The 72,089-nt window shown below is 48.6% G+C and overlaps 2 pseudogenes; both read left to right on the top strand.

The window, feature by feature from the left end:
* Nucleotides 1-37,329: 37,329 nt before the first annotated feature.
* Nucleotides 37,330-40,098, top strand: LOC147990556 (uncharacterized; annotated as a pseudogene).
* Nucleotides 40,099-59,159: 19,061 nt separating this feature from the next.
* Nucleotides 59,160-72,089, top strand: part of LOC147990557 (uncharacterized) — a 14,011-nt pseudogene continuing 1,081 nt past the window's right edge.

The following is a 72,089-nucleotide window of genomic DNA, read 5'->3' on the forward strand; positions in this document are numbered from 1 at the left end:
AGACGAAAAACGGTTCCAAATTATGACCGGGTAAACGTGATGTCATAATACAAAAAGTTGTCAGCGGATTGGACTTGTGGAAAATTATATTCCCTCTGTGGTTGCCTGTAGTGCGTGTGTTGCAGGTCCGAACACATTCAATACATACGAATACTATCTTGGAGTTCGGAAGGAGGAACCCGCCTTGCAATGCCGAAGTCAGATCTACGCGCTGGATACCTTGTCATTGAAGCCAGGTTCAGGGGCTACTGAGGTAGTCCTGGACTAAGGGGTCCTCGAGCGTCCGGCCTGTTAGCCATGGGCCGGACTGATGGGTTGTTGTCGGTGTCCTGGGAATGGTGGTCCCCAGACTTACCTACCTGCGGCCCACGGCGAGGCTGGGCTGGCAGGTCTTACAGCCCATCTTCATCTACAAGGCATTCAAGACCCTCGCGAGGCAGACGAGGCAAGACCTCCTCAGGAGCGGCCTCGCTAGGCAGGCTCGCGAGGGGCAGAGAGATCAAGGCAGGCAAACCTCATGAGGCCCTCGTGACGTGAGCCATGACGATCAAGACCAGGCGGGCGCCAGCGCACAGTGTCCTTGTTTCCTCTTTGGTGTCAAGGGGGAAAGCGCAGGCATGGAGTACCAAGGCATCAGGCAAAGGTTTCCATATCGGTGCAATGAGACCAAGACCAAAAGGATGGCAGGACGGAGGTCACCATGGAGCCCAAGACGGCGTCATCACCAGAGCCTTTGGCATGCGAAGACCACCTTTTGTCAGGATAACTCATACTAGTTGTCCCCTTTCGAGTTGGCTGTTGTTGGCTCCCTTCCCGCTCAATATTTGGGGAGAGGACCAGGGCCTATATAAGTAGAACTAGCAACCACAGTGAAGGGGGACAAAAAAGACAAGAAGAGAGAGGATCGACCTCGTCACAAGTGGGAAGCAGATCCAAGATCATCTCACCCACACAAGTTCTCCAATCACAAGAACGCCTCAACCTCAGGAGGCTGTTCTTCCCCTTGTAACTGTTCTTCACCAGCCCAAGAGGCAATCCACCACCACCATACTGGAGTAGGGTATTACACCACAACGGTGGCCCACCAGTATAAATCTTGTGTCTTTCTGTGTTGTGAGTTCGTTGAGTTCATTTGCGAGATCTTAGAAAGCTAGGGCATGGATCGATAGGGAGAAAACCTTCGCGAACACCCCCAGTGTTCGAACCTCAAGGGTTTGCCAGAACCCGTGATCCGACATTTGGCACGCCAGGTAGGGGTGCGCCGAAGTTTCCTTCCGTCGCTCCGTGCTCTGTTGCTTCGTCGTCTCCATGGCAGACGTGCGCCGCTCTCGTGCCGAGCGTCGGGCTGCCCTCGCCGCCCATGTTGCTCAGACGGCTCCCGTCGGCGGGCCGCCTCGTCGTTCCTCATCGCCTGCTGCCAACGCCGCCACTGCCCCGGTAGGGAAAGAGCAGCAAGCATCCTCGCTGCACCCCTCGGTGCGGCGGGATGGCCGCACCGCCACTCCATCACTGACCCGGGCTGGATCTTCTTCCCATGCACGTCGCCCTCCCATGGATGCGCGGGCTGCGCTCCTCATGGCACACGAGCTCCTGCGCTACTGTCCGGTCGGCGACCTCTACGAGGACTGGCTCGACCGCATCGCCGAGCTTTTCCACACCGCGGGGGGATCCCCTGCGCCATCCCTCTCTCCGCCTCGCCCTCCACCAGCTACGGGCGACGTAGCTCACGGAGCGCCTCCACCACCTCAGCCCCAAGACGGCGTCCTGGCGCCATGACGCGCGGCTCCGCGACGCGACCCGCGCCCGCGCGTGAAGAGAGAAGCTGTCAAGAAGTCCCTTGGTCGCAACAAAATGCTCCACCGCTCCTGGCGCCACCGCGCGAGGACTGGCTGCTCCAGCAAGTCCGCGCGCCACATGTAGCGGCAGGGCGCGGGCCCCATCAAGAACAAGCTCCACCCCTAAGGCGGGCCCCGGTGACCACAGCTGGCTATCGTTCTTTCACCCCCAAGCTGTGCAACATCGCTTGGCCAGGAAGTTCAAGCCAGATATGCCTCCTTGATATGACGGCACCCCCGACCCCGAGGAGTTCTTGCAACTCTATGAGCTGAGCATCGAAGCGGCCAACGGCGATGAGAAGGTCATGGCGAACTGGTTCCCCATGGCTCTCAAGGAAGGCGCCCGCTCCTGGCTCCTGAACCTGCCTCCGGGCTCAATCTCCTCTTGGAACGAAATGTGCACCCGCTTCATCGCCAACTTCCAGGGCACTCGTGACCGCCCCCCGGTCGCGGGCGACCTGCGCCGCATCAAGCAACACCCAGGAGAGACCCTACAGAAGTACATTCAGTGCTTCAACAGCGCACGGATCAAGATCCCCAAGGTGACCGACGAGGCCATCATCTCTGCATTCTTTCATGGCGTCTGCGATGTCAAGATGAAGGAGGAGCTCGCCATCCATGAAGAGCTGTGCACAACCTTGGAACTGTTCAACATCACGACCAAATGTGCTAGAGCTGAGGAGGGGCGCCTCTCCCTCCTTGAGCTCCCTGCTGCGGACCCAGAGGAGAAGAAAGCCAAGGCCAAGGACATGAAGCGCAAGGGAGTAGTCATGCTCGCAGCAAAACCAGACACCAAGCGTGGCAGAGACCAACCAGAGTCATCCAAGGGCGGTCGTCCGTTCTGCGCCTTCCACAACCTGAACACCCACAACACCAGCGATTGTCAAGAGCTTAGAGCCATTCGTGAAGGGTGCTTCGGTCGAAACCCCGAGCGCGGAAACCGGGGCTACGGCCGAGGAGGAGGACGTGGTGGTGGACGCTGGGACGACCGTTGCCCGCGCCAGGACTGGCGCGATCGGCCTCGTGAGGACCGCTGGCAGGACCAGCCTTGCGAGGATCGTCCTCAAGGCAACGCCGGGCTCCCTCCGCTGGCACCACCGCCAAGAAGGAATGACGAACACCATCAGGACGAGGGAGCTGGGGGATTCCAGGAACCACGCACTAACGCCTGCATCTTGGGCGGAGCCCAGGCCCCAGCCTCGCAGCGTATCTTCAAGCAGTTTGCTCGTGAAGTGAATGCAGTCCTCCCCAAGCTCGAAGCCACGCGCCCGCTCAGATGGTCCAAGTGCCCCATTACGTTCAACTCGGCAGACCAGCTTAAGTGCGCAGCTACCGCTGGCACCCTCCCGATGCTCTGCTCCCCAGTCATCAGCAACGTGCAAGTTACCAAGACCCTCATTGACGGTGGCGCAGGGCTCAATGTCCTGTTCGTCGACACGTTCGACAGCCTCGAAGTGTCGTATGACCAGCTTCGGCCCACCAAGCCTTTCTCAGGAGTGACAGACGGTTCAACCACACCGATAGGGTATGTCTGCCTCCCTGTCACCTTCGGGGAGCGCAAGAACTACCGCACCGAGCTCATCAACTTAGACGTCGCGCACATCCGTCTGCTGTACAACGCCATCCTCGGGTATCCTGCCCTGGCCAAGTTCATGGCGGTGACCCATCACGGCTACAATGTCCTCAAGATGCCGGGAAGCAGCGGGATCATCACGGTCCCATGTGAAGAAAGAGACGCGGTGTGCTCTCTCGTGCGTGCCTTCCAAGCCGCAGCAATCGACGACCCCGACAGTAAGGGCGAGGGCCCTCCTTAGGTCATCCCCAAGAAGAAGAAGCAGCTGCGGCGTGCAAGGCCTCAGGAGGGTGACGCCACAGCCGGAGTCTCGTCAGGATCAGCGCCCGCTCCAGGGGCGTCTCCCTCCATCGCATAGGAAGGTGCGCCCGGCGCCCTTCTCGGGCAGGGCTCGGGGGCTTTCTTCTAGAAGGCCTCAGACTTTGCCCACATCACGAGGGAGGCGCTCGGGCACCACTTGGAGGTGTGCTTCGCGGTACGTTTCCCTCAGGAGGGCATAGGGCAAGGATTGCCCACCGTTCGGGAGTTCATCACCAAGACCACCCAGGAGTTGCAAGATGCAAGGGCCATGCGCGGCGATCGCCGCTCACGAGATGCAGCTTCCCATCCAGGCGAGGATGCCGAGCTGCTGTTTGCATCGACGTTCCAGGGCTCAACAGGGCCGCTTCTCAGGAGCTTTTCTGGCCTTCGCGCGTGGGACGCTGCGAGGGCCCACCGCACAGCTAGGTTCGCGTGCCCTTTGGCCTGCCAAGTGTATTGTTCGCCTACCAGCACAACTTGTGGCACATCCTAGCAGATTAGGAAGCTAGGCACCACGTCGTCCTGATGGAGATGGAGACGGTCCTCAAGGAACCTCCTGAGCCCACAGAGCCTCCCGAGGCTCAGAGCTCCAAAGGCTCATGAGGAGCAACCCCTTTGCCGTGCAGCTTTAGCTTCCTCAACTCTCCCTCGTCAACATTACCAGGTGACATCTTTCCGAGTTCATTTAGCTGGGAGCGCCCCTCGGGCTGCATCATTCCTAGGCTGCATGGGTCCGTCCTTGTGGCATGTATCCCTTTTTTTATGTCTTTAGCTTACCTTGTTGGGGGCGCCACTCAGGCTGCATCATCCCCAAGCCACTCGGGCCTAACCCAGTGACACATATCTCTCATGCACTTGCTTAAGCCTGCTACTCTCATGTTCGATCTACCTATGATTACTACTTGCTTGATCGCCACCCATTATGGGGACCACGCATCGGTCGTCTTTCTTCAGGACCCTTCGCGTGAGTAAATTGAACACTACGTCTGTGCTCGGGTCCGTCCCTGCAACGTCGGTAAATCCAACGGCTGAGCTCTATCTGGCGAGCCGGCCCCATTTACGTCACCTCCTGGGGCCGTTGGTGCTTGGCCTTCTCACGCAATAACCTCAGGAGATTCGTTCGGCGCAGGTTGTCTGACCACCTTGCAGGTCCAGCACCGCAAGCAAGAACCAAGACCAGGTGCAACCCGCCTTGAGGTAGGGCCTTGTGAGTCCCGCGCTGGCTCACGAGTGCCCAGATACACCTCGTCAAGCCCTATCGTGCAAGCCACATGTTAGGGCGGGGCTGTACATGCCCTGGGGGCTCTCCTGAGAGGGAGCCCCCCTCCCACGCACAAGTGAAAGCATCATGCTCCAGGCTGGCCGTCGACACCCCCGAGGAGCGGCTATGCCCGTGCACAAGCGGAAGCACAATGCTCCCCACTGGTGATAAACAACTGAGGGCGGCTTCGTAGTCGTACTAACCTCAGGGAGCCCCAGAGCTCAGTGTCCGGCCTCACCGCAACGCCTCCCCTCGGGAGAGCCGCGTGAGGGGGCTGGGCACGGGGGCTATGCTCGGGTCACGCCCAAGCGTACGCCACCCAGTCAGGTCTCCCGGACCTGGTCTTCGCATGCCCCTCCCGAGCCAAGCCTCGGTGAGGGAAAAGGTATAGAGATTGTTTGCACGTCAAGGGGGACTCCTGAGCATCGCGACTCAGGAGCCTAACTGCTCACGTAGCCCCTCACTCCTTGGTCCGTCCTGGTCTCCGATTGGCCCAACGGCGGTTGAGGTATGCACGGGGCTGGGCTCTGCCGACGTAGAACATCAACCTATCCTCGTGTACTCTCCCTATAAGTTGTTTACGCATCAAGGGGGACTCCTGAGCATCGCGACTCAGGAGCCTAACTGGTCACGTAGCCCCTCACTCCTTGGTCCATCCTGGTCTGCGGTCGGCCCAACGGCGGTTGAGGTATGCGCAGGGCCAGGCTCTGCCGACGCAGAACACAAAGCAAATAGGAAGAAAATCACAAAATCTCGAAGCAAATATTACAAGACATATTGTCCTCGCAATATCAAATAAAAGTCTTAAAGCCTCCACGAGGCCTGATGCGTATCACAGGGATGAAACAGGAAAGCAGCCGCAAGTCACTCCTAGACACCGCCATCTACAGGATCGGCGGCATCACCAGTCGAGGGAGCGAGGACGAAGCCGTGGAACTTCTTCAGCAGGGCCTCTACCTGACCTTTCACGATTGCGGCGGCGACCGCACAATGCTCGTCAGCTACAGGCTCCAGTAGCTCGTCAAGACAAGCATTGGGGTCGTGAAGGTATAGATGGCTGAAGACACGCGTCAGCGCAGCCAAAGAAAGGACACGAGCCTCCGCCTCGGCCATAGGACTGATGCCCTCCATGACTTCCTCAAGCGCCTTCACCAAGTGGGGAAGCAGCTGAGCAGGGCCGTCCTCGTCGGTGGTCAGCGGCTTCTCCAGGCCCTTCTTGTATAGTGACTTCAGCGCCACGCTGGACCTCTTCTCGAGAAGCGAGAAGGCCTCGCGGTCTTCGGCCAGGACCTTCACCTTAGCATTGAGCTCGGCCTCCCTTGTCTTCGCCTTCTGCGCCAGTCCCTCCAATCGGCTGCGCTCCGTGGCCTGCGCCTTCGTCAGCAACCCTAGCTCGGTGTCGCGGTCCTTGATGGCGTCCTCCCAAGCCTTCATCTCCTCCTCCTTCACTTCGCGTTCACGCGCTTCCTTTGCGCGCTCGTCACGCAGCCTCTTTAGCTCACCCTCTAGCTCTCGGCAGCAGTCGCGGGCGGCATCGCCGTCCTTCGGCGCAGCCTCACGATTGACCACGGCTCTGACGGCGACCTGCCTCTCCTTCTCGGAGGCCGCCGCGGCCAGGCTCCGCGACGCTCGAACGGCCGAGTCGGAGTGAAGCCAGCCTGAGGCGAGCTCCAGGCGCCCGGCCACTAGGTGCGGGTCCGTGCCCAAGAGGTCTTCCCATAGCTTGGCCATCCCTGAGAAGACACACTCAAAGGCTGCAGAGGGAGTAGAAGGATTCGGGGCCAGAGGAACAGTAGGAGTAGGAGGCGACGTCGTTACTAGAGCCTAGAAGATCGAGGGCTCCGAAGCCCTTAGGACCTCGTCAGCAGAGCCGGGTGCCGGCACTTCCAGAGCCAGCGGGGCCACGGGGGCTGGTTCATCCTGCCGATGCTCCTCTCGGCCTTGCAAGGGCGACCGGGCTGGGGAGGTGCGGGCGTTGTCGCCTCTCTTCTCTGCAGAGGGAGGCACGGCCGCAGCATCCCCCTTCCTTTTCTTCGCTGAAGACTCCAGCCTGATCGACCAGGTGAATGTCAGAAAATAGCAAGTATAAGCAGGAACAAGATGAAGCTCGAAGCACTTACTGATCCACTGCGACATAGTCCACCCTCCGCTTGGTGAGCCTAAAACCCGAAAGCGTCGGGCCTGAGGAGTGGGCACACGGGCTCCAGGAGCAGAAGATGGCACAGCAGAAGGACCGGAGCCGGCCCCAAGCGGTACCACGTCGGAGGCAGCATCTCGAGAGACCAGCGACAATCTACCCCTTGTCAGGATGAGGGGCAGCTCCCTCACCTCCTGGCAGGCGACGACCTCGTCGTCGCCTGGTAGGGCGCGGAGGATGTTGGCCTTGCTCAAGGGCTCCCCCATTCCCTCGGGGATCTCTTCCGAGCCTTCCGCCTCCTCTTCCTCCTCGCGGGAATCATCAGAAGACACCTCTACCGGCTTCGGCGTTGTGGAGGCTCCAGCGAGCGTCGGCGGCACCAGCCCGCACACGTCAAAGATCGGCCTGGAAGCAACGAATTGCTCCCAGTCCTTGCGATGGAACAAAGGAAGAAAGGCGCTCGGCGGGTACTCTTGGTTGTCCCCAAACAAGAGACGAACTGCGTTCAGCTCATAAACAGGCAGGGCCACTAGGCTAAGACGAACCTTGTCTTCTTCATCTCCAAGCTTCCACAAGGGGCGCGTGCGCGCCTGGAGTGGAGCAACGCGTAGCATCAAGAATTCCCTCAGGAGCATGACCCCAGTCACCTTGGCCGCCTTCGCGTTGCCCAGCTTCAAATCAGTCTTCATCTGCTCCAGCACCGAGGATGTCCGCTCGTCGGTGAGCTCAACACGAGACCACCCCTAGTCAGACTGGGGCGCCTCCGAAGGCAGTTCCAAGTGTGGATGGGCGCACTTGGCACTCATCATGACCCATTTGGCCCTGATGTTGTCAACCCTCTTCCCGGTGTTCAAAATCGAGTTGGACTGGACGGCCGCGATGAAGTTGGCACACCCGAAGATATGGCCACCGGTGATATGGAGGAAGAAGAAGTGGCGCAGCAGTGCCACGGACGGCATCACGCCCAGGTACCCCTCGCAATAGTAGGCGAAGATAGACAAGAGAAGAACGGAGTTGGGATGGAGGTGCAGTGCCTGCAACCCAAGTGGTCGAGGACCTCAAAAAAGAAATCAGAAAAGGGGGGAACCAACCCGGCAGTGATGCTCCTCGTGAAGAAAGGGAACAAGGTTCTTCCCTCAGGCTCCGGCTCGTCGGAGGCAAGCCGGAGCTCCGTCTTCCCCCTCTCATTGCTCGCCCCCACCGTCAGCAAGCGCGTGGTGGCAAGGTTCTTCTTCGTGACGTTGGGCGCATCGAGGGCTGGCTTGAACCAGGCCGGCGCCGAGGAGGACTTGACCTTGCGCGGCGCCATTGGACGCTGATGCGGAGCGAAGTTGAAGTGGATCTAGAAGTTCCGGCAGCAAAAGGCAAGAAAGGGGATCTAAAGCAAGGCGAGGAAGAAGCAATGAAGGCAAGCACTGTCTGCACCAGCCTTTTTGTCAAGTCGGGCAGTTGCCGAGGCAACGTGGGGAAGCAGAGACACCCACGTCCAATCAACCGCCACGCGTCAACCGAGGCTGCAGGCTTTGGGGGCCGCGGCACTCCGCACTTGACCCTTTGGCTTCGCCTAGAAGCCAAGCCCGAGCATGCCTTGGGCCCGGGGGCTACTGTCGGTGTCCTGGGAACGGGGGTCCCTAGACGTGCCTGCCTGCGGCCCATGGCGTGGCTGGGATGGCTGGTCTGTACGGCCCATCTTCATCGACAAGGCATTCAAGACCCTCGCGAGGGGCCAAGCCTCGTGAGGCGGACGACACAAGACCTCGTCAGGAGCGGCCTCGCCAGGCAGGCTCGCGAGGGGCGGAGAGATCAAGGCAGGGCAAACCTCGCGAGGCACTATGACGTGAGCCATGACGATCGAGACCAGGCGGGCGCCAGGTGATGTCTACTACACAACCTTCTTCTTGTAGACGTTGTTGGGCTCCAAGTGCAGAGGTTGGTAGGACAATAGCAAATTTCCCTCAAGTGGATGACCTAAGGTTTATCAATCCGTAGGAGGCATAGGATGAAGATGGTCTCTGTCGGTGTCAAAACCGGCGGATCTCGGGTAGGGGGTCCCGAACTGTGCGTCTAGGCCGGATGGTAACATGAGGCAAGGAACACGATGTTTTACCCAGGTTCGGGCCCTCTTGATGGAGGTAAAACCCTAGGTCCTGCTTGATTAATATTGATGATATGGGTATTATAAGAGTAGATCTACCACGAGATCAAGGAGGCTAAACCCTAGAAGCTAGCCTATGGTATGATTGTTGTATGATGATGTTGTCCTACGGACTAAAACCCTCTGGTTTATATAGACACCGGAGAGGGTTAGGGTTACACAAAGTCGGTTACAATGGTAGGAGATCTTGAATATCCGCATTGCCAAGCTTGCCTTCCACGCCAAGGAAAGTCCCATCCGGACACGGGACGAAGTCTTCAATCTTGTATCTTCATAGTCCTGGAGTTCGGCTGAAGGTATAGTCCGGCTACCCGAACACCCCCTAATCCAAGACTCCCTCAGTAGCCCCTGAACCAGGCTTCAATGACGACGAGTCCGGCGTGGCATTGCAAGGCGGGTTCCTCCTCCAAATTCTTCATAAAAGTTTGTAAACACCAAGAGTAGTGTCCGGCTCTGCAAAATAAGTTTCCACGTATTGCCACAGAGAGAATAATATTAACACAAATCTAATCTGCTAACGTATTCCGCAGCGTGACATCACACTACGGCCAAGCCTTTATTCGAATCGTTTTCACTTTTCCACCTCAGCGTGTTTTGCGAGGCAGTTTCCTTGGCACGTCTTGTCAAAGCAGAGATCGTGTCCCCTTTATTTACGAGATTCTCATCAATACGGACGTGGTAACCCAATCATGCCCGTTAGGATGTCTTCTCGATTAAAGGCGAGTCCCAAATGGTTACGGGGAGGGCTCATGGTATTCAAGCTCTTATAAAGAGACCAGGGCCTTACTCCTTTTCTCCAATCTCAAAACAAGTTCGCCCGTCGCCTCGAGTTCCAACACCCTAGGCTCCAGATTCCAGGCGCTTCGGACCTTCGACAATGTCTGGTTCCGACCTTCAAGGCCGATGGATGCCCTCCTCTGTCACGGAGGAGGACGTGCTAAAGTTAAGGGAGGCTAAGTTCTTGACCGCCAAAATTTCGCATAGGTTGCCTGCTCAAAGGCAGGCTATTCCTAGTCCCCAGCCCGGTGAGAGCGTAGTGTTCATGTCTCACTTCCTTCGGGGGTTAGGCTTCCCGATGGATCCCTTCGTGAGGGGGCTGATGTTCTATTATGGGCTGGAATTTCATGACTTAGCTCCGGAGTCCATCCTCCACATTTCCTCATTCATCGTCGTGTGCGAAGCGTTCCTCTGTGTTACTCCTCACTTCGGATTATGGCTCAAGACTTTTGGATTGGAGCCGAAGATGATCGAGGGACGGCACGCAGAGTACAGAGGCACTGTCATAAGTAGGAATGTTGATGCTCCATGGCCCGAGGGCTCCTTTCAAGAGGAGCTCGTCTTGTGGCAACGAGAGTGGTTCTATATCACCGCTCCCAGGAGCACCAAGTGGGTGGCGCCTCCTGCCTTTCGCTCGGGTCCCCCGCCACGGCTAGCGTCATGGGTCAACAAAGGATTAGATCAGGGGTTATCCAAAGACGTGCCCTTGTTGCAGGGCCGCATTAGGGATCTCTTAGAAAGAGACCTCAACCTGGTCAAGGTGGCGCAGGTCATGCTGATTCGCCGAACACTGCGCGGCAAACGTCGCTCCCTTCGTCTGTGGGAGTTTAATCCGGAGGGACCACGAGCTCTCCAGCATTTTATGGGCGCAACGCCCGTGGAGATGTATAAAAGGTTCTTCGGATCACAAGAAATGTGTCCGGATTTGATCGAGGACGCAGGTTTAAGCTGCAATCGCCCGGATACTCAAGTAAGTAACCTTGTGCCCGGACTCGCTATCCGTAAAATTGTCATAAATTCACCCCTGAAAGAGCTGTCCTTTGAAACAGGAGTGGATAGCGAAGGCAAAGCTGATCAGGTGTCCGGCTCCCCTTCCTGAGACCAGGCTGGATCCCGTCCTAGTCAGGATGTTGAAGATCGTGCCTTTGGAGGGAAGTGAGGGGGAGGACAAGGAAACTATGGCCTCCTCGAAGGAGGCTGCTCCGAAGGGAGGAACTGACAATTCCTCTCCTGAGGGGAAGAAGAGGGACGCCTCTGACGACCCGGAGACCATGGCCTCAAAGCGGGGGAAATAGTCCTCGTCAGAGGGTCCGACGCCGGGGAGATCCTCGGCCGAACTACGCCCTCAAAGGGATCAGCCCTCCAGCGAGCCGTAAGTAGAGAAAGATTTTCATTTAGAGGGATGAGAGAAATCCTTTATTTTTATCTGAGAAGATTAACCGAAATTTTACTTTGTAGCTCGGACCTCAGCCCTTCTCAGCAGAGCTCGTCTTCGGGGGATCTTCTTCCGGAGATGATGGAGAGTGGAACGCCTCCCCCTGCCGTACCGCCTGGCGAGGCGGGCGACCCTGAGGTGTCGTCGCGGAGGGTTTCTCCAAGGTTCTCCGCGTCCGGCCTTTGATGGAGGTCATAGGACGAGTCCGGCACCGTCCGATGCGCGGTCGGAGGAGCTGATGATTCTGCTGGGGCGAGCTTCTATCTCAGAGGAGCACCGTGCATTGATGGGTACGGTGATTGGAAGGATTTCTTCCGCGGAAAGCGGATTGCATGAGGCCGTCAGAAGTTTGCTGACGGGTTTTGAGGTACGTTTGATAATGTACTTCTTTGTCAGTTGTGCATAAACAAGATGTGCCCTGTGTAGATAGTAGCCCCTGAGACTCTGTGTGTTGTCAAAATTGACGGCGCGCAGAGGATCATAATCCCAGGTCTAAAATGTCGCCTTTGTATACAGGCGGCGAAGTGTCCAGAATCGAGCCGAACTGATGATTTTGCCGAACTAAAGCGGCAACTTGAGGTGGCAGATGCCGACATCGCGCTCATCAACGAGCGGCTTGATGAGGCTCAAGGTATGCAATTCCTCGGGCGGCGTCTGGTAAGAGGAGCTTTGCGCCAGTATCTTACAATGTGTGTGCTTGACGCAGATGGTGCGGCCGCCATGGAGAATCTTCGGGCGGAACTTGCCCGAGCTAAAGAACAAGCCAGGAAAAGTGATGCGACTGCCGAGAAGGCCCTTGAAGAGCTGAGAGCCGAACAGGTTGCTCACTGCCGAAGCAAGAAGGAGATGGCCGAGATGGCCGTGAAGTTAAAAAGTGCTGCTGACCGTTGCAAGTTTCTTGAGAAAGAAGACCGGGCGAGACGGACGGACTTAGAGAAGGCCGTTGCTGATGCCAAGGACGCTCGCTCTGCGATGAGAGCTGCGAAGGAGGAGCTGCGTCAGGCCGGACAGATTGCGGCTGGAAAGCCCTTTATGCTGCGGAGGAAGTTTTGCGATCCGAAGTTTGCTCCGTTGGACCGGATGTGGAGTGCGGAGGACACCTATCTGGATTTGGCAGCGAGTGTTGCTGATGCGACCGAATACTTTCGAGATCAAAAAGATCATGAAGTGGAAAGGCTTTTCTGGTCGCAGTTCCAAAATCCAGAGCGTCCACTGGCAGTGGACGATCGTCTGGCTCAATGGGCCGAACTGAATAGATTGTCCGGACTCGCCATGAAGTACGTCATGGGTCATCCGTGGCCGGGGAGATCGGAGCCGAAAAGTTATTTCAGCTTGGTGCAGCAATTCCTTGACGCGGTGCCACGTATCAATGCGATGAAGAGGTCAGCATGCATAGAGGGCGCACGGATGGCTCTTGCCCATGTCAAGACATACTGGGCAGAGATGGAGACCACCGTTGTTGCATCCCGAGATTCAGACAAAAGCTGAGTACCCTCCGAGCACTATTTTCAGGAAGTCCTTGAAGGCGCTCTGTGACGCCCGGATAATTAAGCTATAGTGATCCCCCACTAATGATGCCACATCACCTCGGTTACTGTTGATAAACTCTCGACAGTTCAAAAACGAAACAAATTCAAAATCTAATTAAAAGCATACAATAAAGGTTTTCAAATATTAAAACCAAATTGTTCGGGTTGTGTCAAATAATGCATAAGTAATTATGGTGGAGAAACCAAACTTTTATAAACTGTTTAACTACCCTAAAATAAGTAAGACAGTAGCAGAAACAAGTAATTAAATGCCTTTTACAGTTAATAAAATACTAAACTGTTTTATTTTGTCACCATACTTTTGTGGCATTGGGGTATTTTGAAACACTAATTTAGGTACTACTTAAATATTTTATAAAACAAAATTATATAATAAATAAAATAGAAAACTAATAGAAAGAAGATAAATAAAAGGAAAAGACAAAACAAATAAAAAGGCAGGCGAGAAATAAAAACACACTGGAGCCCCCCCTCTCTCTCTCTCTCGGACGAATGGCCCAACTGGCCATCCAAGCCACCGGGAGGCCCAGCCCACCAATGGGCTTTTCTCCTACCACTTGAACAAAACAGGGAGGCCATGGTGCTGGCAGTGCTCGCACGCCGTCCACGCCATGGATGTTGCGCTGTCGCCCATCCCGTGGCTCCTTGGGTGGATAAGGCCGCACCTCGACACCCCCAACGGAACCCTAGCTCTAGTTTTTCCCCTCTTCGACCTCTCCCTCTCTATTCCGCTCGATCCCGAGCCCGACCACGTGCGTCCATGGCTGCGCCGCCCCCGTAGCTGTGGCCACGGGCCACCATCCGCTGCTCCACCGAGTCCAGGAGGTTCACCGTCGACTGCTACATCGTCTTCGCGCATCAGATCAAGTCAAGCTTCACCGCATCACCGGGATCGACTCCTTCAACCTTCGACCATCGTCATCCACTACGTCGATTCGCCGTCGTCACTGCAACATCGTCTTCACCGGGACCTCCCCGAGCTTCCCTGTGAGCTGACGCCTCTTCCCTGCCTTTCCTACAGTCCGTCCGCGTTTTCTAGCACCAGCACCACTAGCACCGTCCTACGCTCGTCGCCGTCGCATCCGTAGGACCGCTCCCGCGCCCCTACTCATCCCATCGCGCGCCTGTGACCGCCTTTGACCGCCTCGCGCGTCTCCACTCTCCGCCATGCGCCGCATGCTGCCGTACGCCTGATCGTGCCCGCCGGAGCCGCGCTCACCGGTGCCCCGGCCACCGCCTGCTGCTTCTGCTCTGCTCCGTCACCCGCGCGCGCCAGGCTGTGGCCGTTCGCCCGGCGCCCCGCGCCGTTCGGCCTCCTCCCGCTGCTGCTTTTTTCCGTGCCGTTGCCTCTGCTATTGCTGTTGCTGCTGCCGCACCTCGCTCGCCCGACCGGCTTCCACCGCGCCGTGGCCACGACCCTCACCAGCGCTCACTGTCGCCCCTGTTCGGGTGCGCGGGCGCCCGCACCCTGAAGCGCCCCGCCCCTGCCTGCGCTCCTCCGCCCGCGCCCGCGCAGGCCCGCGCTAGCTGCTGCCTCGGCCAAGCAGCCCCATGGCCGCAGCCGCTGCACATCGTGCGGCCGTGCGTGTGTCCCAGCCAGCCGGCTGTTGCCTTCGCTAGATAGCCCAGCCCCTGCGTAGATTAGGCACTAATTCCATTGAGCACTAACTTCCTGTTTAGACTAATTTTGGTTTCAGTTAGTAGTGCTTACCCAATGACATGTGGGACACAATACTAAGTAAATCAATTTTGTTAAATTAAATAATTACCTGTCAATGACATCATGGACCCACAACCCAGTTTGACCAGTCAACTTTGACTAAGTCAACCTTGACTATACTTTTGACTTTGACCGGGCCCCACCTGTCATTTGACTATGGCTGGCACTGCACTGGGTGACATAAGTATTTCACTATTTTTAATTCGAATTAATATATTCTAGAAAATCAATTAAAACTTTGATAAATAATAGAAAATAAACCGTAGCTCGGATGAAAATACTATGTACATGAAAGTTGCTTAGAACGACAAGACGAACCCGAATACGCAACCCGTTTATCCGCCACGCATCCCTAGCATAGCGAACACGCAACTTTCCCCCTCCGGCTCCTCTGCCCGAAAACGCGAAACACCGGGGATACTTTCCCGGATGTCATCCCCCTTCACCGGTATCACCTACTACCGCGTTAGGGCACCTCTAACGCTGTTACTTGTCATGTCATGTATCACTATGCATATGCTTGCATTATATTTATTGTTTCTTCCCCCTCTTCTCTCGCTAGACACCGAGACCGACGCCGCTGCTACCCAGTACGACTACGGTGTTGACGACCCCTCTCTCTTGCCAGAGCAACCAGGCAAGCCCCCCCTTTGATCACCAGATATCGCCTACTCCTCTCTATATTGCTTGCATTAGAGTAGTGTAGCATGTTACTGCTTCCCGTTAATCCTATCCTGATGCATAGCCTGTCCTTGCTACTACTGTTGTTACCTTTACCTGCAATCCTAATGCTTAGTATAGGATGCTAGTTTATCATCAGTGGCCCTACATTCTTGTCCGTCTGCCATGCTATACTATCGGGCCGTGATCACTCGGGAGGTGATCACGGGTATATACTATATACTTTATACATGATACATGTGGTGATTAAAGACGGGTCGGCTCGTAGGAGCATCCGCGAGTGGATCTTTGAGGCGGAGCGACAGGGCAGGTTCAGACCACCTAGGAGAGAGGTGGGCCTGGCCCTGGTCGGCGTTTGCGGATACTTAACACGCTTAACGAGATCTGGGTATTTGATCTGAGTCTGGCCATTTGGTCTATACGCACTAACCATCTACGTGGGAGTAGTTATGGGTATCCCGGCGTCGTGGTATCAGCCGAATCCTTCGTGACGTCAGCGACTGAGCGGCGCGCGCCGGATTGGAACGTAAGCCTGCTCTTGTATTAAGGGGGCTAGTTCTGCTTCCGGCCGCGTTCGCAACGTGCAGGTGTGCTAAGGGCGATGGGCCCAGACCCCTGTGCGCTTAGGTTTAGACCGGCGTGCTGACCTCTCTGTTGTGCCTAGGTGGGGCTGCGACGTGTTGATCTTCCGAGGCCGGGCATGACCCAGGAAAGTGTGTCCGGCCAAATGGGATCGAGCGTGTTGGGGAATGTGGTGCACCCCTACAGGGAAGTTAATCTATTCGAATAGCCGTGATCTTCGGTAACAGGACGATTTGGAGTTGTACCTTGACCTTATGACTACTAGAACCGGATACTTATTAAAACACACCCTTCCAAGTGCCAGATACAACCGGTGGTCGCTCTCTCACAGGGCGACGAGGGGAGGATCATCGGTTAGGATTATGCTATGCGATGCTACTTGGAGGACTTCAGTCTAATCTCTTCTACATGCTGCAAGACGGAGGCTGCCAGAAGCGTAGTCTTCGAAAGGACTAGCTATCCCCCCTTATTCCGGCTTTCTGCAGTTCAGTCCACATATGATACCCTTATTCCATTTGATACCAATGCATACATATGTAGTATAGCTCCTTGCTTGCGAGTACTTTGGATGAGTACTCACGGTTGCTTTCTCCCTCTTTTCCCCCTATCCCTTCTACCTGGTTGTCGCAACCAGATGTTGGAGCCCAGGAGCCAGACGCCACCGTCGACGACGACTCCTACTACACCAGAGGTGCCTACTACTACGTGCTGCCCGCTGACGACGACCAGGAGTAGTTTAGGAGGATCCCAGGCAGGAGGCCTGCGCCTCTTTCGATCTGTATCCCAGTTTGTGCTAGCCTTCTTAAGGCAAACTTGTTTAACTTATGTCTGTACTCAGATATTGTTGCTTCCGCTGACTCGTCTATGATCGAGCTCTTGTATTCGAGCCCTCGAGGCCCCTGGCTTGTAATATGATGCTTGTATGACTTATTTTATTTGTAGAGTTGTGTTGTGATATCTTCCCGTGAGTCCCTGATCTTAATCGTACACGTTTGCGTGTGTGATTAGTGTATGATTAAATCGGGGGCGTCACACTCGTGTAATAGAGGCGCAGTGCTCGAAGGATGCTATGTTCTGATAGCATATGTAATTATAAAGCAATATTTTGATGAATTGTAGTAGCCTTTTATACTTGTGCCTTCAAGTATTTGGAACACCTCCTGTGCGGTCGTTTTAAGATATATATACAAAATCTGAAAGATTGCAGTCGTTGGCTTCAGCACCCACGCGCATAGTGCGGGGGTGCTCGCAGAAGGCGCATTTCACACTTAATCCAATGTATTGGTCCTACAAAGGAGGTGATAGCGCAGAGAGCTAGGCAACCGGACTATAATGCTTTAACACTTTCACTTAGCCATAGGAGCTTGACAATGGGACTATTTAGGTAGCCCCTGGTGGCGACTGCGCTCGCCCGAATTCGGGGCGCGTATGTGCCTGGCCAGGAAACGGCCCTTCGTTAATGCAGAGGAATCCTACAGATTCCGGAGAGTCATCGAGTGGTTGACCAGTCTCACGCCATATCATGACAGTCGGTTTTCGGCTTTCTCTACTGAGGTGCTCGCCTGGCCGAACCAGGGCACAATCGCATTAGTTCTCCTGGTGTGGCCTTAGCCGATAGAGCGGAACGTAAGGCGGCCGAACACAGGAGCCGGGCAACCCAACATTTGACCAAAATCATGACTCGGAGCTGATGCATATAAGGCCAAACTCGCGACGCCGAACACTCCCTAAGGTATTCGGTCTTTATGAGAGCGGGTGAGGTAACGCTCTGAGGTATAAGCCCCTAGTGTCCAGGTACGCGCAAGAATTCTGACGTGGCCACATGCTAAGACGCCAGCCTCCTCCTTGGTCATAGAACCAGGGGATGTGTATCAACAAGAGACAGCAAAAAAGGTTTACGCAGGGTCTTAATCTGAAAAGAATCCTTGGAACGGGTCCCTACTGCACGTCTGCGCCTGTGTCTCTGTTGTGCCGTATCCTGGACGGGCGCAGCACGACGTTCATCTATAAAAAGAGAGCAACTAAGTTGAAAAATGGGCGTGCCGAACAAAAGTTATATGAAATAAACAAAGTGTAAAGTAAAATATGAAAAATTGAGCTTTATTGTCTCTTATTTTATGCGTGTGAAGCCCCTAGTGCAGGGGTATATGGCCACCAAGCCTTTATCAGCGATACTTTTGTGCCGGACTCGTCTATCCGTGTCCGTGGTCTTAATGACTTGTTCCGATGTTCTGGCTGGTGAAGCTATTGTATTGTGGGGCTGTTAAAGCGGCCGCACAATCCTCCGCTTGGGGGAGGTGTTCTCACTGCTTCCCCTTTAAGGAGATGATGCCGCGTGGACCGGGCATCTTAAGCGTAAGAGATGCATAATGCGGTATTGCATTAAAGCGGGCGAAAGCTTCGCGTCCCAGTAGTGCTTGGTAGCGACTTGAGAATGGGACGATGTGGAAAGTTAGCTTTTCGCGACGTAAGTTATCGGTAGAGCCGAAAATAACCTCAAGCCGGAGAAAACCCATGCAATGGGTGTCCGGACCTGCCGTTACTCCTTGAAAGGAGGATTTGCTGTGGCGAATTCTTTTTGGGTTGATCCCCATGTGGCGGATTGAGTCCTGATATATTAGGTTGAGTCCGCTACCACCGTCCATAAGGACATTTGAAAACTGGAGTCCGCCAATTATTGGATCGAGTACCAGGGCAGTCCAGCCTGGGTTCCTGATATTTCTAGAATAATCCAAATGATTGAAGATGATTGGTTTTGACAACCAGTGGCGGGATTCCTTTGGGATAGGCCGTGGGGCGCGTACCTTTATGGGCGCCGCACGTTTTGTTATATGGAGTAAGTTTACTGTTTTTACTTCCTGTGGGAAATTCTTTTGTTTCCTGGTACTCTGCTTTTGGGGTTCGTCCTCGTCTTCACTTGGTGTGTCGAGCCCCTTGTGTTCGGCGTTGAGTCTGCCGGATTGTTTGAAAACCCAACAATCTCTGTGGGTATGGTTAGTAGGCTTTCCGGGAGTGGTGTGTATTTGACATATCCTATCCAAGATTTTGTTTAGGTTGGATAGGTCATCCTTGTTATCTTGGAGGGGCGGCTTTTTCTGATTCTGTCGTGAGCTTTTGAATCCGGCGTTTACTGCCGTACTCTTCCGACTTTTTTCCTTAGTCCGGCGACGATCCTTATTGCGTCGTTGTTTTCCGTATCCATCCCTAGTTTTGGATGTACTTGGGTCACTGGTGCTGCATCTTGCCAACCAGCTGTCCTCTCCTGCGCAAAAGCGGGTCATGAGGCTTGTTAGTGTGGCCATTGTTCTTGGCTTTTCCTGGCCGAGGTGTCTGGCGAGCCATTCGTCTCGGACATTATGCCTGAAAGCCGCTAGGGCTTCAGCGTCCGGACAGTCGACTATCTGATTCTTTTTAGTAAGAAATCTATTCCAGAATTGCCGAGCTGACTCTCCGAGCTGTTGAGTTATGTGACTAAGATCGTCTGCATCCGGAGGGCGGACATAGGTCCCTTGAAAATTTGCTCAGAAAGCATCCTCGAGCTCTTCCCAACTTCCGATTGTGTTTTCAGGAAGGCTTTTGAGCCAATGCCGGGCTGGCCCTTTAAGCTTGAGGGGTAAGTATTTTATGGCGTGGAGGTCATCTCCTCTAGCCATATGTATGTGGAGGATATAATCCTCGATCCAGACTCAAGGGTCTGTTGTTCCATCATATGCCTCTATGTTTACGGGTTTGAATCCCGCTGGAAATTCATAATCCAGGACCTCATCGGTGAAACATAGGGGGTGTGCGGCACCCCTATATTTGGGTGTGTCGGATTCTGATAATGGCTTTATTGCATTGCTTACGGGAGCTTGCTTTCTTGGCCCGTAAATGGACCTGGCTGGGCCATGATGCGAATCCTTAAGTGGGTCGCATGCCGGCTTAAGTGCGGTGCTTCTTGCCGCTTTTATGCTGGCCATGGGGTCGTCTATCCGACCGTATGATTTTCTCACTTTTGGAATGCGAGGGCTCTAAGGCCTCCTCATCGAATTCAGGCAGTAGCTTTCTCTTCGGATAGCTTTTAGTGCGGCGACTGTCGCCGTATTTGTCTACGGTATTGATTACTTTACTCCATCTGATCCTGAGTGCATCTTCCGCAGTTTTTAGCTTCCGCTTCTGCTTTTTCAGGCTGCGTGCGGTTGCAGCGAGCCGTTTGTGGAGGTTCTTCTGCTTTGTGGCCTTGTCCGGCGTAGGGTCATCCGGAATGCCATTTTCGCCGGGGGAGGGATGTTCGGTTTCTCTATCCGGGTTGTCCTGTTGGGACGGTTGCTCTAAGGCATGCTCGTCGTCTACCGGCTCATCCTGCTCTATGGCTGGGTCTTTATCGAGGCGGGGCTTGGGTCGGCGTTTACGCCGACGCTTTGATTGTTTTTCGAGAGATCGATCCCTCTTTCCGTCCCCGTTTTCCTCGTTGTTGCTCCCTTCAGGGGTATCCACCATGTACACATCGTGAGATGAGGTGGCTGTCCAATGCCCTATATGCGTTGGTTCTTGGTTGTCTCCTGCATCGTCGTCCATACCGTCGATGTCTTCGGAGTCGAAGTCGAGCATGTCGGTTAAGTCGTCGACAGTGGCTACGAAGTGGGTGGTGGGTGGGTTTTGAATTTCTTCATCATCCGAATCCCCTCCTTGCTAACCGTAGTCCGGCCAGGGCTCTCCTGATAAAGAGAGAGACTTTAGGGAATTCAGGATGTCGCCAAAGGGCGAGTGCTGAAAGATGTCTGCGGCGTGAACTCCATTATCGGTGCCCAATCGGATTCGATCGGCAGGGGCGCGGGGGGCTCGGAGTTCAGAAAGGAATCCGGCTCCTCGGAGTCACAGGCCATGTGGAGTACGGGGCTGGAGTTCGGCTTGATCGCCTCTGAGATCCCAGCCCCTGAGGCAGCGTCCAGCCGCTGATCCTCGATCGGCGCAGTAGGCTCTGAATCAATGGTCGGAACCGGTGCGTGTGCGGCCTCCAAGACACTGTTCGGCGGCAGAGCTATATCATGCCCATCGAGACAGTGCGGCGCGCTTGGCTGTGGCTCGAATCCGTCGAAGATCAAGTCCCCGCAGGTGTCAGCCGTGTAGTTTAGGCTTCCAAACCTGAGCTGATGGCCAGGGGCGTAGCTTTCGATCTGCTCAAGGTGGCCAAGCGAATTGGCCCGCAGTGCGAAGCCGCCGAAGACGAAGATCTGTCCGGGGAGAAAAGTCTCACCCTGGACTGCATCATTGCTGATGATCAAAGGAGCCATCAGGCCTAAAAGCGACGACACCGAGGAACTCTCAATGAAAGCACCAATGTCGGTGTCAAAACCGGCGGATCTCGGGTAGGGGGTCCCGAACTGTGCGTCTAGGCCGGATGGTAACAGGAGGCAAGGAACATGATGTTTTACCCAGGTTCGGGCCATCTTGATGGAGGTAAAACCCTATGTCCTGCTTGATTAATATTGATGATATGGGTATTACAAGAGTAGATCTACCACGAGATCAAGGAGGCTAAACCCTAGAAGCTAGCCTATGGTATGATTGTTATATGATGATGTTGTCCTACGGACTAAAACCCTCCGGTTTATATAGACACCGGAGAGGGTTAGGGTTACACAAATTCGGTTACAATGGTAGGAGATCTTGAATATCCGCATCGCCAAGCTTGCCTTCCACGCCAAGGAAAGTCCCATCCGGACACGGGACGAAGTCTTCAATCTTGTATCTTCATAGTCCTGGAGTTCGGCTGAAGGTATAGTCTGGCTACCCGAACACCCCCTAATCCAGGACTCCCTCAGTCTCTCTCAAGCAACCCTGCAACCAAATAACAAAGAGTCTCTTGTGTCCCCAACACACCCAATAAAATGGTAAATTGTATAGGTGCACTAGTTCGGCGAAGAGATGGTGATACAAGTGCAATATGGATAGCGGATAATAGTTTTTGTAATCTGAAAATATAAAAACAGCAAGGTAACTAGTAATAAAAGTGAGCACAAACGGTATTGCAATGCTAGGAAACAAGGCCTAGGCTTCATACTTTCACTAGTGCAAGTCCTCTCAACAATAATAACATAAATGGATCATATAACTATCCCTCAACATGCAACAAAGAGTCACCACAATGTTAGTAATAGCGGAGAACAAACGGAGAGATTATGGTAGGGTACGAAACCACCTCAAAGTTATTCTTTCCAATCAATCCGTTGGGCTATTCCTATAAGTGTCACAAACAGCCCTAGAGTTCGTACTAGAATAACACCTTAAGACACAAATCAACCAAAACCCTAATGTAACCTAGATACTCCAATGTCACCTCAAGTATCCATGGGTATGATTATACGATATGCATCACACAATCTCAGATTCATCTATTCAACCAACACATAGAACCTCAAATAGTGCCCCAAAGTTTCTACTGAGAGTCAAGACGAAAACGTGTGCCAACCCCTATGAATAGATTCCCAAGGTCACGGAACCCGCAAGTTGATCACCAAAACATACATCAAGTGGATCATAGAATACCCCATTGTCACCACAGGTATCCCATGCAAGACATACATCAAGTGTTCTCAAATCCTTAAAGACTCAATCTAATAAGGTAACTTCAAAGGGAAAACTCAATCCATTACAAGAGAGTAGAGGGGGAGAAACATCATAAGATCCAACTATAATAGCAAAGCTCGCGATACATCAAGATCGTATCACCTCAAGAACACGAGAGAGAGAGAGACAGAGATCAAACACATAGCTATTGGTACATACCCTCAGCCCCGAGGGAGAACTACTCCCTCCTCGTCATGGAGAGCTCCAGGATGATGAAGATGGCCACCGGAGAGGGATTCCCCCTCCGGCAGGGTGCCGGAACGGGTCTAGATTGTCTTTCGGTGGCTATGGAGGCTTCTGGTGGCAGAACTCCCGATCTATTGTGCTCCCCGATGTTTTTAGGGTATATGGGTATATATGGGAGGAAGAAGTACATCAGGGGAGCCACGAGGGGCCCACGAGGGTGGAGGGCGCGCCCAGGGGGTGGGCGCGCCCCCTGCCTCGTGCCTTCCTCGTTGCTTCCCTTACGTACACCCCATGTCTTCTGGATTGCTTCCGTTCCAAAAATAAGTTCCGTGAAGTTTGAGGTCAATTGGACTCCGTTTGATTTTCCTTTTCTGCGATACTCTAAAACAAGGAAAAAACAGAAACTGGCACTGGGCTCTAGGTTAATAGGTTAGTCCCAAAAATCATATAAAATAGCATATAAATGCATATAAAACATCCAAGGTTGATATTATAATAGCATGGAACAATCAAAAATTATAGATACGTTGGAGACGTATCAGCATCCCCAAGCTTAATTCCTGCTCGTCCTCGAGTAGGTAAATGATAAAAACAGAATTTTTGATGTGGAATGCTACCTAACATATTTCTCTATGTAATTATTTATTGTGGAAAGAATGTTCAGATCCATAAGATTCAAGACAAAAGTTTAATGTTGACATAAAAATAATAATACTTCAAGCATACTAACAAAGCAATCATGTCTTCTCAAAATAACATGGCCAAAGAAAGCTATCCCTACAAAATCATATAGTCTGGCTATGCTCCATCTTCCCCACACAACATATTTAAATCATGCACAACCCCGATGACAAGCCAAGAAATTGTTTCGTACTTTTGATGTTCTCAAACTTTTTCAATCTTCACGCAATATATGAGCGTGAGCCATGGATATAGCACTATAGGTGGAATAGAATGGTGGTTGTGGATAAGACAAAAAGGAGAAGATAGTCTCACATCAACTAGGCGTATCAACGGGCTATGGAGATGCCCATTAATAGATATCAATGTGAGTGAGTAGGGATTGCCACGCAACGGATGCACTAGATCTATAAATGTATGAAAGCTCCACAAAAGAAACTAAGTGGGTGTGCATCCAACTTTCTTGCTCACGAAGACCTAGGGCACTTGAGGAGGCCCATTATTGGAATATACAAGCCAAGTTCTATAATGAAAATTTCCCACTAGTATATGAAAGTGACAATACAAGAGACTCTCTATCATGAAGATCATGGTGCTACTTTGAAGCACAAGTGTGGAAAAAGGATAGTAGCATTGTCCCTTTTATTTTTTATTTTTTTGGCCTTTCCCTTTTTTACCTTTCTTTTTTTGGGCTTTCTTCCTTTTTTTTTGGGACAATGCTCTATTAATGATGATCATCACACTTCTGTTTATTTACAACTCAATGATTACAACTCGATACTAGAACAAAGTATGACTCTATATGAATGCCTCCGGCGGTGTACCGGGATGTGCAATGACTCATGAGTGACATGTATGAAAGAATTATGAACGGTGGCTTTGCCACAAATACAATGTCAACTACATCATCATGCATAGCAATATGACAATGATGAAACGTGTCATAATAAACGGAACGGTGGAAAGTTACATGGCAATATATCTTAGAATGGCTATGGAAATGCCATAATAGGTAGGTATGGTGGCTGTTTTGAGGAAGGTATATGGTGGGTTTATGATACCGGCGAAAGGTGCGCGGTATTAGAGAGGCTAGCAATGGTGGAAGGGTGAGAGTGCGTATAATCCATGGACTCAACATTAGTCAAAAAGAACTCACATACTTATTGCAAAAATCTATTAGTTATCGAAACAAAGTACTACGCGCATGCTCCTAGGGGGATAGATTGGTAGGAAAAGACCATCGCTCGTCCCCGACCGCCACTCATAAGGAGGACAATCAAAAAATACATCATGCTCCGACTTCTTAACATAACGGTTCACCATACGTGCATGCTACGGGAATCACAAACTTCAACACAAGCATTTCTCAAATTCATAACTACTCAACTATCATGACTCTAATATCACCATCTCCATATCTCAAAACAATTATCAAGTATCAAACTTCTCTTAGTATTCAATGCACTTTATATGAAAGTTTTTATTATATCCCTCTTGGATGCCCATCATATTAGGACTAGTTTCATAACCAAAGCAAATTACCATGCTGTTTAGGACTCTCAAAATAATATAAGTGAAGCATGAGAGTTCATCTATTTCTATAAAATAAAACCACCACCGTGCTCTAAAAAGATATAAGTGAAGCACTAGAGCAATAACAAACTACTTTGGAAGATATAAGTGATTATCAATGAGTAGTCGAATAATTATGCAACTATATGAAGACTCTCTAACATTTAAGAATTTCATATCTTGGTATTTTATTCAAACAGCTAGCGAAACTAAATAAAATAAAATGACGCTCCAAGCAAAACACATATCATGTGGAAAATAAAAATATAGCTCCAAGTAAAGTTACCGATGAATGAAGACGAAAGAGGGGATGCCTTCCGGGGCATCCCCAAGCTTAGGCTCTTGGTTGTCCTTGAATATTACCTTGGGGTGCCTTGGGAATCCCCAAGCTTAGGCTCTTGCCACTCATTATTCCATAGTCCATCGAATCTTTACCCAAAACTTGAAAACTCCACAACACAAAACTTAACAGAAAACTCATAAGCTCCGTTAGCGAAAGAAAAGAAAACACCACTTCAAGGTACAGTAATTAACTCATTCTTTATTTATATTGGTGTAATATCTACTGTATTCCAACTTATCTATGGTTCATACCCTCCGATACTACTCATAGATTCATCAAAATAAGCAAACAACACATAGAAAACATAATCTTTCAAAAACAGAACTGTCTGTAGTAATCTGTAGGATTTGAATACTTCTGTAACTACAAAAATCCTGAGAAATTATGAAGTCCTAGGCAATTTGCTTAATGATCTACTGCAGTTGGAATTGGTATTTTATCGCTCTATGGTAAAAAATTAAAATTATTCTCGTGAGCGCATATTTTCTGTTTTTTACAGCAAGATCAAATAACAATCACCCAAGAAGATCCTAAAGGCTTTACTTGGCACAAACACTAATTAAAACATAAAAACACAATCATAACAGAGGATAGATAATTTATTTATTACTAAACAGGAACAAAAAGTAAGGAACAAAAATAAAATTGGGTTGCCTCCCAACAAGCGCTATCGTTTAACGCCCCTAGCTAGGCATGATGATTTCAATGATGCTCACATAAAAGATAAGAATTGAAACATAAAGAGAGCATCAAGAAGAATATGACTAGCACATTTAAGTCTAACCCACTTCCTATTCATAGGGATTTTGTGAGCAAACAACTTATAGGAACAATAATCAACTAGCATAGGAAGGCAAAACAAGCATAACTTCAGAACTTTAAGCACATAGAGAGGAAACTTGATATTATTGCAATTCCTACAAGCATATATTCCTCCCTCATAATAATTTTCAGTAGCATAATGAATGAATTCAACAATATAACCAGCACCTAAAGCATTCTTTTCATGATCTACAAGCATAGAAATTTTATTACTCTCCACACAAGCAAAATTCTTCTCACGAATAATAGTGGGAGCAAACTCAACAAAATAATTATCATGTGAGGCATAATCTAATTGAAAACTAAAATCATGATGAAAAGTTTCATGGATATCATTATTCTTTATAGCATACAAGTCATCACAATAATCATCATAGATAGCAACTTTGTTCTCATAATCAATTGGAACCTCTTCCAGAATAGTGGATTCATCACAAAATAAAGTCATGACCTCTCCAAATCCACTTTCATCAATATAATCATCATAAATAGGAGGCATGCTTTCATCATAATAAATTTGCTCATCAAAACTTGGGGGACAAAAATATCATCTTCATCAAACATAGCTTCCCCAATCTCGTGGCTTTGCATATCATTAGCATCATGGATATTCAAGGAATTCATACTAACAACATTGCAATCATGCTCATCATTCAAATATTTAGTGCCGAACATTTTAACGCATTCTTCTTCTAAAACTTTGGCACAATTTTCCTTTCCATCATACTCACGAAAGATATTAAAAAGATGAAGCGTATGAGACAAACTCAATTCCATAATTTTTTTTGTAGTTTTCTTTTATAAACTAAACTAGTGCTGAAACAAGAAACAAAAAGATTCGATTGCAACATCTAAAGATATACCTTGAAGCGCTAACCTCCCCGGCAACGGCGCCAGAAAAGAGCTTGATGTCTACTACACAACCTTCTTCTTGTAGACGTTGTTGGACCTCCAAGTGCAGAGGTTTGTAGGACAGTAGCAAATTTCCCTCAAGTGGATGACCTAAGGTTTATCAATCCGTAGTAGGCGTAGGATGAAGATGGTCTCTCTCAAGCAACTCTGAAACCAAATAACAAAGAGTCTCTTGTGTCCCCAACACACCCAATACAATGGTAAATTGTATAGGTGCACTAGTTCAGCGAAGAGATGGTGATACAAGTGCAATATGGATAGTAGATAATAGTTTTTGTAATCTGAAAATATAAAAACAGCAAGGTAACTAGTAATAAAAGTGAGCACAAACGGTATTGCAATGCTAGGAAACAAGGCCTAGGGTTCATACTTTCACTAGTGCAAGTCCTCTCAACAATAATAACATAACTGTATCATATAACTATCCCTCAACATGCAACAAAGAGTCACTCCCAAGTCACTAATAGCGGAGAACAAACGAAGAGATTATGGTAGGGTATGAAACCACCTCGAAGTTATTCTTTCCAATCAATACGTTGGGCTATTCCTATAAGTGTCACAAACAGCCCTAGAGTTCGTACTAGAATAACACCTTAAGAGACAAATCAACCAAAACCCTAATGTCACCTAGAAACTCCAATGTCACCTCAAGTATCCGTGGGTATGATTATACGATATGCATCACACAATCTCAGATTCATCTATTCAACCAACACATAGAAACTCAAAGAGTGCCCCAAAGTTTCTACCGGAGAGTCAAGACGAAAACGTGTGCCAACGCCTATGCATAGATTCCCGAGGTCATGGAACCCGCAAGTTGATCACCAAAACATACATCAAGTGGATCATAGAATACCCCATTGTCACCACAGGTATCCCACGCAAGACATACATCAAGTGTTCTCAAATCCTTAAAGACCCAATCCGATAAGATAACTTCAAAGGGAAAACTCAATCCATTACAAGAGAGTAGAGGGGGAGAAACATCATAAGATCCAACTATAATAGCAAAGCTCAAGATACATCAAGATCGTATCACCTCAAGAACACGAGAGAGAGAGAGAGATCAAACACATAGGTACTGGTACATACCCTCAGCCGCGAGGGAGAACTACTCCCTCCTCGTCATGGAGAGCTCCGGGATGATGAAGATGGCCATCGGAGAGGGATTCCCCCTCCGGCAGGGTGCCAGAATGGGTCTAGATTGGTTTTCGATGGCTACGGAGGCTTTTGGCAGTGGAACTCCCGATCTATTGTGCTCCCCGATGTTTTTAGGGTATATGGGTATATATGGGAGGAAGAAGTACATCAGGGGAGCCACGAGGGGCCCACGAGGGTGGAAGGCGCGCCCAGGGGGGTGGGCGTGCCCCCTGCCTCGTGCCTGCCTCGTTGCTTCCCTTACGTACACCCCAAGTATTCTGGATTGATTCCATTCCAAAAATAAGTTCTGTGAAGTTTCAGGTCAATTGGACTCCGTTTGATTTTCCTTTTCCGCGATACTCTAAAACAAGGAAAAAAACAGAAACTGGCACTGGGCTCTAGGTTAGTAGGTTAGTCCCAAAAATCATATAAAATAGGATATAAATGCAGATAAAACATCCAAGGTTGATAATATAATAGCATGGAACAATCAAAAATTATAGATACGTTGGAGATGTATCACCAGGCGGGCGCCAGCGCAGTGTCCTTATTTCCTCTTTGGTGTCAAGGGGGCAAGCGCAGGCGCGGAGTACCAAGGCATCAGGCAAAGGTTTCCATCTCGGTGCAACGAGACCAAGACCAGAAGGACGGCAGGACGGAGGTCACCATGGATCCCCAGGCGGCGTCATCACCAGAGCCTTTGGCAGGCGAAGACCACCTTTTGTCAGGATAACTCGTACTAGTTGTCCCCTTTTAAATTGGCTGTTGTTGGCTCCCTTCCCGCTCAATATTTGGGGAGAGGACCAAGGCCTATATAAGTAGAACTAGCCACCATAGTGAAGGGGGACAAAAAAGACAAGAAGAGAGAGGATCGACCTCATCACAAGTGGGAAGCAGATCCAAGATCATCTCACCCACACAAGTTCTCCAAGCACAAGAACACCTCAACCTCAAGAGGCTGTTCTTCCCCTTGTAACTGTTCTTCACCAGCCCAAGAGGCAATCCACCACCACCACACTAGAGTAGGGTATTACACCACAACGGTGGCCCGAACCAGTATAAATCTTGTGTCTTTCTATGTTGTGAGTTCGTTGAGTTCATCTGCGAGATCTTAGAAAGCTAGGGCATGCATCGATAGGGAGAAAACCTTCGGGTGCACCCCAATATTCGAACCTCAAGGGTTTGCCGGAACCCGTGATCCGACAGTTGTGAAGAACACGAAGACCGAAGACTGCACCCGTGTCCGGATGGGATTCTCCTTAGCGTGGAAGGCAAGCTTGGCGACCGAATATGTAGATTCCTTTCTTTGTAACCGACCTTGTGTAACCCTAGATCCTCCCGGTGTCTATATAAACCGAAGGACTTAGTCTGGAGGAGGGGGAGATGTTCATTATCATAGTCATACAGACTAAACTTCTAGGGTTTAGCCATTACGATCTCATGGTAGATCAACTCTTGTAATACTCATATTCATCAAGATCAATCAAGCAGGATGTAGGGTATTGCCTCCATAGAGAGGGCCCGAACCTGGGTAAACATTGTGTTCCCTGTCTCCTGTTACCATCGACTTTAGACGCATAGTTCGGGACCCCCTACCCGAGATCCGCCGGTTTTGACACCGACAACGACCAAGCCGAGCGCACGAACACAGAGGTCCTGAGGGGCCTCAAAGCAAGGACTTTCAAGAGGAACCTCGAAGCCTGTGGCAGGGGCTGGCTGGGCGAGCTCCAGTCCCTATTGTGGTCTATCCGCACCACCACAACCAAGCCAACCGGCGAAACTCCATTCTTCCTCGTCTACGGAGCTGAAGCGGTTCTCCCACATGAGGTCAGGTATCGCTCCGCGCGGGTCTTGGCATTTGATGAGGCACACCAGGACGCCATGCGGGGGATGGACCTTGTGCTGGGGGAGGAACGCTGCCATCAAGCCTCACTTCAAGTGGCAAGGTACCAGTAGGCGCTGTGGCGGTATCACTGCCGCAGCGTCCACTCCAAGGCGCTCGAGGTGGGTGATCTCGTCCTACGGTGGGTGGTCTGCAGGGAAGGGTTGCATAAGCTTTCACCCATATGGGAGGGACCATTTAGGGTTGCCTGCTTCTCCAGGCCTGGCGCCGCGCACCTAGAGACGCAGGAGGGGATCCCCATCCAGAACGCCTGGAACGTCTAGCACCTCCGGAAGTTCTACCCATGAAGCAAGGCCTAGTGCCTGTGAAGGTCTCCACTTGTGACACTCTCACGTAATAATGAGTGGGGCTGTACACTCCCCGGAGTCTTCGCAGAGCCGCCCTCGGGCCTCGGGGGCTCCCTCCCATGTCCTAGTGGCAGCACTTAGCTCCGCGCTGGTGAGACGACTAGACTAGGTGACGGACGCGGCTATTCATTTGCTTGCTTTCTGTAGTTGGTTTGTGATCCTCTTAATGAAATTTCGAGTTCTCGTGTTTTTAGTTGCCAAGCTGGCTTTCCCCTTTGTCTTCTCTCTTGCACTTTGGTTTTGGTCCAGGAGGAGCGGCAGTTGCCCGTCTCTCTTCCTCGCGCATCTCGCACGCGGGGGCTGGGCAGGTGTGTGCGTGTGACGGGCTCGCCCCGCGCCACAAACACACTTCACCATAGCCCTGCTCCCTCAGAGCTTTGGCTTTTCTATCCTCGCGAGACGCCTTGAGTAAGCTCGTGATCTACACACCCTCTTGAAGTCCATCCCCCCGAGTACTGTGACGCGGTGCACTAAGCCACGACTGGCTCATGCCTGAGGGCTCATACAACAAAGAACAAGACACCCGACCAATTTTATAACAATTCCGCAGCTTCAAGATGTCTCCTGAGGCCAATGGCTCTTGAGCCGCCAGCAAGGGGGCCTCACCAGGTAACGAGGCGCGCGCTCTCGCGAGGAGGGAAACTACCGCGAGTATATCAAGCTAAGTTCCTGCCATACCTATTTGGAACAGGAGCACCACAACATAACGTCAGAACAATAAACATAACATAGTAACACAGATACCATGGTTCATTACACACCCCAGCAAGGCCCTCTACTTTTTTTGAATGCAGGAGAAAGGAAAGGTTAAACAAAAGCGGCACGCACGACCGCAGGAACTCACGAGGCCTAGCTCCGAGGGCCTCCCGGGCTTAGCCCGAGGTTTCCTCCCGCTTCACCGGAGCATGGCGACGGGACGACCCGCCACCGCCCTCGAAGCAAGCCTGATGACATGGCGGCTGGTCGTATCCGACACTGCTGGTGCTCTCGCTGGAGGAGGAACCGCCGCTGTTGGGCAAGCCATGGCCGTCTCCAAGGGCAAGCTCACCCTCAGTGTCATCACGGCCGTCTCAAGGCGAAGCTCATCGTCGCCACCGTTGTCTTTGGGGCAACACCCAGCGCGATGACCATCTTCCCCAAACACCCTCACATAGAGGGTCGCGACGCCGTCGTACTTAAAGTGGAGGGTGCACCTCTCGATCAGGCCGCGTGCGCGGGCGAACGTCTGCCAACCACGGGTCAGGGCCACGCTGCCCGTGGCGAAGATCTCGACCACAACACACGAGGCCTTGCTGCAGCAGCCAAAGGCCATCAAGACCCATGGCTGGTAGTCGCCGGCGAAGAAGCACGGAAGCTGGAGCCAAGTGCCGACCGGCCTCTTCGACCACACGATGAACTCCGGGAGCACCTCCGTCGAGTGGAAGCGTGGCCGGGGAGGTCGGGCAACCATGGCACGCCTCCCCTCCTCGTAAGGGATGCCTTGCCTCCGGCGGCACCCACCACGAGAAGAAGCGCCGCCACGGCTGGCCAAGGCGCACCCACGCCCCTGAGGAGCCACCGCAAGGGTCGTGGCTTGCTTGCGAGGATGGCCTCACCCCCTCTTGGGAGGCGGCGAGTCAGGTCCCTCCTTGGGGGCCTTCCCCTTCTCGGCAGCGGAGAACTTCCTCGTCGGCGCCATTAGGAGCTACAGCAAGATGGAGAAGAAGAAGAAGAAGAACAAGAACAAGAAGAAGAAGAAGAAGAAGAAGAAGAAGAAGCGGACTGCAAGAAGAAGGAGCCGAGCAAAGGGGGGCTCCGCCCCTCTCCTCTTTTATAGCCAAAAGGAGGCCAACCGCCGACCTCCACAATCGCACGTAATGATGTTTTTTCTCTGCATGCAGCATAGTCTCTTCAAGTCGAACAGTTGCTGAGGAAGCATGGGGAAGCGGAGGCGCCCACGTCCCATCAATCACCACGCGTCAATCAAGGCCGCAGGCGGTCGGGGCCCTTGCGCTCGGCCCTTGCGCTTTGGCTTCGCCTCAAAGCCAAGTTCGAGCGCGCCTTGAGCCCACGGGCTACTGTCGGCGTCCTAGGAAGGGGGGTACCCAGACTTGCCTGCCTGCGGCCCACGGCGTGGCTCCGTTAATGGCCCGGTATGACCCAGCCTTAGCAACAACAACTCAAGACCATCCTGAGGGGCCAAGACTCGCGAGGCGGATGACACCAAGACCTCCCTAGGGGGCGGCCTCGCTAGGCTGGCTCCCGAGGAGCAGAGATATCAAGGCGAGGTGCACCTCGCGAGGTTCACATGATGTGAGCCATGACGACCAAGGCTGGGTAGGCGCCAGCGGGTGCAGTGTACCAGTTTCCCCATTGGTGCCAAGGAGGCAAGCGCAGGCGCGGAGTCCCGAGGAATCAAGCAAAGGTTTCCATATCAGTGCAACAAGACCAAGGCCGCCAGGACGGCAGGACGGAGGTCAATGCGGAGCCCACTTTGGCGTCACCACCAGAGGCTTTTGCAGGCGAAGACTACTTTTGTCAGGATAACTTATACTAGTTGCCCCCCTTCAAATTTGGCCGTTGTGGGATCCCTTCCCGCCTTACATTTGGGAAGAGGACCAAGGCCACTATAAATAGGACTTAGCCACCACCATAGAGGGGGGATCATTCAGATCATCCTCTCATGCACCAGCTCATCGAGCTCAAGAACACCTCACCTCATGAGGTTGTTCCACCACTGTACTAGTTCATCCTCAGCCCCTCGAGGCAATCCACCACAAAGCTAGAGTAGGGTATTACACCTCAAGGTGGCCTGAACCAGGATAAACTGCGGTGTCTCTTGTCCCTTGGGTTCGTCGAGCTAGGTCGTGGAATCGTTGAGCAGGCAGACTTGGAAGGGAGAGTTCTTTGCACGCACCCCAGTGTTTGAACCTCTCAAGGGTCTGCGGAATCCTGAATCTGATAGTGTGGTGTCTGTGTTGGTATGTGTGGGTGTGAGAAGATAACGAGACCTGGGGGCAGAGGGTGTGTCACCGCGTGAGGTCCGGTGGGCCGAGGTGAGGCCCTTGGTTCAGTTCCGTCCTGCGCCACATTGTTCGGCCCATGACGCATTTAGGTAGACCCATGGAGGACTAGTCATACAAGATAAAGATAGCAGAGTCGTGAAGGACTCTGTGTCCACTGACAAAGTCAGCTAGGATTTGTAACCCGAGGTCCTCAGACTAAGGTAACCCCTTATCTCTAATATTACTATGCATCCAACCTAACTTTAAGAGGCATCCTACAAAATGCTCTACTAGAATCATACTCGTCAATTAGGAAGAGAGGCCGAGACAATGCGTGAGAGATAGGCCTAAAGATAATGTGCCTGCGGGAGACACGTAGGCAGGTCTATGTGTATAGAAATGGTCGATGGGGATTGTGCGTGTGTATGCTTGTGAGAGGAAGAGTGCTTGCGATAAAGGTTAGTGAAAACAGTCATAAATGGTTATGAGAGGGAGGGAGGGTTATATCGAGAGCATGTCTGCAAGAAAGACACCTTGGGAAAGAGTGTGTGAGCATGTGTGAGAGACCACCGATGGAGAGTGAAACTACACGTAAAAGACTAATGTACACATTGATTAAAAATATAAATTGTATCCAAATATTAGGATGGGATCATGATATTTGCGATTCACGTAAGGAATGGTCATTGATCCATCAGACATCTATATTCTATCGAATTTGAGCATGCCTATGTTATTATTCGACATAATTGATCCACAGAGTTAGTATTTTGAACTCCAGACAATTCATCGCTTTAGCAATCGAATATAAACGTGAGTATGGTCCATGTTGTGTGTGTAAAGCACATCATGAAGGAAATATGCCCTAGAGGCAATAATAAAGTTATTATTTATTTCCTTACATCATGATAAATGTTTATTATTCATGCTAGAATTATATTAACCGGAAACATAATACATGTGTGAATACATAGACAAATAGATTGTCACTACTATGCCTCTACTTGACTAGCTCGTTGATCAAAGATGGTTATGTTTCCTAACCATAGACATGAGTTGTCATTTGATTAACGGGGTCACATCATTAGGAGAATGATGTGATTGACATGACCCATTCTGTTAGCTTAGCACATGATCGTTTAGTATTCTGCTATTGCTTTCTTCATGACTTATACATGTTCCTATGACTATGAGATTATGCAACTCCCGTTTACCAGAGGAACACTTTGTGTGCTACCAAATGTCACAACGTAACTGGGTGATTACAAAGGTGCTCTACAGGTGTCTCCAAAGGTACTTGTTGGGTTGGTGCATTTCGAGATTAGGATTTGTCACTCCGATTGTCGGAGAGGTATCTCTGGGCCCTCTGAGTAATGCACATCACTTAAGCCTTGCAAGCATTGCAACTAATGAGTTAGTTGCGGATTGATGTATTACGGAACGAGTAAAGAGACTTGCCAGTAACGAGATTGAACTAGGTATTGAGATACCGACGATCGAATCTCGGGCAAGTAACATACCAATGACAAAGGGAACAACGTATGTTGTTGTGCGGTTTGACCGATAAAGACCTTCGTAGAGTATGTGGGAGCCAATATGAGCATCCAGGTTCCGCTATTGGTTATTGACCGGAGACGTGTCTCGGTCATGTCTACATAGTTCTCGAACCCGCAGGGTCCGCACGCTTAACGTTATGATTACGGTTATATTATGAGTTTGTATGTTTTGATGTACCGAAGGTTGTTCGGAGTCCCGGATGTGATCAAGGACATGACGAGGAGTCTCGAAATGGTCCAGACATGAAGATTGATATATTGTAAGCCTATATTTGGATGTTGGAAGTGTTCCGGATGAAATCGGGATTTTACCAGAGTACCGGGAGGTTACCGGAACCCCCCGAGAGCTTAATGGGCCTATATGGGCCTTAGTGGAAATAGAGGGAAGCAAGGGGACTGTGGGGCGCGCGCCCCCAAGGCCCAAACCGAATTGGTTTAGGGCAAAGGGGGCCGGCCCCCTCTTTCCTTCTTCTCCTCTCTCTTTCCTTCTCCCGAATCCTATTCCAACTAGGAAAGGGGGAAGTCCTACTCCCGGTGGGAGTAGGACTCCTCCTGGCGCGCCCTCTCCCTGGCCAGCCACACCCCCCTTGCTCCTTGATATACGGGAGCAGGGGGCACCCCATAGACACAACAATTGATCTGTTTGATCTTTTAGCCGTGTGCGGTGCCCCCCTCCGCCATAGTCCACCTCGATAATACTGTAGCAGTGCGTAGGCGAAGCCCTGCGTCGGTAGAACGTCAACATCTTCACCACGCCGTCATGCTGACGAAACTCTCCCTCAACACTCGGCTGGATCGGAGTTCGAGGGACGTAATCAGGCTGAATGTGTGCTGAACTCGGAGGTGTCGTACATTCGGTACTTGATCGGTCGGATCATGAAGACATACGACTACATCAACCGCGTTGTGCTAATGCTTCCGCTTTCGGTCTACGAGGGTATGTAGACAACACTCTCCCCTCTCGTTGCTATGCATCACCATGATCTTGCGTGTGCGTAGGAATTTTTTTGAAATTACTACGTTCCCCAACACTGGTATCAGAGCATGGTTTTATGCGTAGATGTCATATGCACGAGTAGAACACAAGTGAGTTGTGGGCGATATGAAGTCATACTGCTTACGAGCATGTCATACTTTGGTTCGGCGGTATTGTTGGATGAAGCGGCCGGACCGACATTACACGTACGCTTACGCAAGACTGGTTCTACCGACGTGCTTTGCACACAGGTGGCCGGCGGGTGTCAGTTTCTCCAACTTTAGTTGAACCGAGTATGGCTACGCCCGGTCCTTGCGAAGGTTAAAACAGCACCAACTTGACAAACTATCGTTGTGGTTTTGATGTGTACGTAAGAACGATTCTTGCTAAGCCCGTAGTAGCCACGTAAAACTTGCAACAACAAAGTAGAGGACGTCTAACTTGTTTTTGCAGGGCATGTTGTGATGTGATATGGTCAAGACATGATGCTAAATTTTATTGTATGAGATGATCATGTTTTGTAACCGAGTTATCGGCAACTGGCAGGAGCCATATGGTTGTCGCTTTATTGTATGCAATGCAATCGCCCTGTAATGCTTTACTTTATCACTAAGCGGTAGCGATAGTCATGGAAGCATAAGATTGGCGAGACGACAACGATGCTACGATGGAGATCAAGGTGTCGCGCCGGTGATGATGGTGATCATGACGGTGCTTCGGAGATGGAGATCAAAAGCACAAGATGATCATGGCCATATCATATCACTTATATTGATTGCATGTGATGTTTATCTTTTATGCATCTTATCTTGCTTTGATTGACGGTACCATTATAAGATGATCTCTTACTAAATTTTAAGATAAAAGTGTTCTCCCTGAGTATGCACCATTGCCAAAGTTCGTCATGCCCAGACACCACGTGATGATCGGGTGTGATAAGCTCTACGCCCATCTACAACGGGTGCAAGCCAGTTTTGCACACGCAGAATACTCAGGTTAAACTTGACGAGCCTAGCATATGCAGATATGGCCTCGGAACACTGAGACCGAAAGGTCGAGCATGAATCATATAGTAGATATGATCAACATAGTGATGTTCACCATTGAAAACTACTCCATTTCACGTGATGATCGGTTATGGTTTAGTTGATTTGGATCACGTGATCACTTAGAAGATTAGAGGGATGTCTTTCTAAGTGGGAGTTCTTAAGTAATATGATTAATTGAACTTAAATTTATCATGAACTTAGTACCTGATAGTATCTTGCTTGTCTATGTTTGATTGTAGATAGATGGCCCGTGCTATTGTTCTGTTGAATTTTAATGCGTTCCTTGAGAAAGCAAAGTTGAAAGATGATGGTAGCAATTACACGGACTGGGTCCGTAACTTGAGGATTATCCTCATTGCTGCTCAGAAGAATTACGTCCTGGAAGCACCACTCAGTGCCAAGCCTGGTGCTGATGCAACTACAGACATTAAGAATGCTTGGCAGAGCAAAGCTGATGACTACTCGATAGTTCAGTGTGCCATGCTTTACGGCTTAGAACAGGGACTTCAACGACGTTTTGAACGTCATGGAGCATATGAGATGTTCTAGGATTTGAAGTTAATATTTCAAGCAAATGCCTGGATTGAGAGATATGAAGTCCCCAATAAGTTCTACAGCTGCAAGATGGAGGAGAATAGTTCTGTCAGTGAGCATATACTCAAAATGTCTGGGTACCATAATCACTTGACTCAGCTGGGAGTTAATCTTCCGGTTGATAGTGTCATTGACAGAGTTCTTCAATCACTGCCACCAAGCTACAAAAGCTTCGTGATGAACTATAATATGCAAGGGATGAATAAGACAATTCCCAAGCTCTTCGCAATGCTGAAAGTTGCGGAGGTAGAAATCAAGAAGGAGCATCAAGTGTTGATGGTAAATAAGACCACCAGTTTCAAGAAAAAGGGTAAAGGGAAGAAGAAGGGGAACTTCAAGAAGAACAGCAAGCAAGTTGCTGCTCAGGAGAAGAAACCCAAGTCTGGACCTAAGCCTGAGACTGAGTGCTTTTACTCCAAGCAGACTGGTCACTGGAAGCGAAACTGCCCCAAGTATTTGGCGGATAAGAAGGATGGCAAGGTGAACAAAGGTATATGTGATATACATGTTATTGATGTGTACCTTACTATAGCTCGCAGTAGCACATGGGTATTTGATACTGGTTCTGTTGCTAATATTTGCAACTCGAAACAGGGACTACGGATTAAGCGAACACTGGCAAAGGACGAGGTGACGATGCGCGTGGGAAATGGTTCCAAAGTCGATGTGATTGCAGTCGGCACGCTACCTCTACATCTACCTTCGGGATTAGTATTAGACCTAAATATTTGTTATTTGGTGCCAGCGTTGACCATGAACATTATATCTGTATCTTGTTTGATGCGAGACAGTTATTCATTTAAGTCAGAGAATAATGGTTGTTCTATTTATATGAGTAATATCTTTTATGGTCATGCACCCTTGAAAAGTGGTCTATTTTTGATGAATCACGATAGTAGTGATACACATATTCATAATGTTGAAGCCAAAAGATGCAGAGTTGATAATGATAGTGCAACTTATTTGTGGCACTGCCGTTTAGGTCATTCAGTATAAAGTGCATGAAGAAACTCCATACTGATGAACTTTTGGAACCACTTGATTATGAATCACTTGGTACTTGCGAACCGTGCCTCATGGGCAAGATGACTAAAACGCCGTTCTCAGGTACTATGGAGAGAGCAACAAATTTGTTGGAAATCATACATACAGATGTATGTGGTTCGATGAATTTTGAGGGTCGTGGCGGATATCGTTATTTTCTCACCTTCACAGATGATTTAAGCAGATATGGGTATATCTACTTGATGAAGCATAAGTCTGAAACATTTGAAAAGTTCAAAGAATTTCAGAGTGAAGTTGAAAATCATCGTAACAATAAAATAAAGTTTCTACAATCTGATCGTGGAGGAGAATATTTGGGTTACGAGTTTGGTCTACATTTGAAACAATGCGGAATAGTTTCGCAACTCACGCCACCCGGAACACCACAGCGTAATGGTGTGTCCGAACGTCGTAATCATACTTTACTAGATATGGTGCGATACATGATGTCTCTTACAGATTTACCGCTATCATTTTGGGGTTATTCTTTAGAGACGACCGCATTCACGTTAAATAGGGCACCATCGGAATCCATTGAGAAGACGCCTTATGAATTGTGGTTTGGCAAGAAACCAAAGTTGTCATTTCTGAAAGTTTGGGGCTGCGATGCTTATGTGAAAAAGCTTCAACCTGATAAGCTTGAACCCAAATCGGAGAAATGTGTCTTCATAGGATACCCAAAGGACACTGTTGGGTATACCTTCTATCACAGATCCGAAGGCAAGACATTCATTGCTAAGAATGGATCCTTTCTAGAGAAGGAGTTTCTCTCGAAAGACGTGAGTGGGAGGAAAGTGGAACTTGATGAGGTAACTATACCTGCTCCTCTATTGGATAGTAGTTCATCACAGAAACCGGTTTCTGTGACACCTACACCAATTAGTGAGGAAGATAATGATGATGATCATGGAACTTCAGATCAAGTTACTACTGAACCTCGTAGATCAACCAGAGTAAGATCCGCACCAAAGTGGCACAGTAATCCTGTTCTGGAAGTCATGCTACTAGATCATGATGAACCTACGAACTATGAAGAAGCGATGGTGAGCCCAGATTCCGCAAAATGGCTTGAAGCCATGAAATCTGAGATGGGATCCATGTATGAGAACAAAGTATGGATTTTGGTTGACTTGCCCGATGATCAGCAAGCAATTGAGAATAAATGGATCTTCAAGAAGAAGACTGACGCTGACGGTAATGTTATTGTCTATAAAGCTCGACTTGTTGCAACAGGTTTTCGACAAGTTCAAGGGATTGACTATGATGAGACCTTGTCACCCGTAGCAATGCTTAAGTCTGTCCGAATCATGTTAGCAATTGCCACATTTTATGATTATGAAATTTGGCAAATGGATTTAAAAACAGCATTCCTAAATGGATTTCTGGAAGAAGAGTTGTATATGATGCAACCAGAAGGTTTTGTCGATCCAAAGGGAGCTAACAAAGTGTGCAAGCTCCAGCTATCCATCTATGGACTGGTGCAAGCCTCTCGGAGTTGGAATAAATGCTTTGATAGTGTGATCAAAGCATTTGGTTTTACACAGACTTTTGGAGAAGCCTGTATTTACAAGAAATTGAGTGGGAGCTTTGTAGCATTTCTAATATTATATGTGGATGACATATTGCTAATTGGAAATGATATAGAATTTCTGGATAGCATAAAGGGATACTTGAATAAGAGTTTTTCAATGAAAGACCCCGGTGAAGCTGCTTACATATTGGGCATCAAGATCTATAGAGATAGATCAAGACGCTTAATTGGACTTTCAAAAAGCACATACCTTGACAAAGTTTTGAAGAAGTTCAAAATGGATCAAGCAAAGAAAGGGTTCTTGCCTGTGTTACAAGGAGTGAAGTTGAGTAAGAATCAATGCCCGACCACTGCAGAAGATAGAGAGAAAATGAAAGATGTTCCCTATGCTTCAGCCATAGGCTCTATCATGTATGCAATGCTGTGTACCAGACCTGATGTGTGCCTTGCTATAAGTCTAGCAGGGAGGTACCAAAGTAATCCAAGAGTGGATCACTGGACAGTGGTCAAGAACATCCTGAAATACCTGAAAAGGACTAAGGATATGTTTCTTGTTTATGGAGGTCACAAAGAGCTCATCGTAAACAGTTACGTTGATGCAAGCTTTGACACTGATCCGGACGATTCTAAATCGCAAACCGGATACGTGTTTACATTAAACGGTGGAGTTGTCAGTTGGTGCAGTTCTAAACAAAGCATTGTGGCAGGATCTACATGTGAAGCGGAGTACATAGCTGCTTCGGAAGCAGCAAATGAAGGAGTCTGGATGAAGGAGTTCATATCTGACCTAGGTGTCATACCTAGTGCATCGGGTCCAATGAAAACATTTTGTGACAATACTGGTGCAATTGCCTTGGCGAAGGAATCCAGATTTCACAAGAGAACCAAACACATCAAGAGACGCTTCAATTCCGTCCGGGATTTAGTCCAGGTGGGAGACATAGAAATTTGCAAGATACATACGGATCTGAATGTTGCAGACCCGTTGACTAAGCCTCTTCCACGAGCAAAACATGATCAGCACCAAGGCTCCACGGGTGTTAGAATCATTACTGTGTAATCTAGATTATTGACTCGAGTGCAAGTGGGAGACTGAAGGAAATATGCCCTAGAGGCAATAATAAACTTATTATTTATTTCCTTATATCATGATAAATGTTTATTATTCATGCTAGAATTGTATTAACCGAAAACATAATACATGTGTGAATGCATAAACAAACAAATTGTCACTAGTATGCCTCTACTTGACTAGCTCGTTGATCAAAGATGGTTATGTTTCCTAACCATAGACATTAGTTGTAATTTGATTAACGGGGTCACATCATTAGGAGAATGATGTGATTGACATGACCCATTCCGTTAGCTGAGCACACGATCGTTTAGTATTCTGCTATTGCTTTCTTCATGACTTATACATGTTCCTATGGCTATGAGATTATGCAACTCCCGTCTACCGGAGGAACACTTTGTGTGCTACCAAACGTCACAATGTAACCGGGTGATTATAAAGGTGCTCTATAGGTGTCTCCAAAGGTACTTGTTGGGTTTGCGTATTTCGAGATTAGGATTTGTCACTCCGATTGTCGGAGAGGTATCTCTGGGCCCTCTTGGTAATGCACATCACTTAAGCCTTGCAAGCATTGCAACTAATGAGTTAGTTGCGGGATGATGTATTATGGAACGAGTAAAGAGACTTGCCGGTAACGAGATTGAACTAGGTATTGAGATACCGACGATCGAATCTCGGGCAAGTAACATACCGATGACAAAGGGAACAACGTATGTTGTTGTGCGGTTTGACCGATAAAGATCTTCGTAGAATATGTGGGAGCCAATATGAGCATCCAGGTTCCGCTATTGGTTATTGACCGAAGACGTGTCTGATACGTCTCCAACGTATCTATAATTTTTGATTGCTCCATGCTATATTATCTACTATTTTGAATGTTTATGGGCTTTATTATACACTTTTATATCATTTTTGGGACTAACCTATTAATCTAGAGCCCAGTGCCAGTTTCTGTTTTTTACCCTGTTTTAGGGTTTCGAAGAAAAGGAAAATCAAACGGAGTCCAATTGACCTGAAACTTCACGGAACTCATTTTTGGAAGGAAAGAAGACCAGAAGTCTTGGAGTGCACGTCGGGGGATCTGCGAGGAGGCCACGAGGCAGGGGGCGCGCCCACCCCCCTGGGCGCGCCGTCCACCCTCGTGAGCCCCTCGTGCCCCCCTTGACGTACTTCTTCCGCCTATATATCTCCATAGACCCTAAAAACATCCGTGAGCACAATAGATCGGGAGTTCCGCCGCCAGAAGCCTCCATAGCCACCGAAAGCCAATCTAGACCCGTTCCGGCACCCTGCCAGAGGGGGCAACCCCTCTCTAGTGGCCATCTTCATCATCCCGGTGCTCTCCATGACGAGGAGGGAGTAGTTCTCCCTCGGGGCTGAGGGTATGTACTAGTAGCTATGTGTTTGATCTCTCTCTCTCTCTCTCGTGTTCTTGAGGTGATACGATCTTGATGTATCACGAGCTTTGCTATTATAGTTGGATCTTATGTTTCTCCTCCCCCTCTACTCTCTTGTAATGAATTGAGTTTCCCCTTTGAAGTAATCTTATCGGATTGAGACTTTAAAGATTTGAGAACACTTGATGTATGTCTTGCCGTGGATATCTGTGGTGACAATGGGATATCACGTGATTCACTTGATGTATGTTTTGGTGATCAACTTGCGGGTTCCGCCCATGAACCTATGCATAGGAGTTGGCACACGTTTTCGTCGTGATTCTCCGGTAGAAACTTTGGGGCACTCTTTGAGGTCCTATGTGTTGGTTGCATAGATGAATCTGAGATTGTGTGACGCATATCGTATAATCATACCCACGGATACTTGAGGTGACATTGGAGTATCTAGGTGACATTAGGGGTTTGGTTGATTTGTGTCTTAAGGTGTTATTGTAGTACGAACTCTAGGGCTGTTTGTGACACTTACAGGAATAGCCCAACGGATTGATTGGAAAGAATAACTTTGAGGTGGTTTCGTACCCTACCATAATCTCTTCGTTCGTTCTCCGCTATTAGTGACTTTGGAGTGACTCTTTGTTGCATGTTGAGGATAGTTATGTGATACAATTATGTTATTATTGTTGAGGGAACTTACACTAGCGAAAGTATGAACCCTAGGCCTTATTTCCTAGCATTGCAATACCGTTTATGCTCACTTTAATCATTAGTTACCTTGCTGTTTTTATATTTTCAGATTACAAAAACCTTTATCTACTATCCATATACCACTTGTATCACCATCTCTTCACCGAACTAGTGCGCCTATACAACTTACCATTGTATTGGGTGTGTTGGGGACACAAGAGACTCTTTTTTATTTGGTTGCAGGGTTGCTTGAGAGAGACCATCTTCATCCTACGCCTCCTACGGATTGATAAACCTTAGGTCATCCACTTGAGGGAAATTTGCTACTGTCCTACAAACCTCTGCACTTGGAGGCCCAACAGCGTCTACAAGAAGAAGGTTGTGTAGTAGACATCAGTGTCTCGGTCATGTCTACATAGTTCTCGAACCCGTAGGGTCCGCACACTTAACGTTACGATGATGGTTATATTATGAGTTTGTATGTTTTGATGTACCGAAGGTTGTTCGGAGTCCCGGATGTGATCAAGGACATGACGAGGAGTCTCGAAATGGTCGAGACATGAAGATTGATATATTGGAAGCCTATGTTTGGATGTCGGAACTGTTCCGGGTGAAATCGGGATTTTACCGGAGTACGGGGAGGTTACCGGAACCCCCTGGGAGCTTAATGGGCCTATATGGGCCTTAGTGGAAATAGAGGGAAGCAAGGGGAGTGTGGGGCGTGCCCCCCCAAGGCCGAAACCGAATTGGTTTAGGGCAAAGGGGGCTGGCCCCCTCTTTCCTTCTTCTCCTATCTCTTTCCTTCTCCCGAATCCTATTCCAACTAGGAAAGGGGGAAGTCCTACTCCCGGTGGGAGTAGGACTCCACCTGGCCCACCCTCTCCCTAGCCAGCCGCACCCCCCTTGCTCCTTTTATATACGGGGGCAGGGGGCACCCCATAGACACAACAATTGATCTGTTTGAACTTTTAGACGTGTGCGGTGCCCCCCTCCACCATAGTCCACCTCGATAATACTGTAGCGGTGCTTAGGCGAAGCCCTGCATCGGTAGAACATCAACATCCCCATGATACGTCTTCGTCGTATCTATAATTTTTGATTGTTCCATGCCAATATTATTCAACTTTCATATACTTTTGGCAACTTTTTATACTATTTTTGGGACTAACATATTGATCCAGTGCCCAGTGCCAGTTCCTGTTTGTTGCATGTTTTTTGTTTCGCAGAATATCCATATCAAACGGAGTCCAAAAGGAATAAAAACTGACAGATATATTTTTGGAATATATATGATTTTTGGGAAGAAGAATCCACGCGAGACGATGCTCGAGGGGCCCACGAGGTAGGGGGCCGCGCCCTGGGGAGGCAGGCGCCCCCCTGACCCTCGTGGCCACCCCGTAAGGCGGTTGATGCCCTTCTTTCGCCATAATAAAGCTAATTTCCGGATAGAGATCGTGTCAAAATTTAAGCCCAGTCGGAGTTACGGATCTCCGGGAATATAAGAAACGGTGAAAGGGAAGAACCTGAGAACGCAGAAACAGAGAGAGACAGAGAGACAGATCCAATCTCGGAGGGGCTCTCGCCCCTCCCGTGCCATGGAGGCCATGGACTAGAGGGGAAACCCGTCTCCCATCTAGGGAGGAGGTCAAGGAAGAAGAAGAAGGAGGGGGGCTTTCGGTGTCAAAACCGGCGGATCTCGGGTAGGGGGTTCCGAACTGTGCGTCTAGGCCGGATGGTAACAGGAGGCAAGGGACACGAAGTTTTACCCAGGTTTAGGCCCTCTCGGTGGAGGTAAAACCCTACGTCCTGCTTGATTAATATTGATGATATGGGTAGTACAAGAGTAGATCTACCGCAAGATCAGAGAGGCTAAACCCTAGAAGCTAGCCTATGGTATGATTGTTGATGTGTATGTTGTCCTACGGACTAAAACCCTCCGGTTTATATAGACACCGGATAGGGTTAGTGTTACATAGAGTCGGTTACAATGGTAGGAGATATGATCATCCGTATCGCCAAGCTTGCCTTCCACGCCAAGGAAAGTCCCTTCCGGACACGGGACGAAGTCTTCAATCTTGTATCTTCATAGTCCAGGAGTCCGGCTGAAGGTATAGTTCGGCTATCCAAACACCCCCTAATCCAGGACTCCCTCAGTAGCCCCTGAAACAGGCTTCAATGACGACGAGTCTGGCGCGCAGATTGTCTTCGGCATTGCAAGGCGGGTTCCTCCTCAAAGTACTTCATAGAAGATTTTGAACACAAAGATAGTGTCCGGCTCTGCAGAATAAGTTTCCACATATTGCCATAAAGAGAATAATATTTACACAAATCTAATCTGCTGACGTACTCCGTAGTGTGACATCACACCACGGCCAAGCTTTTATTCGAACCATTTTACTGTCCCATCTTAGCGGGTTATGCAAGGCGGTTTCCTTGGCACGTCTTGTTAAAGCAGAGATCGTGTCCCCTTATTCCGGGATTCTCATCAATACGGGCGTGGGTAACCCAACCACGCCATTGATTACGGCACTTGGAGATAAGCGAGTTTTACCAGGCTGGTGGGGACACGTAGTTGCGTCCACCCATATAAGGGGATAAGGATCCACCTTTTTACCCACGCCTTCTTCCTCCTTTGCCTATCCATTCTTGCGCACTCGAGCTCCAGCGCCCAAGTCCGCACTACCACCTCAACCTTCTCTAGTCATGTCCGGAGCGGGAGGCAAGTGGATGGTCTCCTCCATCACAGAGGGACACATCAAAAAGATGAGGAAGGCCGGATATCTGGCTAGCGACATCGCGCACCGGCTTCCCGAAAAGGAGCAGCTCATACCCACTCCTAGGCCCCATGAGAGGGTGGTATTCCTCCCCCATTTCCTCCGCGAACTGGGCTTCCCTCTGCTTCCATTTGTTCGGGGGCTCATGTTCTACTACGGCCTGGATTTCCACGATCTGGCCCCGAACTTCGTCCTCAACATCTCGGCGTTCATCATCGTGTGCGAGGCGTTCCTCCGCATCCGCCCCCATTTCGGCCTATGGGTTAAGACTTTCAACGTCAAGCCACAGGTGGTGCGTGGCAGCCAGGCGGAGTGCGGCGGTGCCATGGTTGGCAAGATGGCCAACGTCCTGTGGCTGGAGGGCTCCTTTGTGGAGACCCTCAAGGGGTGGCAATCATGGTGGTTTTACGTCACCGAGCCGCGCGGCGCCGAATGGGTCGCACCCCCTGAGTTTCGATCCGGCCCCCCTACGCGGCTCACGTCCTGGAAAGAGACGGGCCTGTCGTGGGGTAAAAAAGGAGAGCTGACCGGACTCCAAACATGCGTCAAAACCTTGGTGGACAAGAAGCTCAGACTTGTCAACGTAGTCCAAGTTATGCTCATCCGCTTGATCCTCCCATGCCAACAACGGGCTTTCAACCTGTGGAGTTCGACCCGGCGCGGCACCAGACTCTGAACAGGCTCTTCGACACGATGTACGAAGATGCCTGGAAGGTGCTTTTCAAGGGCGCGGAGGCTCCCGCATCCGCTACTGAGGATCGCGGATTCAGTGCGCAGCGTCACGCTCTCGCGGTAAGCTGTTTTTTCCTTTTACAGGGTGTCAGTTTTTCATAGTTTGAATCTATGCGGGATCTAAACTCCCTTACCTTTGACAGGATTGGCAGGTGACGTCCGGACAGATCAACTGTCCGGCTCCTTTGCCCGAAGACCCAGTGGACGCTCACTTGGTGAAGCTGCTGGTTCCGGCACCCTGCGTGGTGCCGGAGAAGAAGGTCAAGAAGAAGGCCACGGGGACTCGAAAGAGTGCCCGACGCCCGGAGGTGTCAGATTCATCATCCGACGAATCCAAGGCGCACTCCTCCCATGAAGACGAGGAGGAGGAAGAAGAGACCCCTCCCCCTCCAGCGGGGGAAGGGAAGAAAAGGAAGATCGCCCTCTCTGAGGAGGCCGGAGGTTCCAAGAAGGGGAAAACCCTTCCTCCGGACTACTCCGCCAACGACGGGGGAGATGAGTGGCAGCCCAGGGCCAAGCCCCTGACAAAATCGTAAGTATCCGGATACCAGAGTAATTCATAGTATTCGTTTATTGCTCAGCTTTCCCTTATGTCGAATATGCTTATGCAGCCCACCCAAAGACCGACTCGACGCATCGTCGAGCGGCTCACTGGACTCGTCGGACGTGAACTCGCTTCCGACGGCTTCCTCCCCCCGCCCTACGAATGACACCGAGGTGTTGTCCCAACAGGTTCCAAGCAGGGAGGAGGTGGTCCCGGAGGCGCCGCAAGGCGACCTCCCGGACTCCAGGAGTAAAGGGGATGAAACCCCCCAGGGCTCCAAGTCCGGCTCTAGGCCGGACACCGCTCCGGAACCTTCAAAGGTTCCAGAGTCCGGTGGGGGACCTCCTTCCAAGAGGAGCAAGTCCACCATGCCGGTGGCCTCCGTCCAACCGGAGGCGCCGGACAATATGCTGGAGGCGCTCCAAGGCGCCTCCATCGACGAGGAGCACCACGCTATTATGAGTGCGGTGGCCCATAAGGTTCTGTCTGCAAAAAACGGACTGACTGAAGCTTGTACTAGCCTTTTGAAAGGCTTTGAGGTAAGTAAAGAAAGTGTAAATAATAGTACCGCATAGATAGTAGCCCCTGATGCTCTGTTTGGCGTTCGGGAAGAAAAGCCGAATAGAGGATCAAATAGAATTCGCAGGAGTCTAACAAAAATGAGTCAATATGCATGTGCATGCTACCCTGCTTGCGTCCGCCGCACTGACTGCGGAAGTGGACACGCTAAAGTAGGACCTCGAAAGGTCCGAGCTCGAGCGTGCCAAGAAGCAGCTCGAGGACAATGAAGGTAAGAAATACCTTGTTAATATATATATATATATAAGGTGCAATTGCAAAAAATGACAGGATTATCATGGCTATTGTAGGGGCCACGTCTGAGGTGGCGACCCTTAAGAAAGCGCTAGACGAGGCCGAGAAGAATTCAGCCTCGGAGCGCACCGAGTGGGAGAAGTATGAGGCCGAGGTTGGAAAGGTGCGGCAAGAGCTCCAGGCTCTCATGGAAAAACATGAGAGTTTGGAGCGTGACTCGAAGACGCAAGCGTACGAGCTTGCGGTGGCTATTGAAAATGCCAAATCTGCCAAGGCCGAATCCCAGAAGATCCTCCAGGAGTTGGATGAGGTGAAGAAGATAGCGGCGGGTAAGGCATTCTTTATGCAAAGCAAACACATAAACGTGAGTTACCTGTTACTTACCCGAATCCGGAGCTCTCCAGGAGCGTTCGCAGATCTTCCCCGGAGTGTATCCGATGCCGCCGCATTCTATCGAGCCGAGGAGGGCAGCTCGACGGAGAAGGTGTTCTGGTCTCAGTACGCTGAGGCCGGACACCCCGTGCCCTTGAGCGACCAGCTGAAGCAACTGGTTGAGCTCCACAAGGCGGCCGAACAGGCCATGAAGGCCCTCGTAGTTCGGCTGTGGCCCGGAGAGGCTCAACCTGGGAGCTATTTCGGGCTGGTGCGGCGGCTGGTGAAGGCCTGTCCAAGGCTCGAAGTCATCAAGTGCTCCGTCTGCATTGAAGGTGCCCGTAGGGCCCTTGCCCGTGCTAAGGTGCACTAGGGCAAGCTGGATGCTGAGAAGCTTATGAAGGACGGGCCACCGCCGGGGAAAGAGCATCGCAAGCCCGAGAATTATTATAAGGATGTTCTGAAGGGTGCCCGCCTTGTGGCGGATGAATGTACTATGGATGTAATTTTTGAGTAAAACTCGCTCGTTTTGTCCTGTGCGCTGAAAACTTGTTCATATGCGCTGAGCAATGCTGCTTGAATTTAAAATATTACCTTTTGTGCGGCTGTTTATCAATACTAAGAGATGGCGAGTCGTCGGCTTCTGCCCCCTTGCCTCTAGTGCTGGGGTGTTAGGGGATAAACCTGGGCACTCTTTTTCCCATATTTGGGTCCTTCGAGGGAGGCGCTCAGCCCAACGATCGAGGCAATCAGACTATAATGCGTGAACACTCTCACTTAGCCATAGAATTCTATAATTTTAAATTTCGGCGAAGCCCCTAGTATTCGAAAGACCGAGTTCAGGGCGCTATCCACGCCTTGGCCGGACAGAGCCGGCTCCTCGCCCTAAGCGGCATAAGTCTTTAGGGACTCGAAAAAACCTCTCGAACAGTGACCAGCTCTCGCTTCATCATGACAGTCAGTTTTAGCTTTCTCCACTGAGGTGCTCGACCCAGCTCAACCGGGGCACAATCGCAGTGGTTCTCCTAGTGCTACCTTAGGCGATATAGCGGAACGTAAGGCAGCAAAACATAGGAGCCGGGCAAACCCAACTATTGACCCAAGACATGATTCGGAGCCGATGCATATAATGCTATAAGTTCCGGGTGCCGCACTTGTTAAAGTGTTCAGACTTCTCACACCATATTGAGGGGTACTAAAGCCCCTGGCGTATTTTGGCCGTACCAACGTGTACGGGTGCAACATGTTGTTAAGGAACATATAAAAAAAGGTAATGCAAAAAATAGATAAAAGCTATGCATTGTTTATTAAAATAGTTGTGATCAAAGCAGAACGATACAAGTAATGCGATAAACGAAAAGTTGGACTATTTAACATGTCTGCTCCAGGGGCAAGCTGTGGAATAGTATGCGAAACAGGTATACTACTCGTGATAGAGAGCACCTGGGATTTCCGTAATGCGACATGGCTTGTCTGCTTCCCTGGTCCTTGCATCGTTTGTGCGGCAATTGAACTGCCGAACAGGCCTTCCGAAGAGTAGAGTCCTGGAAGTAAGAGAAAAGTAAAAAATCGGCAGCCCCTGGTGCGGTTTAAGCCGTGTTTTGGGCATGCCGTGATGGTGCCCCTCCCCCTATGCCCATGGTATTTCCAGAGCGTAGTTATGGACGTGAAGTACTGGCGTCGCCTTTTTGCAAGGGTTGGGGTTGGGGCCGCATTCTTACGCCTGCTCGGAACGTGCCAGGCGGTCTTGTTGTTGGTTACTCCAGGCGCGCTTGACGGTGTCCGGACGTTTAATGGCCGGACTGGAGAACTGCCTGGAGAGGCTGCTTTGTACTTCCGCTGCAAGGGCCGCCGTGTGCTCCTCCGTTCGGAGGGAGCGTTCGGTGTTTCCATTGACCGTAATTACTCCATGAGGGCCTGGCATCTTGAGCTTAAGGTATGCGTAGTGCGGTACCGCGTTGAATTTGGCGAATGCGGTTCGCCCAAGCAGTGCGTGATAGCCACTGTGAAACGGGACTATGTCGAAGATTAACTCCTCGCTTCGGAAATTATCCGGAGATCCGAAGACCACTTCAAGTGTGACTGAGCCTGTGCAGTTGGCCTCTACACCTAGTATTACGCCTTTAAAGGTCGTTTTGGTGGGCTTAATCCTCGAGGGATCTATGCCCATTTTCCGCACTGTATCCTGGTAAAGCAGGTTCAGGCTGCTGCCGCCGTCCATAAGGACTCTAGTGAGATGAAATCCGTCAATAATTGGGTCTAGAACCAATGCGGCGAATCCGCCATGACGGATGCTAGTGGGATGGTCCCTTCGATCAAAGGTGATCGGGCAGGTGGACCATGGGTTGAACTTTGGGGCGACTGGCTCTACCGCGTATACGTCCCTTAACGCACGCTTCCGCTCCCTTTTGGGGACATGGGTTGCGTATATCATGTTCACCGTCCACACTTGTGGGGGAAAACCCTTCTGTCCATTGTTGTTCGGCGGCCGGGGCTCCTCGTCGTCATCGCTATGCAGCCCCTTGTCTTCATTGTCGGCGCTTAACTTGCCTGCCTGCTTGAACACCCAACAATCCCTGTTGGTGTGATTGGCCGGCTTTTCGGGGGTGCCATGTATTTGGCACAAGCGGTCGAGTATTCGGTCCAAGCTGGACGGGCCCCTAGGATTCCTTTTGAATGGCTTCTTCCACTGACCGGATTTAGAGCCTCTGAATCCGGCATTAACTGTCGTATCTTCAGCATTGTCGCCGTTAATGTGGCGCTTCTGCTTGTTGCAACGTGACCTGCCACTAATGTCCCTGGTGTCCGAACTACCAGGGTTCTTGGTCATATTGTTGCTACGAGCGAGCCAGCTGTCTTCTCCCGTGCAAAATCGGGTCATGAGTGTCGTGAGTGCTGCCATAGATTTCGGCTTTTCCTGTCCGAGGTGCCGGGCCAGCCACTCGTCATGGATATTGTGCTTGAAGGCTGCTAGGGCCTCAGCGTCCGGACAGTCGACTATTTTATTTTTCTTTGTTAGGAACCGTGTCCAGAATTGTCTGGCCGATTCCTCTAGCTACTGCATTACGTAACTTAGGTCATCGGCGTCTGGGGGTCCACATAAGTGCCCTGGAAATTGTCGAGGAATGCGGCTTCCAGGTCCTCCCAACAACTGATTGATCCTGTTGGCAAGCTGTCGAACCAATGCCGAGCTGGTCCTTTAAGCTTGAGTGGGAGGTATTTGATGGCGTGAAAATCGTCGCCGCGGGCCATGTGGATATGAAGGAGATAATCCTCGATCCATACCACAGGGTCTGTTGTGCCATCATATGATTCGATGTTTACGGGTTTGAAACCCTCGGGGATTTGATGATCCATTATTTCGTCTGTAAAGCAAAGTGGGTGTGCGGCGCCTCTGTACTGGGCGATATCATGACATAGCTCCAATGAGCTTTGTCTACTGTGTTCGGCCCTGTCGAATTTGTGGCCAGCGTGACGGTTGCCGTCTCGAGCCGTGGGGTGCCCACGCGATCCGTATATCGATCGTGTTTGCCTTGCCTTGTCCTCCAACATGTCTCGTAAGTCCGCCGAATATTCCCGTGCCTTGGTACGGGGTGCGGCTTGAGTGGAGGGCCGGGAGGCCTCTCTATCGCAGCCACGAGGTGGCCATTCGGCTGCATCAAGTGCTTCCTCCTCTAATTGGGGTAGCAACCTGCGCTTTGGGTAACTCTTGGAGGGGCGTTCGAGTTTATGCTCTTCGGCCGCAAGGACTTCGGTCCATCTGTCAACCAGCAAATCTTGATCAGCTCGGAGCTGTTGCTGTTTTTTCTTAAGGCTTCTTGCCGTGGCCATAAGCCTGCGTTGGAAACGCTTTTGCTCAACGGGATCCTCTGGCACGACGAATTCATCGTCGTCGAGGCTTGCCTCGTCTTCGGAGGGAGGCATATAGTTATCGTCCTCAACCTCTCTGTCTGCCGCTCTCTCATGAGGGCTGGTTTATCCATCCTCCTGTGCTAAACCTTGCTGGAGGGGGTTTTCTTCGGCACTCTCCGGAGTATTATTATCTCCCGTGCTGGAATCACCGTTTTTGTGTTGGCGGGATTTTGAGCGGCGCTGCTGACGCCGACGCTTGGGCTGTTTCTTGGAGGGGTCATCCTCTGCTGTTCCATCGCCCTCTCCCTCTTTTGGGGTGTCCACCATGTATATGTCATATGACGAGGTGGCTTTCCAGGGCCTAGTAGGTGCTGGTTCTTCATCATCTCCTTCATCGGCGTCCATACCGTCGATGTCTTCGGATTCGAAGTCGAGCATGTCGGTTAAGTTGTCGACAGTGGCTACAAAGTGGGTGGTGGGTGGGTTTTGAATTTCTTCATCGTCCGTCCCCCAACCTTGTTTACCGTAGTCCGGCCAGGGCTCTCATGATAAAGAGAGAGACTTCAGTGACTTCGGGATATCGCCGAAAGGCGAGTGCTGAAAGATGTCTGCGGTAGTGAACTCCATGATCAGCGCCCAATCGGATTCGACTGGCAGGGGCGCGGAGGGTTCAGAGTCCGGGGAAGAATCCGGCTCCATGGAGTCACGAGTCTTGCAGAGTACGGGGTTGGTGTTCGGCTCAACCGCCATTGGGATCGCAGCCCCCGAGGTGGCGTCCAACCGCCCATCCTCGATCGGCGCAGTTGACTCCGAACTAAGGGTTGGAGCCGGTGCGCGTGCGGCCTCCAGGGCACCATTCAGCGGCAGAGTTAGATCATGCTCGTCATGACAGTGCGGCGCGCTCGGCAGTGGTTCGAATCCGTCGAAGATCAAGTCCCCACGGATGTCAGCCGTGTAGTTTAAACTTTCGAATCTGACCTGACGGCCAGGGGCGTAGCTTTCGATCTTCTCTAGATGGCCAAGTGAATTGGCCCATAGTGCGAAGCCGCCAAAGACGAAGATCTGTCCAGGAGGAAGGTCTCACCCTGGACTACATCGCCATTGATGATCGTAGGAGCCATCGGGCCTAACGGCGATGGCACAGAGGAACTCTCAATGGAAGCACCAGTGTCGGTGTCAAAACCGGCGGATCTCGGGTAGGGGGTCCCGAACTGTGTGTCTAGGCCGGATGGTAACAGGAGGCAAGGGACACGAAGTTTTACCCAGGTTCGGACCCTCTGATGGAGGTAAAACCCTACGTCCTGCTTGATTAATATTGATGATATGGGTAGTACAAGAGTAGATCTACCGCGAGATCAAAGAGGCTAAACCCTAGAAGCTAGCCTATGGTATGATTGTTGATGTGTATGTTGTCCTACGGACTAAAACCCTCCGGTTTATATAGACACCGGATAGGGTTAGGGTTACATAGAGTCGGTTACAATGGTAGGAGATCTGATCATCCGTATCGCCAAGCAAGACTTCCACGCCAAGGAAAGTCCCTTCCGGACACGGGACAGAGTCTTCAATCTTGTATCTTCATAGTCCAGGAGTCCGACTGAAGGTATAGTTCGGCTATCGAACACCCCCTAATCCAGGACTCCCTCAAGGGCTCTCTCCCCCTCTCTTCCGGTGGCACCGGAGTGCCACTGGGGGCCATCATCATCACCGCGATCTACACCAACACCTCCGCCATCTTCACCAACATCTCCATCACCTTCCCCCCTCTATCTACATCGGTCCACTCTCCCGCAACCCGATGTACCCTCTACTTGAACATGGTGCTTTATGCTTCATATTATTATCCAATGATGTGTTGCCATCCTATGATGTCTGAGTAGATTTTCGTTGTCCTATCGGTGGTTGATGAATTGCTATGATTGATTTAATTTGCTTGTGGTTATGTTGCTGTCCTTTGGTGCCCATCATATGATTGCGCGCGTGGATCACACCCTAGGGTTAGTTGTATGTTGATAGGACTATGTATTGGAGGGCAAGAGTGACAGAAGCTTCAACCTAGCATAGAAATTGATGCATACGGGATTGAAGGGGGAGCAATATATCTTAATGCTATGGTTGGGTTTTACCTTAATGAACATTAGTAGTTGCGGATTCTTGCTAATAGTCCGAATCATAAGTGCATAGAATTCCAATTCAGGGATGACATGCTAGCAGAGGCCTCTCCCACATAATACTTGCTATCAGCCTAGTAAAGTAGTCAATTGCTTAGGGGCAATTTCGCAACTCCTACCACCACTTTTCCGCACTCGCTATATTTACTTTATTGTTTCTTTATCTAAACAGCCCCTACTTATTATTTACGTACTCTTTATTACCTTGCAAACCTATCCAACAACACCTACAAAGTACTTCTAGTTTCATACTTGTTCTAGGTAAAGCGAACGTCAAGCGTGCGTAGAGTTGTATCGGTGGTCGAGAGAACTTGAGGGAATATTTGTTCTACCTTTAGCTCCTCATTGGGTTCGACACTCTTACTTATGGAAAACTGTTGCGATCCCCTATACTTGTGGGTTATCAAGACCTTTTTCTAGCGCCGTTGCTGGGGAGCAATAGCGTGGGGTGAATATTCTCTAGTGTGCTTGTATGCTTAATCAGTAAGTAATTTTTATTTACCGTTCTTAGTTGTTTTCTATATTTAGTTATGGGTAGGAAACGCAAAATACCAAAAAAAATTAGTTGTACCTACTGAACCAATGGTTGAAGAACCACTCAAAATCTATCACACTGCTGAAGCTTATTACTTGGATCATCTTCGATCCCTATGTGCTCGTGCTGAAACCCCAACTAGCTTAGTTGAGGGAAAATCTTTAGATGAGCAAGCTAGTTATGTGCGACACTGAATATCTCAAAAAGGGAAAACTTTACTCGATCAAATTCATCATTTGCAATGCTATGCTTGGAATTTATGTGAAATATATGATTTTACTTGTTGTTCTAAAAACCCTAAGAAACACCTTCCCTATCAATGTGAGTTTAGTGATAACGGAATCGTATGTTCGTATGCTAAAGGTGTTTATAGTTACTATGATGTTCAACAAATTGAAGAATTTGTTGCTTTTAAGGGTGCTTATGAAATTGCTTCTTTGATTGAAAAGTATGATGCTACTCTTTACAAATCTGAAAATTTTGACATATTTAAATATTTCTATGATAATTATGCTTCTAATGGCTATGTTGAACTATATATTGAGGACTACCCTGCTGTCCAAGAAGAGACTAATATTTTGCAGGAGTCTATGGAGGAAGAAATTGATGAAACTATGAGCTCATTGGATGAAAAGGATGAGGAGGAGAGCGAAGAACAAAAGGAGGAAGAGCGGATTAGCTACTCGTGCCCACCTTCTAATGAGAGTAACTCTTCCACTCATACATTGTTTAATTTCCCTTCGTGCTTACTGAAGGATGATTGTTATGATCCCGTTGATTCTTTTGAAATATCCCTTTTTGATGATGCTTGCTATGCTTGTGGCCAAGATGCCAATATGAATTATGCTTATGGAGATGAACTTGCTATAGTTCCTTATATTAAACATGAAATTGTTGCTATTGCACCCACACTTGATAGTCCTATTATCTTTTTGAATTCTCCAAACTACACTATATCAGAGAAGTTTGCTCTTATTAAGGAATATATTGATGGGTTGCCTTTTACCGTTGCACATGATGATTTTGATGAATATAATATGCATGTGCTTGCTGCTCCTACTTGCAATCATTATGAGAGAGTAACTATATCTCCACCTCTCTATGTTTCCAATAAGATAAAATTGCAAAAACTGTTTATACTATGCATTGGCCTTTACTTTGTGTGCATGAATTGTTCTTTTATGACATGCCGATGCATAGGAAGAGAGTTATACTTCGTAGTTACATGATATATGTTACTTTGTGCTCACTACTAAATTTCAAACAAGCGCGTCCCATCTATTCAAAAAAAACCAAAAACAAGCGCGTCCCAGACCAAAACATGGTTCTACCTTAGCTCCCCCCTCCGATTCCCCATTCGTACTCCATGGGTGCCAAAACTACCTCTCCACCAGCCGCGAAACATCGGCATCCTCCGTCCGCCACCCCATCCCACCCATCAATCCCCGCCCTCCTCCATCCCGCCGGAGCCGATACCCCAACATCGTCGTCCACCACAACTGCAACACCCTCCATGGCTAGTAGTTGAAGCCGAAGCCGAGCCGCCTCCAGGATGCCGATGTGCGCCATACACGAGCCAGTTCAACCACGCCATCATGTGCCTCACCGTTGTCGCTCGAACTTCACCACCGTCCACCACGCCGAAATTGTTCCCGCTACGCTGTCCTTCGCTGCCTCGGATTTGCTTCCCCTCCGCCGACAGACGGCCACCACAACACAGTCAACAATTTGGCCATGGGTTCATCCAAGGCTCCACCCTCCTCCAAAACATCGGTTCCCCCAGTAAAAACAACAAAATCACCGTGACATCTAGAGGACACAACACTAGCACCCGGAAATGGTACTCCTCTTCCCTTATTCATGCAAATCTTACGTGTCTGCTTGCATGATATTCATCCCACAAAAGACACTAGTTGAACACTTCTTCCTAATACTAGATGTTCCTAGTAACTTGTGATGCACAAGGTTTCTCCTCATATACTATTTCACCTTAGCTAGAGGTCCATTGCCCCCCTGGATTTCAATTCCTGGTCACTTGATTCCCAATTAAAGGAAGCATTCCCCAGCATAACAGGCGCTAGTCCGCCTATTACGTTGGGGAAGAAGTGCCTCAGTGTTTATCTTAGGGGTGTGTGGGGCATAGGAGCTACTGGCGCCCGATCTGCAGGTCGGCCGGGATTAAAGGGATGGCTGAGGGCGCTGCCAAGCACGGGGGTGGTGTGAGGTGGGAGTAGGACTCCTCCTGGAGTGCCCTCTCCCTGGCCAGCCGCACCCCCCTGCTCCTTTATATACGGGGGTAGGGGGCACCCCATAGACACAACAATTAATCTGTTTGATCTTTTAGCCGTGTGCGGTACCCCCCTCCACCATAGTCCACCTTGATAATACTGTAGCGGTGCTTAGGTGAAGCCCTTGCGTCGGTAGAACATCAACATCGTCACCACGCCGTCGTGCTGACGAAACTCTCCCTCAACACTCGGCTGGATCGGAGTTCGAGGGACGTCATCGGGCTGAACGTGTGCTGAACTCGGAGGTGTCGTACGTTCGGTACTTGATCGGTCGGATCGTGAAGAAGTACGACTACATCAACCGCGTTGTGCTAACGCTTCCGTTTTCGGTCTCCGAGGGTATGTAGACAACACTCTCCCCTCTCGTTGCTATGCATCACCATGATCTTGCGTGTGCATAGGAATTTTTTTGAAATTACTACGTTCCCCAACAATGGTATCAGAGCCTGGTTTTATGCGTAGATGTCATATGCACGAGTAGAACACAAGTGAGCTGTGGGCGATATAAGTCATACTGCTTACCAGTATGTCATACTTTGGTTTGGCGGTATTTTTGGATGAAGCGGCCCAGACCGACATTACGCCTACGCTTACGCGAGACTGGTTCTACCGACGTGCTTTGCACACAGGTGGCTGGCGGGTGTTAGTTTCTCCAACTTTAGTTGAACCGAGTGTGGCTACGCCCGGTCCTTGCGAAGGTTAAAACAACACCAACTTGAAAAACTATCGTTGTGGTTTTGATGCGTAGATAAGAACGGTTCTTGCTAACCCTATAGCAGCCACGTAAAACTTGCAACAACAAAGTAGAGAACATCTAACTTGTTTTTGAAGGGCATGTTGTGATGTGATATGGTCAATACATGATGCGAAATTTTATTGTATCAGATGATCATGTTTTGTAACCGAGTTATCGGCAACTGGCAGGAGCCATATGGTTGTCGCTTTATTGTATGCAATGCAATCGCCCTGTAATGCTTTACTTTATCACTAAGCAGTAGTGATAGTCGTGGAAGCATAAGATTGTCGAGACGACAACGATGCTACGATGGAGATCAAGGTGTCGCGCCGGTGATGATGGTGATCATGACGGTGCTTCGGAGATGGAGATCACAAGCACACGATGATGATGGCCATATCATATCACTTATATTGATTGCATGTGATGTTTATCTTTTATGCATCTTATCTTGCTTTGATTGACGGTAGCATTATAAGATGATCTCTCACTAAATTTCAAGATAAAAGTGTTCTCCCTGAGTATGTACCGTTGCCAAAGTTCGTCGTGCCCAGACACCACGTGATGATCGGGTGTGATAAGCTCTACGCCCATGTACAACGGGTGCAAGCCAGTTTTGCACACGCAGAATACTCAGGTTAAACTTGACGAGCCTAGCATATACAGATATGGCCTCGGAACACTGAGACCAAAAGGTTGAGCGTGAATCATATAGTAGATATGATCAACATAGTGATGTTCACCATTGAAAACTACTCCATTTCACGTGATGATCGGTTATGGTTTAGTTGATTTGGATCATGTGATCACTTAGAAGATTAGAGGGATGTCTTTCTAAGTGGGAGTTCTTAAGTAATATGATTAATTGAACTTAAATTTATCATGAACTTAGTACCTGATTGTATCTTGCTTGTCTATGTTTGATTGTAGATAGATGGCCCATGCTGTTGTTCCGTTGAATTTTAATGCGTTCCTTGAGAAAGCAAAGTTGAAAGATGATGGTAGCAATTACACGGACTGGGTCCGTAACTTGAGGATTATCCTCATTGCTGCTCAGAAGAATTACGTCCTGGAAGCACCACTCAGTGCCAAGCCTGGTGCTGATGCAACTACAGACATTAAGAATGCTTGGCAGAGCAAAGCTGATGACTACTCGATAGTTCAGTGTGCCATGCTTTACGGCTTAGAACAGGGACTTCAACGACGTTTTGAACGTCATGGAGCATATGAGATGTTCCAGGATTTGAAGTTAATATTTCAAGCAAATGCCTGGATTGAGAGATATGAAGTCCCCAATAAGTTCTACAGCTGCAAGATGGAGGAGAATAGTTCTGTCAGTGAGCATATACTCAGAATGTCTGGGTACCATAATCACTTGACTCAGCTGGGAGTTAATCTTCCGGTTGATAGTGTCATTGACAGAGTTCTTCAATCACTGCCACCAAGCTACAAAAGCTTCGTGATGAACTATAATATGCAAGGGATGAATAAGACAATTCCCGAGCTCTTCGGAATGGTAAAAGTTGCGGAGGCAGAAATCAAGAAGGAGCATCAAGTGTTGATGGTAAATAAGACCACCAGTTTCAAGAAAAAGGGTTAAGGGAAGAAGAAGGGGAACTTCAAGAAGAACAGCAAGCAAGTTGCTGCTCAGGAGAAGAAACCCAAGTCTGGACCTAAGCCTGAGACTGAGTGCTTTTACTGCAAGCAGACTGGTCACTGGAAGCGAAACTGCCCCAAGTATTTGGCGGATAAGAAGGATGGCAAGGTGAACAAAGGTATATGTGATATACATGTTATTGATGTGTACCTTACTATAGCTCGCAGTAGCACATGGGTATTTGATACTGGTTCTGTTGCTATTATTTGCAACTCGAAACAGGGACTACGGATTAAGCGAACACTGGCAAAGGACGAGGTGACGATGCGCGTGGGAAATGGTTCCAAAGTCGATGTGATCGCAGTCGGCACGCTACCTCTACATCTACCTTCGGGATTAGTATTAGACCTAAATAATTGTTATTTGGTGCCAGCGTTGAGCAGAACATTATATCTGGATCTTGTTTGATGCGAGACGGTTATTCATTTAAGTCAGATAATAATGGTTGTTCTATTTATATGAGTAATATCTTTTATGGTCATGCACCCTTGAAGAGTGGTCTATTTTTGATGAATCACGATAGTAGTAATACACATATTCATAATGTTGAAGCCAAAATATGCAGAGTTGATAATGATAGTGCAACTTATTTATGGCACTGCCGTTTAGGTCATATCGGTATAAAGCGCATGAAGAAACTCCATACTGATGGACTTTTGGAACCACTTGATTATGAATCACTTGGTACTTGCGAACCGTGCATCATGGGCAAGATGACTAAAATTCCGTTCTCCGGTACTATGGAGAGAGCAATAGATTTATTGGAAATCATACATACAGATGTATGTGGTCCGATGAATGTTGAGGCTCATGGCGGATATCGTTATTTTCTCACCTTCACAGATGATTTAAGCAGATATGGGTATATCTACTTAATGAAGCATAAGTCTGAAACATTTGAAAAGTTCAAAGAATTTCAGAGTGAAGTTGAAAATCATCGTAACAAGAAAGTAAAGTTTCTACGATCTGAGCATGGAGGAGAATATTTGGGTTACGAGTTTGGTCTACATTTGAAACAATGCGGAATAGTTTCGCAACTCACGCCACCCAGAACACCACAGCGTAATGGTGTGTCTGAACGTCGTAATCGTACTTTACTAGATATGGTGCGATCTATGATGTCTCTTACATATTTACCGCTATCATTTTGGGGTTATGCTTTAGAGACGGCCGCATTCACGTTAAATAGGGCACCATCGAAATCCATTGAGACGACGCCTTATGAACTGTGGTTTGGCAAGAAACCAAAGTTGTCATTTCTGAAAGTTTGGGGCTGCGATGCTTATGTGAAAAAGCTTCAACCTGATAAGCTCGAACCCAAATCGGAGAAATGTGTCTTCATAGGATACCCAAAGGATACTGTTGGGTATACCTTCTATCAGACATCCGAAGGCAAGACATTCGTTGCTAAGAATGGATCCTTTCTAGAGAAGGAGTTTCTCTCGAAAGAAGTGAGTGGGAGAAAAGTAGAACTTGATGAGGTAACTATACCTGCTCCTCTATTGGAAAGTAGTTCATCACAGAAACCGGTTTCTGTGACACCTACACCAATTAGTGAGGAAGATAATGATGATGATCATGGAACTTCATATCAAGTTACTATTGAACCTCGTAGATCAACCAGAGTAAGATCCGCACCAAAGTGGTAGGTAATCATGTTCTGGAAGTCATGCTACTAGATCATGATGAACCTACGAACTATGAAGAAGCGATGGTTAGCCCAGATTCCGCAAAATGGCTTGAAGCCATGAAATCTGAGATGGGATCCATGTATGAGAACAAAGTATGGACTTTGGTTGACTTGCCCGATGATCGGCAAGCAATTGAGAATAAATGGATCTTCAAGAAGAAGACTGACGCTGACGGTAATGTTACTGTCTATAAAGCTCGACTTGTTGCAAAAGGTTTTCGACAAGTTCAAGGGATTGACTATGATGAGACCTTCCCACCCATAGCAATGCTTAAGTCTGTCTGAATCATGTTAGCAATTTCCGCATTTTATGATTATGAAATTTGGCAAATGGATGTAAAAACTGCATTCCTGAATGGATTTCTGGAAGAAGAGTTGTATATGATGCAACCAGAAGGTTTTATCGATCCAAAGGGAGCTAACAAAGTGTGCAAGCTCCAGCGATCCATTTATGGACTGGTGCAAGCCTCTCGGAGTTGGAATAAATGCTTTGATAGTGTGATCAAAGCATTTGGTTTTATACAGACTTTTGGAGAAGCCTGTATTTACAAGAAAGTGAGTGGGAGCTCTGTAGCATTTCTGATATTATATGTGGATGACATATTGCTAATTGGAAATGATATAGAATTTCTGGATAGCATAAAGGGATACTTGAATAAGAGTTTTTCAATGAAAGACCTCGGTGAAGCTGCTTACATATTGGGCATCAAGATCTATAGAGATAGATCAAGACGCTTAATTGGACTTTCACAAAGCACATACCTTGACAAAGTTTTGAAGAAGTTCAAAATGGATAAAGCAAAGAAAGGGTTCTTGCCTGTGTTACAAGGTGTGAAGTTGAGTAAGACTCAATGCCCGACCACTGCAGAAGATAGAGAGAAATTGAAAGATGTTCCCTATGCTTCAGCCATAGGCTCTATCATGTATACAATGTTGTGTACCAGACCTGATGTGTGCCTTTCTATAAGTCTAGCAGGGAGGTACCAAAGTAATCCAGGAGTGGATCACTGGACAGCGGTCAAGAACATCTTGAAATACCTGAAAAGGACTAAGGATATGTTTCTCATTTATGGAGGTCACAAAGAGCTCATCGTAAACGGTTACGTTGATGCAAGCTTTGACACTAATCTGGACGATTCTAAATCGCAAATCGGATAAATGTTTACATTAAACGGTGGAGCTGTCAGTTGGTGCAGTTCTAAACAAAGCGTTGTGGCGGGATCTACATGTGAAGCGGAGTACATAGCTGCTTCGGAAGCAGCAAATGAATGAGTCTGGATGAAGGAGTTCATATCCGATCTAGGTGTCATACCTAGTTCATTGGGTCCAATGAAAATCTTTTGTGACAATACTGGTGCAATTGCCTTGGCGAAGGAATCCAGATTTCACAAGAGAACAAAACACATCAAGAGACGCTTCAATTCAATCCGGGATTTAGTCCAGGTGGGGGACATAGAAATTTGCAAGATACATACGGATCTGAATGTTGCAGACCCGTTGACTAAGCCTCTTCCACAAGCAAAACATGATCAGCACCAAGGCTCCATGGGTGTTAGAATCATTACTGTGTAATCTGGATTATTGACTCTAGTGCAAGTGGGAGACTGAAGGAAATATGCCCTAGAGGCAATAAAAAAGTTATTATTTATTTCCTTATATCATGAAAATGTTTATTATTCATGCTAGAATTGTATTAACCGGAAACATAATACATGTGTGAATACATAGACAAACAGATTGTCACTAGTATGCCTCTACTTGACTAGCTCCTTGATCAAAGATGGTTATTTTTCCTAACCATAGACATGAGTTGTCATTTGATTAACGGGGTCACATCATTAGGAGAATGATGTGATTGACATGACCCATTCCGTTAGCTTAGCACACGATCGTTTAGTATTCTGCTATTGCTTTCTTCATGACTTATACATGTTCCTATGACTATGAGATTATGCTACTCCCGTTTACCGGAGGAACACTTTGTGTGCTACCAAACGTCACAACATAATTGGGTGATTATAAAGGTGCTCTACAGGTGTCTCCGAAGGGACTTGTTGGGTTGGCGTATTTCGAGATTAGGATTTGTCACTCCGATTGTTGGAGAGGTATCTCTGGGCCCTCTCGGTAATGCACATCACTTAAGCCTTGCAAGCATTGCAACTAATGAGCTAGTTGCGGGATGATGTATTACGGAATGAGTAAAGAGACTTCCCGGTAACGATATTGAACTAGGTATTGAGATATCGACGATCGAATCTCGGGCAAGTAACATACCGATGACAAAGGGAACAACGTATGTTGTTGTGTGGTTTGACCGATAAAGATCTTCGTAGAATATGTGGGAGCCAATATGAGCATCCAGGTTCTGCTATTGGTTATTGACCGGAGACGTGTCTCGGTCATGTCTACATAGTTCTCGAACCCGTAGGGTCCGCACGCTTAACGTTACGATGACGGTTATACTATGAGTTTGCATGTTTTGATGTGCCGAAGGTTGTCCAGAGTCTCAGATGTGATCAAGGACATGACGAGGAGTCTCGAAATGGTTGGGACATGAAGATTGATATATTGGAAGCCTATGTTTGGATGTCGGAAGTGTTCCGGGTGAAATCGGGATTTTACCGGAGTACCGGGAGGTTACTGGAACCCCCCGGGAGCTCAATGGGCCTATATGGGCCTTAGTGGAAAATAGAGGGAAGCAAGGGGAGTGTGGGGCGCGCCCCCCAAGGCCCAAACTGAATTGGTTTAGGGCAAAGGGGGCCGGCCCCCTCTTTCCTTCTTCTCCTCTCTCTTTCCTTCTCCCGAATCCTATTCCAACTAGAAAAGGGGGGAGTCCTACTCCCGGTGGGAGTAGGACTCCTCCTTGTGCACCGTCTCCCTGGCCGGCCACCCCCCTTGCTCCTTTATATACGGGGGCAGGGGGGCACCCCATAGACACAACAATTGATCTGTTTGATCTTTTAGCCGTGTGCGGTGCCCCCCTCCACCATAGTCCACCTAGATAATATTGTAGCGGTGCTTAGGCGAAGCCCTGCGTTGGTAGAACATCAACATCGTCATGATACGTCTCTGTTGTATCTATAATTTTTGATTGTTCCATGCCAATATTATTCAACTTTCATATACTTTTGGCAACTTCTTATACTATTTTTGGGACTAAAATATTGATCCAGTGCCCAGTGCCAGTTCCTGTTTGTTGAATTTTTTTGTTTCACAGAATATCCATATCAAACGGAGTCCAAACGGAATAAAAACTGACGGGGATTTTTTGGAATATATATGATTTTTGGGAAGAAGAATCCACGCGAGACGATGCTCGAGGGGGCCACGAGGTAGGGGGGCGCGCCCTGGGGAGGCAGGCGTGCCCCTGACCCCCCGTAAGGCGGTTGATTCCCTTCTTTCGCCGCAAGAAAGCTAATTTCCGGATAGAGATCGTGTCAAAATTTCAGCCCAATCGGAGTTACGGATCTCTGGGAATATAAGAAACGGTGAAAGGGAAGAACTTGAGAACACAGAAAAAGAGAGAGACAGAGAGATAGATCCAATCTCGAAGGAGCTCTCGCCCCTCCCGTGCCATGGAGGCCATGGACTAGAGGGGAAACCCTTCTCCCATCTAGGGTGGAGGTCAAGGAAGAAGAAGAAGGAGGGGGGCTCTCTCCCCCTCACTTCCGGTGGCACCGGAGTGCCACCGGGGGCCATCATCATCACCGCGATATACACCAACACCTCCGCCATCATCACCAACATCTCCATCACCATCCCCCCTCTATCTATAGCGGTCCACTCTCCCGCAACCCGCTGTACCCTCTACTTGAACATGGTGCTTTATGCTTCATATTATTATCCAATGATGTGTTGCCATCCTATGATGTCTGAGTAGATTTTCGTTGTCCTATCGGTGGTTGATGAATTGCTATGATTGATTTAATTTGCTTGTGGTTATGTTGCTGTCCTTCGGTGCCCATCATATGATTGCGCGCATGGGTCACACCCTAGGGTTAGTTGTATGTTGATAGGACTATGTATTGGAGGGCAAGAGTGACAGAAGCTTCAACCTAGCATAGAAATTGATATATACAGGATTGAAGGGGGACCAATATATCTTAATGCTATGGTTGGGTTTTACCTTAATGAACATTAGTAGTTGCGGATGCTTGCTAATAGTTCCAATCATAAGTGCATAGAATTCCAAGTCACAGATGACATGCTAGCAGTAGCCTCTCCCACATAAGACTTGCTATCAGTCTAGTAAAGTAGTCAATTGCTTAGGGGCAATTTTGCAACTCCTACCACCACTTTTCCACACTCGCTATATTTACTTTATTGTTTCTTTATCTAAACAGCCCCTACTTTTTATTTACGTACTCTTTATTATCTTGCAAACCTATCCAACAACACCTACAAAGTACTTCTAGTTTCATACTTGGTCTAGGTAAAGCGAACGTCAAGCGTGCATAGAGTTGTATCGGTGGTCGATAGAACTTGAGGGAATATTTGTTCTACCTTTAGCTCCTCATTGGGTTCGACACTCTTACTGATCGAAAACAGTTTCGATCCCCTATACTTGTGGGTTATCAAGACCTTTTTCTGGCACCGTTGCCGGGGAGCAATAGTGTGGGGTGAATATTCTCGTGTGTGCTTGTTTGCTTTATCACTAAGTAATTTTTATTTACTGTTCTTAGTTGTTTTCTATCTTTAGTTATGGGTAGGAAATGCAAAATACCAAAAAAAATTAGTTGTACCTACTGAACCAATGGTTGAAGAACCACTCAAAATCTATCACACTGCTGAAGCTTATTACTTTGATCATCTTCGATCCCTATGTGCTCGTGCTGAAACCCCAACTAGCTTAGTTGAGGGCAAATCTTTAGATGAGCATGCTTGTTATGTGCGACACCGAATATCTGAAAAAGGGAAAACTTTACTGGATCAAATTCATCGTTTGCAATGCTATGCTTGGAATTTATGTGAAATATATGATTTTACTTGTTGTTCTGAAAACCCTAAGAAACACCTTCCCTATCAATGTGAGTTTAATGATAACGGACTCGTATCTTCGTATGCTAAAGGTGTTTATAGTTACTATGATGTTCAACAAATTGAAGAATTTGTTGCTTTTGAGGGTGCTTATGAAATTGCTTCTTTGATTGAAAAGTATGATGCTACTCTTTACAAATCTGAAAATTTTGACATATTTAAATATTGCTATGACAATTATGCTTCTAATGCCTATGTTGAACTATATATTGAGGACTACCCCGCTGTCCAAGAAGAGACTAATATTTTAAGGAGTCTATGGAGGAAGAAATTGATGAAACTGTGAGCTCATTGGATGAAAAGGATGAGGAAGAGAGCGAAGAACAAAAGGAGGAACAGAGGATTAGCTACCCGTGCCCACCTTCTAATGGGAGTAACTCTTCCACTCATACATTGTTTAATTTCCCTTCGTGCGTACCGAAGGATGATTGCTATGATGATTGTTATGATCCCGTTGATTCTTTTGAAATATCCCTTTTTGATGATGCTTGCTATGCTTGTGGCCAAGATGCTAATATGAATTATGCTTATGGAGATGAACTTGCTATAGTTCCTTATGTTAAACATGAAATTGTTGCTATTGCACCCACACATGATAGTCCTATTATCTTTTTGAATTCTCCAAACTACACTATATCGGAGAAGTTTGCTCTTATTAAGGAATATATTGATGGGTTGCCTTTTACCGTTGCACATGATGATTTTGATGAATATAATATGCATGTGCTTGCTGCTCCTACTTGCAATCATTATGAGATAGTAACTATATCTCCATCTCTCTATGTTTCCAATATGATAAAATTGCAAGAAACTGTTTATACTATGCATTGGCCTTTACTTTGTGTGCATGAATTGTTCTTTTATGACATGCCGATGCATAGGCAGAGAGTTAGACTTCGTAGTTACATGATACATGTTACTTTGTGCTCACTACTAAATTTCAAACAAGCGCGTCCCATCTATTCAAAAAAACCAAAAACAAGCGCGTCCCAGACCGAAACATGGTTCTACCTTAGCTCCCCCCCTCCGATTCCCCATTCGTACTCCGTGGGTGCCAAAACTACCTCTCCACCAGCCGCGAAACCACGGCGTCCTCCGTCCGCCACCCCATCCAACCCATCAATCCCCGCCCTCGTCCATCCGGCCGGAGCCGATACCCCGACATCATCGTCCACCGCAATTGCAACACCCTCTATGGCTAGTAGTTGAAGCCGAAGCCGAGCTGCCTCCAGGACGCCGACGTGCGCCATACACGAGCCAGTTCAACCACGCCATCATGTGCCTCACCGCTGCCGCTCGAACTTCGCCACCGTCCACCACACCGGAGCTATTCCCGCTACGCCGTCCTTCGCGGCCTCGGATTTGCTTCCCCTCCGCCGACAGACGGCCACCACAACATAGTCAACAATTTGGCCATGGGTTCATCCAAGGCTCCACCCTCCTCCAAAACATCGGTTCCCCCGGTAAAAACAACAACATCGCCGCGACATCTAGAGGATACAAGACTGGCACCCGGAAATGGTACTCCTCTTCCCTTATTCATGCAAATCTTACATGTCTGCTTGCATGATATTCATCCCACAAAAGACACTAGTTGACCACTTCTTCCTAATACTAGATGTTCCTAGTAACTTGCGATGCACAAGGTTTCTCCTCATATACTATTTCACCTTAGCTAGAGGTCCGTCGCCCCCTGGATGTCAATTCCTGGTCACTTGATTCCCAATTAAAGGAAGTATTCCCTAGCATAACAAGCGCTAGTCCGCCTATTACATTGGGGAAGAAGTGCCTCGGTGTTTATCTTAGGGGTGTGTGGGGTATAGGAGCTACTGGCGCCCGATCTGGAGGTCGGCCGGGATTAAAGGGATGGTCGGGGGGGCGCTGCCAAGCACGGCGATGGTGTGAGGTCAAGGGGAGGGCGGGGCGGCGGAGGCAGGGGTCTGGGCCAGTGGTCGTTGGTGGTTCGAGAAAGATCGTCAACAGTGACTGGCGGGAGGTAGATGAAGGCCATCTGCCCATTCCTTATAGATCTGACGGTTCATAAAAAAATTGACTGGCCTATTTATTTTCAGTCGACTCTTATTTTGATAGGACCACATGTTGTGGTGTGCTGGAGGAGTACCTGCATTTCCTAGCCATCCTTGTGCTCATATATTACAAAATCATATGGAGTAGAATCTAATTTTGTTTGCCATGCAATGTTGTAGAGCTATCATATGTCTCCTATCATTTATTTTTTAGCCACCTGCTATCTGCTGCTTTTACAGTACACTAGTTCTGCACACACTTCACCCATACTCTCACTGTTGTGTTTTTATGCCTGGGTATTTCAAACTCTGACCTGACAGAAGCATGAAATAAAAGAGAGAAGTCACTCCTGCTTTCTTTGCGGGCAGGCAAGACACATGTCCATGCTTTAAAGGTTGGATGTTCAACAGATGGATATGGTAAACGTAGCTCTAGAGTTGATGATCTCGCTCGCCATGAACCACCATCCCAGGTGCTTGCTTTAACTTCCTGGTGTCATATGTGGTTGCATGTTGTATACGGTGTCTAGCTTGTATTTGAAAGGCCGAAGTCGGTCTTTATTAAGATAAGGACAGATATTTTTTACATGAACCACCATCCCGGGAGCACTAGAAGACAAATAGCTAGTCAGGGCACTAGCCGAGCCAGTGACAAGCCCAGCACAGACAGGCATCACCTAGAAACAAACTAAAAATCCACGATGGTGGCGAAGCAGCCCGCCTCCCACCAGGCTCTCAGGTCCTCGATGATCATGCTCACCACTCCAGTCGGATGTCTAGCTTGTATTGCTTACACATTATACCTTTGAATATGACATGCCTTCCTGTTTTTGGTACATAGTAGTACATATGTCTATTAACCATGTTCTTGCATCAAACTAATGTTCTTGTGTATCCCTCATCAATCACTTATGATGAGACAGTCACGCCAGTGGGTTACTGTGAGAAAATACACTCTTTTAAAGAATACAGTGTCAGCCTCCCCACATGATTCTCAAGAAACAACAAGGCTAGATGAAGATAGTGAACATAGCTCTGTAGTTGATGACCGCATTTCCCCTACACTAGCATCGCAGGTGCTTGCTCTAACTTGGTAGCATGATATGTGGTTGCATGTTGCATATGGTGTCTACATTGTAATTCTTCCAATCTGGTTAAATTGCATGTGCTATTCTGCTAAGTTTATATATTATACCTGTTAATGTGACATGCCTTCCTATTTTTAGTACATAGAACATCTGTCTATTAAGCATGTCATTACATAAAACTATTGTTTTTTTGTATCCCGCATCAATCAATATGACGACACACCTTTAGTATATGTAGTGTGATATTAGTTGCATCTTTCATGTGATTTATAGCATGCGTTGCTTCTAATTTGTTGAAACGCCATTTATGATGGGACGCTTTTAACTTGGCAGAGTCATATTGGTTGCATCTTTCATGTGGTGTCTAGCTTGCATTGCTTCTTATTTATTACAATGGCTTCTACTTAGTTTACACAAATAGTTGTGAATATGCCATGTCGTCCTGTTTTTCGTACATATTCCATCCTGGTATCATGTGTTTTCCTTACATCAAAGTAGTGATTGTCAGTATCATGCATGAATGAGTTCTGAAGAGTGAATTTTATAGCTTTTTCTTGTCGGTTTTACTTGACAATTCAAAATCAATAAAGCGAAAGGAAATTAGCAAGGAAGTGGATAAAGGTGCTCCTTCCAAACGGAGGGCCTCTAGAGATTCTACTCCGCCACCCCCTCCCCCCCCCCAAAGAAGATCTGCAAGACAACACAGGCATAGGCACTCAACGTAGCTGTGTTGATGATGAGCACATCTTCCCTAGTGCACCATCACATGTGCTCCCTCTAACTTGGCATTGTTATGTGTGGTCGCATGTTATGTATGATGTCTATCTTGTATTGCTTCTAGTTTTGTTGAATTCCATCTGCTTACTTTACACATTATACTTGTGAATAAGACACGTGTTCCTGTTTCTAGAACATACAATATCTGTCTATCACACCATGTTCTTACATCAAAGTACTACTGTTGTGTAACCTGCAACAATCACTTATCATAAGACAAGTTTGACTTGGGAGTGTGATATAGGTTACATCTTGCATTCTTTTCTAGCTTGTACTACTTCTAATTTGTTGAAATGGCACTTATGACGAGATAGTTTTAACTTGGTAGAGTGATATTCATTGCATCTTTCATATGGTGTCTAGCTTTCATTGCTTCTAATTTGTTGAAATGCCTTCTGCTTAGTTTACACATCATAGCTATGAATATGCAATGATGTCCTTTTTTCTTACACATTCAATTGTCCTATCATGCAGTCGCCTTACATTAAAGTAGTGCTCGTCAGCATCCTACATCAATGAGTTCTAAAAAGAAAATTTTTATTTATTTTTCTTGTGGGTTTGACTTGACAAAGCAATACAATTAAGAAATAGGAAGGAAAAAATAAGGCAGGGACTGATGGCGGTCTTCCGGTGAAACCGGCATCCCAGGTGCTTTCTCTAGCTTGGCAGTGTGATATTGTCTTGCATGTTGCATACGGTGTCTCACTTGTATTGCTTGTAATTTGATTAAATTACTTCTCCTTAGTTTACACAAATAGTTGTGAATATGCCATGTCGTCCTGTTTTTCATACATATTCTATCCTCGTATCATGTGTTTGCCTTACATCAAGGTAGTGATTGTCAGTATCATGCATGAATGAGTTCTGAAGACTGAATTTTATTGCTTTTTATTATCAATTTTACTTGACAATGGAAAATCAATAAAGGAGAAGGAAATTAGCAAGGCAGTGGATAAAGGTGCTTCTTCCAATCCGAGGGCCTCTCCACATTCTACTCGGTCATCCCCCAACAAGATTTGGAAGACAGCACATGCAAAGACACTCAAAGTAGTTGTGTTGATCATGAGCACGTCCACCCTTGATGTGACGCCCCGAGACCGATGCGCCAGGTGTCTCCCAGTTATTCGCCGTCATTGCCATGTCATTTGCGTGCGTGTTGCATTTCATCATGTCATCATGTGCATTGCATCATCATGTTTTTGAAACTTGCATTCGTCCGGGTCTCACAGTTCTTTCCGTTGTCCGTTCTCAGCCAGACACACTTGCACGTGTCGCAACACGTCCGAAATAGTATTTTATAAGTGGCCGGAAAATGTTCTCAGAATGGGATGAAAGTTGGCATGCGGTGTTGTTTTAGTGTAGATAGACCGCCTGCCAAGTTTCATCGCATTCGGAGCTCGTTTGATAGCCCAACCGTTAAACTATAGCGGCAATAGTAGCCGGTTTTTCGTCGGACGTTTCGGTCTCCGAAACTGCTGTCGGGCATCTCTCTTCTCTCTCTTTTCTGAGCCCATCAAACCCCTCACCTTCGTTGACCGTGCCGAGACCAACTAGGTTATCGATTCCCTCTTGTCAAACCACCTACTCC

The sequence above is a fragment of the Triticum urartu genome, chromosome 1A (assembly GCF_056163025.1).
Source record: "Triticum urartu cultivar PI428250 chromosome 1A, HENAU_Tu73, whole genome shotgun sequence".
NCBI classification, from domain to species: domain Eukaryota; kingdom Viridiplantae; phylum Streptophyta; class Magnoliopsida; order Poales; family Poaceae; genus Triticum; species Triticum urartu.